The 72,089-nt window shown below is 33.7% G+C and overlaps 1 protein-coding gene, 1 non-coding gene and 1 pseudogene across 3 annotated transcripts; all 3 read left to right on the top strand.

Annotated features, from left to right (window-relative positions):
- Positions 1-28,487: 28,487 nt before the first annotated feature.
- LOC131176391 (small nucleolar RNA R71) lies at positions 28,488-28,595 on the top strand. Its single transcript, XR_009146483.1, has one exon. It is a non-coding gene; the product is annotated as a small nucleolar RNA R71 (small nucleolar RNA).
- A 4,762-nt stretch (positions 28,596-33,357) lies between these two features.
- LOC110636581 (ABC transporter E family member 2) lies at positions 33,358-41,872 on the top strand. 2 transcript variants are annotated; one of them, XM_021786351.2, is made up of 13 exons: positions 33,358-33,664; positions 34,087-34,214; positions 34,877-34,962; positions 35,058-35,155; positions 35,668-35,785; positions 35,876-35,965; positions 38,006-38,310; positions 38,395-38,590; positions 38,662-38,847; positions 38,969-39,238; positions 40,712-40,957; positions 41,249-41,421; positions 41,498-41,872. In XM_021786351.2, the coding sequence occupies exons 2-12, from the start codon at positions 34,112-34,114 to the stop codon at positions 41,366-41,368; spliced, it is 1,818 nt and encodes a 605-aa protein (XP_021642043.1). In that variant the 5' UTR covers positions 33,358-33,664; positions 34,087-34,111; the 3' UTR covers positions 41,369-41,421; positions 41,498-41,872. The 2 variants fall into 2 exon arrangements, with proteins under 2 accessions (XP_021642043.1, XP_021642045.1); XM_021786353.2 differs by having other exon boundaries at positions 33,374-33,664; positions 41,506-41,872.
- An 8,021-nt stretch (positions 41,873-49,893) lies between these two features.
- Positions 49,894-52,139, top strand: LOC110636578 (pentatricopeptide repeat-containing protein At2g21090-like; annotated as a pseudogene).
- Positions 52,140-72,089: the final 19,950 nt, after the last annotated feature.

Genomic DNA, 72,089 nt, shown 5'->3' with positions numbered 1-72,089 from the left:
GGAGTATGCTTCAGGTGTGGCCAACCAGGTCACTTTGCTAGGGAATGCCCCGTGTTCAGCGAGCCACAGATGGGGTCACAGGGTTCTGTTGCAAATGTTCCTCGTCAGTTGTATCCGGGTGCTTCCAGCATGGCAGGCAGTCAGTTCAGTGGCCAACAGGGCCGAGGACAAGGGGGACGTGGATTTGGAGGCAGATCAGGAGGTAAAAGTCAGTATCAGGGTTCTGCCACTCAGGGTAGGGGTCAAGCTCGGGTTTTCACCCTGACCCATCAGGATGCTCAGGCTTCAAATACAGTTGTGGCAAGTATTCTTCTGGTCTGTTCCTATGAGGCTCGTGTTTTAATAGATCTGGGTGCTACGCACTCATTTGCCTTCCCTGTGTTTTGCCATGAGGTTGGGTAGAAACCCTACAACTTTAGAATGCCCTTTGTCGGTAGCTACCCCACTTAGTGACAACATAGATGTAGATATGGTTTTTCCGGGTAGCCCAGTAGTGGTGGATGGAAAGATCCTCCCAGCAGACTTGGTTCCTCTACCAGTGATAGATTTTGATGTAATTTTGGGGATGGATTGGTTGGCAACTCATTATGCCACTTTAGACTGCAGGAACAAAAAGGTGCATTTCCACATACCTGGTGTGGAAGAGTTTAGCTTTGATGGTGACAGGAGCATGGCTCCATATAATTTGGTGTCAGCAATTAGTGCTAGAAAAATGTTGAGGCGTGGATGTCAAGGATATTTGGCATTGGTGAGAGATACATCTGTAGAAGGTGTTAACATAGAAAATGTTCCTGTTGTCAGAGAATTCATGGATGTCTTCCCTGAGGAGATTCCAGGGTTACCACCAGGAAGGGAAATAGAGTTTTGCATTGATGTTGTGCTGGGTACAAACCCCATATCAATGCCGCCTTACAGGATGGCACCAGCAGAATTGAAAGAGTTAAAGGAGCAACTACAGGAGCTTTTGGACAAGGGTTTCATACGTCCGAGCACTTCACCCTGGGGTGCTCCTGTGCTATTTGTAAGAAAGAAAGATGGGTCATTGAGGTTGTGTATTGACTACAGACAGCTGAACAAGGTGACTGTGAAGAACAAGTATCCACTTCCTCGGATCGATGATTTGGTTGATCAGCTCCAAGGGGCTAGATTCTTTTCCAAGATAGACCTGCAATCAGGCTACCATCAGTTGAGAATCATGAATGAGGACGTGTCCAAAATGGCATTCAGGATAAGATATGGTCATTATGAGTTCTTGGTGATGTCTTTTGGACTCACTAATGCACCAGCAGCTTTCATGGACTTGATGAATAGGGTGTTCAAGCCGTTTTTGGACCGTTTTGTCATCGTATTCATAGATGACATTTTAGTATACTCTCAGACCGAAGAGGAACACGTGTGGCACTTGAGGATGGTGTTGCAGACTTTGAGGGAGCACCAGCTGTATGCCAAATTTTCAAAATGTGAATTTTGGCTAGAAAGCATCTCATTCTTGGGACACGTGGTTTCTAGTGAAGGTATTCAAGTGGATCCCAAGAAAATTGAAGTCAGAATCGATTGGCTTAGGCCTACAACAGTCACTGAGGTGCGAAGTTTTCTGGGCCTAGCTGGCTACTATAGGCGTTTTGTGCAGGAATTTTCCAGGATAGCAGCTCCCCTAACTAAGTTGACTTGGAAGAATGTTCCATTCATTTGGACAGATGACTGTGAGAAGAGTTCCAGAAGCTTAAGGAGTGTCTAACCACTGCCCCTGTGTTGACACTACCTATGAGTGGTGAAGGATACACCGTGTACTGTGACGCCTCCAGAGTTGGCCTAGGGTGTGTTTTGATGCAGAATGGAAAAGTAGTGGCTTATGCTTCAAGACAGCTGAAGAGGCATGAGCAGAACTACCCCATCCATGATTTGAAAATGGCGGCTGTAGTCTTTGCACTAAAAATCTAGAGACACTACCTATATGGTGAAGTGTGCGAGATATACACCGACCACAAGAGTTTGAAGTACATCTTCCAACAGAGGGATTTAAACTTGAGACAGAGGAGATGGATAGAGCTTCTAAAAGACTATGATTGCACTATCCAGTACCACCCTGGGAAGGCCAATGTAGTAGCAGATGCTTTGAGCAGAAAATCTTCTAGCAGTTTGGCGCACATTTCAGCAGAGAAAAGACCGTTGATTCGGGAAGTACATGAGTTAATGGATCAAGGTTTAATCCTAGATCTTTCAGATAAGGGGGTATTGTTGGCTCATTTTTCAGTGAGGCCAGACTTGCGGGACAGAGTTAGAGTTTCCCAGCATAGAGACCAACAATTGATGAAGATCATAGAAAGAGTACAGCAAGGTGAAGGTGGTGAGTTCGGGTTTGCCAATGATGGCACCCTTATGCAAGGTTCTAGGATATGTGTGCCCAATGTGGACAATCTCAGAAATGAAATCATGCAAGAGGCACACTATACACTGTACAATGTCCACCCAAGCTCCACCAAGATGTACCATGATGTGAAGGATAGCTATTGGTGGAATGGCATGAAGAGAGACATAGCAGACTTCGTGTCCAAGTGCTTGACTTGTCAGAAGGTGAAGTTTGAACACCAGAGACCGTCAGGGAAGCTGCAAGAGCTCCCTATCCCAGAATGGAAGTGGGAAATGATCACTATGGATTTTGTGACTGGGTTGCCTAGTATCACGCGAGGATATGATTCCATATGGGTAATTGTAGACCGTCTAACCAAATCAGCTCACTTCTTGCTTGTGAAGACTATATATTCTGTGGCATAGTACGCCCGACTCTACATTCAAGAAATAGTCAGATTGCATGGAGTTCCGGCTTCTATAATATCTGACAGAGGGCTCCAGTTCACTTCTCAGTTTTGGAGAAAGTTGCAGGAGGCACTTGGCACACAGTTGAACTTTAGTACGGCTTTCCACCCTCAGACAGACGGACAGTTCGAAAGGACAATCCAAATATTGGAAGATATGCTTTGCATGAGTGTTTTGGATTTTGGAGGTCAATGGGATGATCAGCTAGCTTTGGTGGAGTTTGCCTACAATAACAGTTACCATTCCAGCATAGGGATGGCACCCTATGAGGCACTATATGGAAAAAAGTGTAGGTCTCCTCCGTGTTGGACGGAAATGGGAGAAGCGAAGGTGCATGATGTAGACCTAGTGCAGTACACTTTAGAGATAGTTCCTTTAATCAGGGAACGATTGAAAACATCTTTCAGTAGGCAGAAGAGTTATGCAGACCCCAGACGGAGGGATGTGGAGTTTGCAGTAGGCGACAATGTATTCTTGAAGGTTTCTCCAATGAAGGGAGTCATGAGATTTGGAAAGAAGGGTAAGTTGGCACCTCGGTATATCGGACCTTTTGAGGTTACTGATAGAGTTGGAGCAATTGCCTACCGGTTGGAGCTACCACCCAACTTTTCTCATGTTCATCCTGTGTTTCACATCTCCATGCTCAGGAAATACATTCCAGATCCTTCTCATGTACTACAGCCGGATGTGATAGAGCTAAAAGAGAACTTGACATTTGAGGAGCAACCTGTAGCCATAGTGGACTACCAAGTGAGACAGCTAAGATCAAAACAGATCCCTATAGTTAAGGTTTTGTGGAGGAGTCAGTCAGTGGAAGAGTGCACCTGGGAGTCAGAACGGGACATGCGTAGCAAGTACCCTTATCTGTTCAATGTGTAATCATGTACTTTATTCTGCCTTGTGTAAAATTCAAGGTCGAATTTTCTGTAAGGGGGGAAGAATGTAACACCCTAAAATTTTAAATTTTATTATTTTATGAGTATTATTGATATTTTAATTTTATTTAAATTTTAAGAAATTATTTGAGATTTTTCGGATTTCAAAAATAGGATTCGATTTTCCGAAAATATAAACTTTGATGATTTTTAAAAATTTATTTAAAGACCACGTGGCAAAACTAAAAATATATTTGGAGTCTATAAATTTTTCTGAGTTTTTTTGAATTTTTTCGAAATTTTTAGACCTCGTTTTCGATCCCAAGGCATAGTAAAAATTCAAAATTTTGTATCCTAAATCCAATCGGCCGAATCGAACCGGATCGGACCAGTTTTCTTCTTTTTCTTCCTCCTCCCGGTGTGCGTCCCGACCTCCCTCCACTTCTCTCCCGTTTTCTCTCTCCTCCCTCCTCCCCTTGCCCGTCGCCGCCTCCCCTGCCACCCCAGCTCGCCGGCGCCCATCCCCAGCCATCCCAGCCCACCGGCCACCGCCTGGAAAGCCGGAAAATGGCATCCGAAGCAATGCAACGCGCAAGCGACCCGCTTCGTCTTCCCGGCCGAAATCCGGCCGATCCGGCCACCAATCGGATCGGGTCTTGTGTCTAAATCCATCTACTCGTCGAGAGCTTTCCATAGACACTAAGAACACCGAAATCCATTGAGTGGTTTGTCCAATTTTTGCCCGAGAAGTTTTAACCTATTTTGACTTTTGGGCTAGATTTCTCGCAAACCGTGAACCCTACAAGAAAACCGATAGTACCAGAGCGCTCCACTCGTAGAGAGCTTCGCGGCGACATAAATTTTGAATTTTTCTAACACCGTTTTTCGGTGGGTCTCACCGAACTTCGCAGTGTTTTTTCGAGCATTAAATGAGCTTAGAAAATTTCATAAAATTTATGTACTAACCCCCGTGTTGTGGGCTTCGTGTAGGTATCCTCAATTAGCGGAAACTTAACAGTTGTCCGGGTCTGTGAATTTCCGGCCAGACAGACCCGCTACCGGAAAAGTCTCCAAACTGGATCGAGGTTTTGGCTACCCCACCATTGTCAGACATCCCGAGCGCGTTCCTGAAGTCGAAATCGGCAAAGGTAAACCCGAACTTTACTTTTTTGTAATTTTCTAGTGCTTAAATAGGATTAAAAATCCATAAAATATTCTTGGTAGCTCAGAAAATTATGATTCTTTTTGCAATAGCCTAGTAATATTGCTAAGGACCGTGGGGCAAAGTTTTAGAATTTTTAGAGCTTGTTTGGATAGTTTTTGCAAAAATGATCAATTATAAGGACTAAATTGAAATTTTACATATTGTGATGGATGATTGATTTGATGGGCCCAGGAGGGGCTGTGTGATGTGATTGAGTTGTGGATATATGGATTGTGAATATAGAAGTGTGTTTTGAGCCCTTTTGCAGGTTGGGTAGGTCCTAGGTATAGGGAAGACTCTGCCAGATTTTCGGCACGACTTAGGACGTATTTGGTCTTTTCATGATTTGTATTGAGTCAATTGTGTTAAATAATTGTAATGTAATTGTCAGGTGAGCCGGGACAGCCTTCTTCCTCCGCTCAGCCGCCACAGTCACCGCTGTCAAGTCTGTGAGTAAAATTTTAATTTTAATTATAATTTCGATATTATTATATGTTTAAGCATGCCCATGCATCACTTATATGTATGTATCTATGTAATTAAACTCTAGGCACGGTTTATGTTGCATTTATAACTATTAAAGTGACATGGATGTTATTGTGGTAATTCGGAGCAGTGTGTGTGAGTTGGCGTGCGTGTGATGTGGTGTGTACTATGGATAGGACGAGTAGTCACGGCTTGAGATCTTCGCTGGGACCCGATCCTTCGGGGGTAGTCACGGCTTGAGTTCTTCGCTGGGACCCCGATTTGGTTTATTAAGCGAAAGTCCGGCTTGAGTTCTTCGCTGGCACCAGGTTGGATTTAAGAGAGCTGTATAGGGGATCAGCTCCCATATATTATGATTGATATTACTGGGTGTGTGAGTGCTCCAAATTACCTTTTTGCTGTTATGATGTGAATTTATTGCTGATGTTGCATTTCACTCTACAGGGTACATTAGTTTCAGATAGTTATAGAGATTATGATTAAAATTGATATTTTACTCTCTGAGTCGAACGCTCACTCCTGTTCAATATTTTTCTAGGCCACAGGAAGATATTTTTGAGGTTAACCTGCTTTCTCCCTCGCAGGTTATTTATTCATGTTTGTGTAATTCTATAAATTTCTAGAATTTCCGCATGTGTTAGAAATATTTAATTGATTTGGGTCTGTAATATAAATTATTATTTTGGACCTGTAAAATTATTATCACATGCATGTTTGATGGACTGGATGAGGGAGCTGAGCTCCCATTTATTTTTATGTTGATATAAGTATGTGGAGGGTGAGCTGAGCTCCCAATTGAGTATTTATTTTGTTTACAGGCCGGGTGAGTCAAAAACTCCCCGTTGAAAGGTCCATTTTATGGCTGGGCTCTGTCCGGTTGAATTCTTAAAATTGGGCCCAAATGGGCCTTAGAGTTGGGTTAATGAATAGTTAGGCTTACTACGAGCCTCGGGGGCTTTAGGCTGGCCCAGGTCCTAATGCCGGTCCAGCCCATAGGTTGGGTTGTGACACATGTTATGCCTTACAAAGGGGTAAGGTGTGACAACCAAAATTGGCAAGGCCCCTCTCTACAATGGGCGATAGCCTCACTCCATGAGCTGAAAACCAAATAACCTTATTCACCATTCTCCTATTTGTAGTGTTAATTCCCTCAATTCTAATCTAATTAGGAGTCCCACTCAATTTAGGAATAATACTAAAATAAGAGTTCTACTCTATATAGGAAATATACCTCTATTCAATTGAAGAATACTTCTCCAACTCAAATTAGAAAAAAGTCTCTCTGAATTCGACTAGGATTTTGAGTTATAATTCTAACACTTTGGCTACCTGGTTTTTATGTTTTATCCTTCTCTTTGCTCTATTTGTGACATGTAGATGTCTCGCGAAAGCACTCACATTGTTGAGTTGTGAGTTTGTTATTGAATGGCAAGAGGATGAAGACTTTTTTACTGGTGATATCTTGCTAGGTCTAAATGGTAAACCCATAAGACGCGAGTGAGACATTGATGAGCCCTATCACCTCCATCCTCCATTCACTATGGTGTTGATCTGTTGCTACTTACGTTTTCTTAGCCTAAGGCCTCTAGCCCAGCTGCAACACTATTTCTTAGATTGTGAATTATGTTACTTTTATGGATTGTTTATGCTTTTTTAAAGAGAACTAATTGCAATTTTTGGTTTAGTGCTGCTAATGTGCTGACTTTTGCTATGTTTTTCTTCTTTATTATGTGAGAAGGCCCCTTGTCCATATGAGAGGCACTGATACCTCCTTAGCCTACCTAATTTTGTTACTTTAAGGTTTATTTGTGTTGGGCTTTGGACCTCAATTGTGGATTTTGTTTGTTGGGTCTTAGTAACCCATTTTTTTCCAACCAAAGTCTCTATGTAATGGGGTTAAACCTTCATTTGACTATACTGTGTCTAGCTTTTTAGCCCATTAATGAATTTTCATATCTTCTAACAAAAAAAAAAAAAAAAGAGAAATATGTCTCTCACAATATAAGACAATTTTTTTATTAGTGTTGGCTAGACAAAATTAAGAACCCTTTGAGATGAATTGTACATCTATTACCCCATTCCTTCATATTGTTATGGCTTCTTAAAAACTACTTAAATAAGAAATAATTTATGCAATAGCAATTGCGTGCCCTAAAATTATTATAATATACTAAAAGAGTGCTACCTTTACATTATTCATAAGAACAATAAAAGGACCCTTTTATCCTATCTCTTTCTCATACGTGTAGTTTGATGCATTGTGCTTGAGCCTAATTACAAAGTCTCATACTAAAAGAGGGCTACCTTTTCATTGTTCCTAAGAACAATAAAAGTACCCTTTTATCCCTATCTCTTCTCATAGAGGGCTACCTTTTCATTGTTCCTAAGAACAATAAAAGTACCCTTTTATCCCTATCTCTTTCTCATACTTGTAGTTTGGCAGTTTGATGCATTGTGCTTGGGCCTAATTGCTAAGTCCCATAATTGAGGACTTTGAATCCTATATTCAGAGACCTACGAACCAACTACACCAATCAAGTAAATAATATTATTTCCTCTCCCTATTATCACCTCCACTTGCACCTATCCCACCACCATTCATACTTCACAATAATATTAATACACAAAATTATCATCATCATCATCAATTTCTATTTTGGATTTCATCAAATATAAAAGTGCATATATACATATATATGTTATTATTATTTTATTAATTTAATAAAAATATTTTTTTTCTATTATTTATAGATTATAATTTAATCTAAGCTTATTATTCAATGGTATATTTAATTTATAATGAATTAATATCTTCAATTTAAATCATTTTATAATATCTATCGATTATCAAATATTATTAAAATACGTTGACCTATTTTTATAGGATCACATTTAATTTATAGAATCAATTCAAATAATGAAATTAATATTAAAAAATCATGTATTATGAATTGCATGCTATAAAGATGAATTTGAACCAAATAGACCAACGAAGACGTTTAAATTCTAATTCCATCATCGATATCAAATGTATTATATATAAGAAATATTCAAAAATTTTAAATTTTTATAAAAAAATTTATTATTATTATTATTTTTAACTTCAAAGAAACATATAACTTATTAAAATGTATTAAATTCAAGAAATCAATTTAAACGATTAATAGTTTACTGAAATTTAATGATACATGCAATAAAAATAGAAAATTTAAGTTATTGCAATTTTTGTTACTAAAAATAGTAAAAGTACTATTACGCTCATTTTTTCTATTTATCTTATCTTTTACCATATTACATCATAAAGCGCAAAAGTTAAAATGTGCAAAATTTCCCAATTAAAAAATGTGATGTAATAAAGCATGTGATGCATACATCCTTGATTACGTTTTTTAGTTTCTCTTTCTTTTTTTTTTTTTTTTTTTTTTCTCCTTAGTTGATTGATATTATGCACTTAACATGATATAGCCTAACGCACCAAAAGATAAAAATAATTTTCTTTCGCTAATATTTACTTTTTTTTTTCCAAGGTTGGGATGTCCAAAGATAAAAATCTTAAAAATAAATGGGTTAACTTTTTGTATAATAATATATGCATTAATTCTTTAAAATATTAATATAATATTAAAAATATTGTATTATTGTTTACACTAAAAAAATAATTTTTTGTGTTTAGATTCATGATTAATTGAATTATATTTTTTAAATTAATTTAATTAATATTATTTTATTAATTTAATTATGAGATCTAAAAAATATTTATTAATTGATTTTGATGTGGATAATGTGGAGGAAGTTAAGTAATAATTAGATGGAAGTTAATCAAGCAGTTATCTGCTAAGTGGGAGGTGGGAGGTTGTCGAATCATCTGCTAGTGGGAAGTTAATGGAAAGTGTAGGTTAGGGATGGTAACTGTCGAGACTGCCAAGACGTGGAAAAGGTGCATTCCAGATGCTTCAGTTGCAGCCATAAATAGTCGCTGCTGTGCAATGGGAAGTTCCCAACCAATCAACCAATTAATCTATAATAGGCTTCAACAATTTATTTATTTTTATTTTATCTGTCATTTATTTTTTTAAGTCTTATATTTCATTTTTTATTTTGAAGCTTTGTACTCAATTTCCAAGTAATTTATATAAATTCTCTAAGCTCCTTATCTAATTTGCTGTGAAATTTTGATGAAACTACATTCAATATAGTCAAATTCTCGTAATCGTTTGATAGAAGTCAAAAAGCGCATAACTGATATACTCAGCATTGGGCATGCTCGCATTTTCTTAAATTATTAGCTAGCTAAATTATTTATACAACAAACAATTATAGTAAGTAATTTGAATGGTAAGTGAACATATTTTTTTAATTATATTAACAATTTATATATTCATGGAGACATATAATAAAAACTTAAAGTTATTTACTTTATTTCTTTATAACATATAAAGTTGAAATTAATCGTCTGATGAACTAGTAAATAAGAGGAAGGATTCGTTTATACAGGATAATAAAGGGCAAGTCAAACTTAATAAATTTATGAAATACTTATATTATAATTATACAAATAAAAATGCGGGAGAGAGGAAAAGATCCAGGGTCATTGTCTGCTTAGCTGGTGAAACATGGGTTATACAAACATATATATTAAGCTAACCCGTGGTTTGCTACGATTAATTATGCTTGTATGTAACTAATATAAATATATTGAATAAATGCTTGAATATGACTTATATATAATAATATTAATGTAACATATTTTATTCAATCTTTTTTCATAGCCTTGACATTCGATACAAACTTTTGATGCAAACTTTTAATTGTTGGAAAACCGAATTGGATGGAAAGGAACCTAAATCATTTATAATTTTATAAAATGTTTTATCAAAAACTCGAAAGAAATTTACTAAGTAATTACCAAAACAAATAATTAAGAATACAATGAAATTTCTAAAAATTTTGTGGAAAATTTGCGAAGTCTTTCCGATAACTATGGCATTTTCCCCTTGTAAGAAAGTACTAATTAATAGATTCACATTACAACCCACATGCAAGGCCTCAGACCATCAACACTCAATCACAATGCCCATCCGAAATCTACAACATATATCCATTTATCTTGTGATTTAATAGTTTATTCTACTTTCCTTTCATTTTCAAGTAAAGCCAAAATTAATTACAAATCATCATGCACATCCCTACACAATCCAATTATATATCTTCCATTTAATTAATAGTTGTTAGAGTCCAAGTCCAATTGGAATTAGGAAGTATAATTAATTTTTGAAATATAATTAGTTTAGGAAGCTTAGTAGAATTTAAATTATGAAGTTTAATAATTAGAATCCTAAAAGAACTAGATTTTAGTGGCCTATATATATGAATAGTTGGTTGGGCATTATATGGAATGTATTGCAGAGACCCCACAAAGTGGAGAGATGTATTGAATTTCGTGAGTTTTATTTGAGTAATTTTGCGGGTGAGAAAAATAATTAGTGGTTGTAATTATATTTTCTTGATAGTAAATTTATTGGTGGAGTAGGCTTACGCTGAACCACATGAAATTTTTTATTTTTTTTTTTTTGTATGGATGTGGTTTTTCATAACAAGTGGTATCAGAGCTGTGGTTTGAGATGTCAAAGATGAAGAGCACAAAATATGAGGTAGAGCCGTTCGATGGGAAAAATAATTTCAGTTTATGGCAAAGCACCGTGAAGGATGTCCTTGTGCAATAAGGGTTAATTAAAGAATTAAACGAGAAGAAACCAGCGACCATGAAAGATGATGATTGGGAGGAGATTTAACAAAGGGCTGTGAGTACGATTAGATTGACGTTAGCCCTAGATGTGAAATACAATGTCTTGGAGAAGACCTCGCCTGTTGTTTTGTGGAAGAAATTGGAGAGCATGTACATGTTAAAATCATTCACAAATCGCCTGTACTTGAAGAAGGAGTTATACCAACTCAGAATGGATGAAGGTACTGATGTGAGAGATTACCTTAATATTTTTAATAAATTAATTACTCAATTGACTAGTGTTGTTGTGAAGGTTGATGAAGAAGATAAATTCCTCTTGCTTTTAACCTCTTTTCCACACTCTTATAAAAGCTTGATGACAACTCTAACAGTTGGGAAGGAGACTTTGAAGATAGAGAAAGTTACCACAGTTTTCGTAGATGATGAGAAGTTCAAGAAGACAGGTAGTAGCAATGAAGGTAGAGCTTTGTTGTTGGTTCTAGTCGTGGTAGAAGCAATCCACGTGGAAATAATTGGGGAAGGAATAGTAGATCGAGCTCGAGACCACGAGTAGACCATGAAGATAGAGAATGCTACTATTATCATGAGAATGGTCACATTCAATACCATTACATGAAGATGAAAAAAGATCTTGTAGAGTTTAAATAATTCAAGAAGAGTCGCAGAAAAGAAAAAGAAGGATCTGCTGCAGTTGCAATGGATGATGCTGCAATTGCGATGGATGATGGTGTTGATGGTGAATATTTGAGTGTGGATGATGATAAGGAAAAGGCTAAAGATCCATTACAAGATGAGTGATTAATGGATTCTGCTTGCCCATTTCATATTTGCTCAAAGAATGAATGGTTTGATGTGATTGAAGAAAAGAAAGGAGAAAAAGTGATAGTGAATTATTTTTTTTTGTAATTATTTTTTCTTGATAATGAATTTGTTGGTGGAATAGGTTTATGCTGAACTATGTTAAATTTTGTGTTCTTTATTTTGTGTGGGTGTAGTTTTTCATAACAATGGTACCACCTATGCAATTATCTAATATCCAATTAATTCCATTCACAACAAAATTCGCCTCATAATTATTTCTGGCTATCCATATTCACTCATAGTTGATTATTATTAATTTTTATAAATTTTATACAGCTTAAATACAACATTTATAAAAACCAATTTTAACTAGTTATATTATGCCATTGTTAAAAAACTAGAGTTAGGGTAGACCAATGCAAATTCTAATTTTCAAAACACTACGAGCATATCCCAAAACATAGATAGGAACACATATTTCATGATAATTCTCCAAGTCTCTAGATGCTTGTGGAATCTGCATGTCTGATATTATTTTGTTGTTCAGTCTCTGTAGAGTTTCGTTGATATGAGGGAACCTCTTGAATGTCCAAAAGCTGTTGATCATGATTTTAAATTTCATTTCTGAGATTCTTCTATCTTCACTAGAAATCGATCAATTAATTCTCGGCCATTCATAAGGCATCTTGAATGCATGATGTCCAATGGATCGTAGGGCCAATGCCTAAATGAAGCTTGGAGGATGAGGATCACGATCTAGGCGCATGTTTGATAGTCCTATCTCACTATCGTTTTGTCAAAAAACGTGTTGAAAATCAAGGACGCTAAATTTTCTCTATCCTTCGGCTACCAAACTCGGTGCAATTGGTTGTAAATGAAAGCCTTGGATGAGGGAAGTTGACTGCCACTAAAATTGCCTAGGTTGGCCACTAAAATTGACTGAAAATGCCACCTAGAAGCTACAAAATCTCAGACGCTCCCAATGGGGTTTCCCCTGTCGATATTGCCTGTGGTCACTGGAGTTGACAACACCCTTGTCGATGTTAAGGAGGGATGTCTAGCATGGTGGTAGCAATGGGGAAGGGATAGTTTCTCCCTCTATCCTTACGGGGTTTTCACAACTTGGTTCCTTTTTTTTTTTTTTTAAGTTACCATGTTAATTACACTTTGGCCCCTGATCAAATTTTCTTCTTCATTTCTCCTTTCTCTTTCATTGTCAATTCTCACTCCTCCTTTCATCAGGAGAATTTAAATTTAGTAAAAAGTAGACATTTTTAATAAATTCGAAAAATCTTGAAAAATTATAAAGCACCAGCAAATATTTTTAGAACCAAAAAATAATAAATAAAAATTACATATTGAATTTATTTTGAGATAAAATAAATAAATAAATAAAATTTAAATTACACAATTAAACTCTCAAATTTTCATTTCAATCAAGAAAAACAAAATGTAATAAAAAAAAAATTCAAGTTGTTACACCATCATTACTTAATCCATTCCCTTGTGATTTTTGAAATTTTGTTATCTCTCACTGAAACTTTCTTTTTTCTTTGATCACATTCTTACTCACTATAATTGGTTTGGAAACAAGCTTCAATGGATTCCCTTGAGTATTGACGACAATGCTATTAGAGTTAAAGGGCTTGATAGATATTGAAGATACCAAAGGTTTGAAAGAAACATGTGGTTTCTTGAAAATATGGCTCAGATTCTCCTTGCTGCAACTAAATTTAAGAGATTGAATCCAACAAGATTATTTGATCCCATCTTGTCTTTTGAGGTTAATTTTTATAGTCCGTCCTTGAACTTTATCCCATATTTCACTTTCTTTTTCTTAAATTTCAAATTGTTACAACAAAATCACTCAACTTCAATTTTATTTCAGAAAAAATCCTTTTAACATGTTATGTAATAACAGGTTCAAGTTAAAAGAAAGGAAATTACTATTTTGCCCATACCTCTCAAAAATAAAATTAACCATTTATCCCCTTTCCAAATTAATTAACAATTACTTTATCAATAAAATTATTTTATTTATTTTTCAATATAATTATTAATTATATATATTATTAAATAATAATTATTATTATTAAATATATAACAATTTAAAAGTTTAAACAAATATTACTTTAACATTAATTAAAAAAAAAAAAGAATGAACCTGGATGCATCCTCCCCCTCCCTTGCCATTCTCCTTCCCCAAGAACCTGGCTCCCTCTTCTCCCCTTTCTTCCCTAAGAACCCACGTTAGCGGGTCTCCATCCCCGCCTAGCCAAGGTCGATGAAACCCACTTTTCCGTCTGTCTCTTCTCATGCTATTGTTTTCAACATTTAGAGATCCCCTTGTCAGAAGATCTCTCTGTGTTAGACTCTTATTTAAATGATTCCAAATTCATAGTCAAATAGAATCAAAGTCTACATATGAATCATTTATTCAAATTTCCTGCATAATTTCTTCAATTTTGCATTGCTCTTTGGCATATTTCTCTTCTTTAAATCCCATATTGGCATTCTTGTTCTGCTTGTTTGTTTGGATATGTCGACCAATTGGGTTATTTCATTCAATTCTTACAAAATGTTGTTTGAATGGACAATGGAGAGACAATTGCTTAGTGGTGAAGTGGCTACCTTTTGAAATTTGGGGTAAGATTTTCACGTTGCACTTGCTTCTAGTCTCTTGAGAGGAATTCAATTTTTGCTCACTTGTAATTACATGCATGTGCCTCTGAATCCACATGTACAAGCTTATCTATTTATATGCATGCAAATGCTAAAAATCTACATATATGTGGTAATGCAGAGAAGTTGATATGCAGGTAATTTTATGCTTGTTTTTCTTTTTCAAATTTTTGTACTAATGTATTTGCTTTGGAATTTATCTTGAAATACAGTGGTCAATCAAACAACTTTTCTTTTTGTTTTTCTTGGATGGTGTTGCTTTCTTTTGATTATGTGAATTCTTTCTTTCTTTTATGTTTAATTTGTTTTTCCTGACCATCATCTCTTTTCATGTTTATTATATGGGATTTGTTCTTCCCCAATTTTTATATCATGAATACGTTAGTGGTGTTTCCATGAATACATTAGTTCCTAATAATTAATTAATTTTATTATAAAATTGAGAAAGAAATAATGGAAAAGAGATAAATTAGTCATTTTATTTTTGAGAGAGAGGGACAAAATAGTAATTTCTCTTCTTTTAATATGGAAACCTAATATTGCAAGTTAGAAGAATTTTTTTTCTAAAATGAAATTAAAATTGAGTGATTTTATTATAACAAATTGAAATTTAGGGACAAAAGTAAACACGGGGCAAAATTTATGAATGAACTATAAAAATTACCCTGTCTTTTGATTTCACCATTTTTGAATGCTGCTTTGTTCCACATTTGAGTGCCATGACCCGGTATATTGTATTCCCTTCGAAAGGGAGAATGCTATTTTTTTAAAGTCTTACTAACATGTTAAAAAGTTGAGCAAGAAGCTGATGAGAGTTGCTAGTCATTGAACCCTACTTTCATTGAAAGATTACCTTATGACAAATTTAAAATTCAATAATTTATTTATAAAAATAAAAAATAATGTGGTAGAATTGCAAAAAAAGATATTAGTATGTTTGGATTGAGGGATTTGACCTTATTGATTTAGACTAAATACATTATTTGGATATTCTAAATGAAAATGGCTTTGAATTTGATCCAAATCTCATGTATTCATAACAAGTTTAAAAACTAAAAATTTTAAATAATTACTTTTATCTTGTTGTTTCAAATCCATCCCGCTACAATCAAATGTATCAAATCTATATGATGTCACAACTTCTAGACATTTCCATGGAATTTTTTTTATTAGCTAAACAAAAGATTTTTAAATTTTTGAATTTTAAATTCTAAACTTTAAATCAAATATTTGAAATCCAAATTTCAAATCCAAATCCTAGAATCCAAATTTAACCTATTGGTATTTCTTGTTAACAATTAGGCCTCCTTTTAATCTAGTTAAATACAATATAAATTTTAAGATAGAAAGCTTCTTGGTTCTCTTTTAGGAGTGTGCAATTCCATATTCGGTTTGGGGTCAACTTAGGAATTAGAATCAAACTAAAATATTAATATTATTTTGGTCTGATTCTTTGATGTTTCAATTCAAGTTTGGTTTAGTTATTGATACTTCGATTTCAATTTAGTTTGGTGTGATGCTAGTTCGAGTTTCAAATCTTAAACAATTTTATGCAATTTTCCATGAAAAGTTATGCTTGAATTACTATTTAATGAGCTTTAAAATTGGTTGTTAATACGTAGTATATCATATAATTATATACCTTTAAATATTTATTAATTATATGATATTTAACTATAAGATAAATATATAATTTAAGATTAAATATATTATATAATATAGTAATACAAGCATATCATATAATATATTTTTTTAACTATTTCTTAATTATATATTCTTTAACTACAATGTACATATGTAATTAAGAATTAAATATGTTATATATTATAGTAATACACTTATATAATTCATAACGTGAGATTATACATTTATAATTAAAAGTACAAAGAAAAAATAAAGAAATAAAAGATAATAGTAGGCTGTATAGAGTCAACTATCCATTTTCTCCTGAAAAGACACTGAAATCAGGAATGTGGTACCCTCTCAAATATGGGTTCTTCCTATCAATAATGTCTGTATATGGTTTATGAAGTTCTGGTCAGCCAATTTGTCTAAGGCCAGGCTATACAGCTCCTATACAGCATCTCTAATAGCATCCCTAATAGCATCCATGGTCACTTTGTCACGACCCAACCTATGGGCCGGACCGGCACTAGGACCTAGGCCAGCCTAAAGCCCCCGAGGTCCGTAGTAAGCCTAACTATTCCTCAACCCAACTCTAAGGCCCATTTGGGCCCAATTTCAAGAATTCAACCGGATAGAGTCTGGCCATAAAATGAACATTTTAACGGAGAGTTTTTTACTCGCCCGACCTGTAAACACAATATATAATCAATTGGGGAGCTCAGCTCACCCTCCACATACTCATAATAACATAAAATCCAATGGGAGCTCAGCTCCCTCATCCAGTCCAACATACATGCATATAATAAGTTTACAGATCCAACATAGCAATTATATTACAGACCTAAATCAAATAAATATTTCTAACACATGCGAAAATTCTAGAAGTTAACAGAATTATACAAACATTAATAAACGGCCTGCGAAGAAGAAAAGCAGATTAACTACAACAATAATCCTCCTATAGCCTTGAAAAATAATGAACAGGAGTGAGCGTTCGACTCAGAGAGTAAAATATCAATTTTAACCATAATCTCTATAGCTATCTAAAGCTAATGCATCATGTGGAGTGAAATGCAATATCATCATAAATTTTATACAAATCACATCAAAAAGGCAATTTGGAGCACTCACACACCTAACACAGTCAAACAATACATATATGGGAGCTGATCCCCTATACAGCCCTCTTAATCCAACCTCTGCCAACGAAGATCTCAAGCCGGACTTTCACTTAATAAACCAAATACGGGGTCCCAGCGAAGAACTCAAGCCGTGTCTACCCCGAAGGACCGGGTCCCAGCGAAGATCTCAAGCCATGTCTACCCGTCCTGTCCATATCCAACACTATACCACACGCACGCCAACGCACCCACACTGCTCCAAATTACCACAACAACATCCATGGCACTTCAACATTTATGAATGCAATGTAAAACATGCCTATTGTTTAACTACATAGATATATATATATAAGTGATGCATGGGCATGCTTGAACATATAATAATATCGAAATTACAATTAAAATTAATATTTTACTCACAGACTTAACTATAGTAACTGTGGTGGCTGAGCGGAGGAGGAAGGTTGTCCCGGCTCACCTGATAATTTTTATTATAATTATTTAGTACATTTGACTCAATACAAGCTAAGAAAAAGACCAAAGATGTCCTAAATCGTGCCGAAAATCTGGTAAAGTCTCCCTTATACCTAGGACCTACCCAACCTGCAAAAGGGCTTAAAATGCACTTCTATATCCACAAACTATACACCCACAACTCAATCACATCACACAGCCCTTCCTGGGCCCATTCAAACAGTCATCAATCACAATATGTAAAATTACAGTTTAGTCCTCATAATTTAATCCTTTTGCAAAAACTACCCAAATGAGTTCTAAAAATTCTAAAACTTTGCCCCGCAGTCCTTAGCATCATTAATAAGTTAATGCAAAAGGAATTATAATTTTCTGAGCTACCACGAATATTTTATGAAATTTTTTTATCCAATTCAAGCACTAGAAAATTAAGAAAAAACAAAGTTCGGGTTTATCTATGCCGATTCTGACTCCAGGGACGTGCTCGGGACATCTGACAATGGTGGGTTAGCCAAAATCTCGACCAAATTCCAAGACTTTTTCAGTAGCCTGTCTGTCTGGCAAAAAATTTGCAGACCCAGGCAACTGTCGAATTTCCGCAAATTGAAGGTACCTACAGGAAGCCCACAACACGGGGGTTAGTACATAATTTTTACGGAATTTTCTAAGCTCATTTACTCGAAAAAATACTACGAAGTTTCATGGGACCCATCGAAAAATGATGTCGAAAAATTTTAAAATTTATATTGCTGCGAAGCTCTGGACGAGTGGAGCCCTCTGGTACTCTCAGTTTTGTCGTGGGGTTCACGGTTTGTGAGAAATCTAGCCCAAAAGTCAAAATGGGCTAAAACTTCCCAGACAAAAATTGGGCAAACCGCTCGATGGATTTTGGTGTTCTTGGTGTCTATGGAAAGCTCTCGAGGTGTAGATGGTGTTTGACACAAGACTCGGCCCAATCGATGGCTGGATCTACCGAATTTTGGCCGGGAAAAAGAAGCGGCGCACTACGCGTCGCGTGTCTTCGCGCGCACTTTTCCGGCGTTCCAGGCGGTGGCCAGCGAGGGGGATGATTGCTGCAGGTGCGCCGGTGAGCTGGGAAGGCTGGGGCTGTGGCTGGCCGGCGTGGGGAGGAGGGAGGAGACAGAAAACAGGAGAGAGAGGAAGAGAGACGGGACGCGCTTGGAGAAGAAAGAAAAGAAAAGAAAGAGGCCGGTCCGATTCGATCAGTTTGATCCGGCCCGATTCGATTCGATCGGTCCGATTCAAGATACAAAATTTTAAATTTTGATATGCCTTGAGACCGAAAATGAGGCCCAAAAATTCTGAAAAAAAATTCTAGAAAACTCAGAAAAATTCGTAGAGTCTAAATATATTTTTAGTTTTGCCACGTGGTCTTTAAATTAAATTTTAAAATCATCAAAGCTTTATATTTTCGAAAAATCGAACCCGATTTCTAAAATTCGAAAAATTTCAAATAATTTTCTAAAATTTAAATAAAATAAAATATTAATATTTACTCACAAAATAATAAATTTAAAAATTTGGGGTGTTACACACTTAGGGTGCAGCTAGAATGACATGTACTGGACTGCAGGTGCTGGTACCTGCAGTAAAGGTATTGGTACTGGTTGAGGTATTTGCATAGCAAACATTATAGTTCCTCTAAAGTTATTTTCCCATTAGAAGGTAAAAGAATAAGAAAATTAAATTTTTCATCCATCGACTGAACTAGTAAAACAATCTTCTCCATATTCGCATCAATTTTGTTAAAAGCTATATCTATCCGCCTTCCTATGCCTTTCTCCAATAGATCAGTAATGATTCCTGTGAGGTTTCTTTCATTCACAATAATAGAAACCGAATCGCCTTGCTTCTAATTTGGAGCATTAGTCACGGTATATATTGTAACAACCTAATTTTTCTAATAAATATATATTTTTTTTCCTTTATTGAGCTAATAATCTATTGATTTTTTATTCATGGATTTAAATTAATATTTTCACAAAGGTAATTTTTATTAAATGGGTATCATTTTTTTTCATGTATTATTATTATTATTATTATTGTTGTTGTTGTTGTTGTTGTTGTTGTTGTTGTTGTTGTTGTTGTTGTTGTTGTTGTTATTATTATCATCATTGTTGTTTTAATTGAAAACTAAAATTTCAAAGAAATAAAAATTTGGACCTAAGTGAATAACTTATGAAACTTTAGGGACTAGCTATGTAATTAAAAGATTAAAAAAAAAACCCAAAAATAAAAAAGCAGTAGCCACCCCCCCCCCCCTCCTCTCCCGCATCACTCCCTCCCCCTCTCTTTCTTCCTCTCATTTTTCAGCAAGCACCAACGCCAGCGAGGCACCGATGGGACTCCCCCACTTCAGGATGACGTCAGGCGGCGGCAACCCACGGCAGTAGGCGGCAGGGAGGAAGAGAGAGAGAAAGAAGAGAAAGAAGGAAAAGAAGAGAGAGAGAGAGAGAGAGAGAGAGAGAGAGAGAGATTCAGGCCGTTTTCTGGCCGATTCCAACCACCAACGCTGGCGATCTAAGCTGCCCTCAATTCCCCACGAACCCAGCTCCATTTTTCGACCAGCCATGCTTGGAATGAAAAAGTTTCTAGCGAGAAACGAAGAGAGAGAAAGAGGAGAGAGAAAGTGATGGCAGTGGTTTTCGGCCCATTTTCGCGGTGATCCGATCGTCGGATAAAAAATTCAAGACCACCGATGGACTCAGGACGGCAAAATCTTCAAGATAGGACTGGTCCCGGTCCGATCAGAAATCATTTGAAAAAGGCGATCATCGGATGGTCCAGATCGCTTGATGAGAATTTTGAGCTTTTTCAACTCTGAAAAATTTAGAAATAATTTTATGATAATTATTGAAAATTTTTGGGCCTCATGTAGGTGCAATCGGATCGATAATAGCTCACCGACGCCCGGGAATGAGTTTTCGGGTATAGCTGGCTGCCTGACGGCTCGTCCAGAACCTAGTCAATATTATAGTTGATTCTAGCATTTTCAGACGTTTGATGTGTCCCAACCGCAAGTGCACGGGTCGTTCAAGTAGTATAGAAAAAGATATCATTCCCACGAGGAGTTGTGTTAATGATTGAATTTTTTATGTAAAATAAAATATGTTAAAATTGTATTTTAATCAAATTAATAAAAGAAATTTAGGAAATTGAAGCATAAGGTATGAAAATGCAAAACTAAATTCAAATAATGACTAATTTAATAATTCGCAAAATAAAGAAATTGATAATAATGAAAATTAATAAAATGAGATTAAACTAAACACTCAAAAGTAAAATTCCAAGCAATAATTGATGAAAGACGATTCTGGAGTTAAGGGTTCATATTTAAGTCATTTTGGGATTTTCCCTAGCTAGCCCAATCCATGAAATTTATGGGTTTAAAGGAGATTAATTCTAAAATCCTTTGAAAACTCTTTCGAGTGAGACAAAGAGTGCCTTAATTAACTTAATCCTACTTTCGTGGAGTTAAAATTAACCAAGACCCATTAGGTTCTTTAATCAATCTATTAAAACCCTCTTAACCCTTAGTCTATTTCTAGATCTAAGTTAATTAAGTCCAATTTCTTGATTAACTATCACTTGGTTTTCTCCTTTCGGTGCTTCAACCAAGGATTAAGAACATAACTTAATGGGGCCCTTCATTAAGCATGTGAATAAGCACACAAGAAATGGATTAAACCTCATAAAATCATAAAATTGGGACTAACCCAGTTCAAATCCACAAAAATAACTAAATATTACATCCCTTACTCCAGAATCAAAGTAAAACTACTCACTATCCATAATGTTTACAAGAAATTCTGAGTTTATAAAGAAATAAAGCTTTAATCTAAGCTAAGAAACAAGAAACTAAACACTAGAAATGTAGGAAAAATGTAAGAAAAGAAAGAAATCTCCAAATCTGGTTGGAAATGGAGTGGGAGATGATTGTGACTCTTCAGCTGCTGCCTCCCCTATTCCTTTTCTTCCTCTACTTGCTTCCTCCCTTTCTAAAATGGGAAATGGGGCTATTTATAGCATTTTTTGGCATGGAGCCCTAAAATGGTGTGTTTTAGGAGGGATTTTCTAAGGGAATCTTACACGACTCATTAATGAAATCTTTGTGGATCAGCATAAGTGGGTGCATAAGTTATCTGATCCCTTATGCGATTTCATTGTTGGTTCACTTATGCAAAACTGCATGACTTGGCGCATAGGTTATGCACATTTCCATGAGATTGCATAAGGGAGGCGTGAATCTGCATAAGCTATGCACTCTCCTTATGCACAATTCGGTAGGTGTTGGAACAGTGTTTCTTCTCCTCATGCGGATCTGCATAGCTTATGCGGCAAGTTATGCGCAATTTTGTCAATGCATATTTCCACTTGAAAACTTGTTTTTGACATCTTTGACTGTAGAAGTCACTCCTCAATGGCAAAATTTCTTTTCAGTCCTTCAAAAACACCATTTTTCCTACAAAACAAAGTAAAAATTATAAATTAATCCAAAATTGACAATTATGAAAAACTAACTAAATAACTAATGAAATTAGCTAAATATGACTAATAATCAAATAAAATGGCTATGAAATTAAACCTAAATGATTATGCAAAATGTATGCATCAAATACCCCCAAACTCAAGCTTTTGCTTGTCCTCAAGCAAACTTTAAAGTGTGATGCAATTTTTAGGGGTGCCTTATCCAAAGAGCTATGAAAATCACCTATTAAAGTAACTTAACACACCTTTAGCCATACCAGCAATCCATATACCCATCCTTCAAAATGCAAAGAATCTAATGCTTATCCAAGCTTTCACCGCTTAGCCATCAAGTTAATTATCATTCAAAATCCCCAAACCAACCAATCAAAAGAGAGAGTCATGCTCAAAAGGAATTCTAAGACAATCAATAGTCAAAGTGTCTCTATATGGAATGATGGAATTGAATGAATGAATGAATAGTTTTCCAATCCCATAGGCAAATTCCCTACTCCCATCTCCACTAATGTAGCAAGTACTATCAAGAGATCAAAGGTCATTTTAGGGATGTAATGGGGCCATGGGGTTCAAAATGAGGCTAAGAAGAAAGATGGGTAAAAAGGATTCAAAGCATGAGAATATTTTCAATCTTGACAACATAAGGTACACTTCTTATTTTATTATTTTTTTTCTTTTTCTCTTTTTTTCATATATGGAGGAGAGAAATACACAATGAGAATTGTCAAGTGCTAGCATAGTTTACAAAACACATAAAAATGGAGGGACATTTTGATACTTTAAACTTGTATCTTGCATTTTCTTTTGATGATTGTCCCTAAAAATGCCACCCCCAAACTCATTTCTTTTAATACTTTGGGTGGATTTCTTTCATTTTGAATGACAATAGTGAAAAGCACATATACTAGCACTTTTACAAGATGACAATCACTTCTTCTCCCTTTTATTGAATTTTTTTTTCTTTTCTTTTCTTTTTTTTTTATGTACCTAATGTTATAAATAATTATTCTCATGAAAAAGGTTGGAGTGTTTGGTTCATTGACTAGGTAACAATAAGGATTTCAAGAAAAATTAGGGGTAAAAAGGCTCAAAGGGGTTTGCAAGGGTTAATTTTAATTAAGAAAAGGGCCAAAGGTTTAAAATGAGAAGGTTTAAATCAAAGAATGCCTAATCATCTCTCTTTTCAAGTACAAGCTGGTATTTCACCTTGAAAGGTTTAGAAATTTTGTTCTAGGATTAGTGAGACATCATTTGACTACCTTATATCCAATAACTCCCTCTAAACACTCTAATCTCTAAAGGACTAGTTGGGTGGCTTTTTGGCTAAGAAGATATAGGCAAGGGATAGACACTTCAAAACCTTGCACCTCTTAGGAGACTTTCAATCCACAAGCCCAACTAAAGGTAAGTCAAATCACTCTCATAGGTAGCTTTTCAATACTCAAGAGATTTGGCAAAAGATTTTAATGCATGATGCATGATTCCTAAAAATGAGTAATGCATTAACTAAATGGAGGAAGTCTATTTGTGTGCAATGTGTACAATTTCTAAGTGATGTATAATGTGTGTGTAAATGTGTTATGTATATGTATGTAAGGATGTATATGTAAAATATTTACAATATATGTAAATGGAATGGGATGAGATTCTCCTATACTCAAAATGTGAAAATGAAGCAAAAATCAAAATGTGCACCCCCAAATTCAAAATTAGACATTGTCCTCAATGTCTCAAGTAGTGCATTATCAAAACTCAAAGTAAACAGGAATTACCAAGAATTGTGAGATTTAAGAGCAAAAAGAAAGAGTTACCTGGTATGGAGCAGATGAGAATTCAAGATATAATGGGGATGCATAAGAAGCTGCACAGGTTATGCAGAGTAAAGTGCTGTCCAGAACAGGTGCATAAGCTGTGCGGTTCTGCATGAGTGGCATAGAGGATTGCACAGGCTATGCAAAATATTTGCATAAGGGTATTCATAGCCTATGCAGTATATTCAAAAGCTGCTGCATGATAATGAGCAAGGGAAAATGTGCAACCACCAGTAGAGGCATGCAAATATATACAGAGTATGGACAAATATGCACAAAGTGAAAGATGCAGAGAAAAGTTAGGGCAAATGCGGCGAAAATAGGAGTGGAGAAGAAGAGGAGAGGTAATGCCGGAATAAATGGACGTGGGGGAAAAAAGGAGTGAACAGGAATATCGGGAGGTGGAGGTGGGAAAAATGGTGCCGAAAACAAATTTGATTTGAACAGGGTTTGTGTAAAAACTGCATAAGTGAAAAGTGAGTTGTGCATAACTTATGCACTCTCTTATGCATGTTTCGATGGGTAATAAAAAGGTGTGAAAAACTGATTATGCAGGAGTGCATAGCTTATGCACTAACTTATGCAAGTTCCGGCTTGCTTTGGACTTCAGAGAAATAGCTCATGCAAAAGTGCATAAGTCATGCACTGTCCTTATGCACTGTTCGGCAAGTTTTGACTTTCAGGGAGAGTGGTCATGCGGAAGTGCATAAGCTATGCACTCTGCTTATGCACCTGTCGGCATGTTTTGGTTTTTGGAAAATGTGGTCATGCAGTTGTGCATAAGCTATGCACTCTGCTTATGCACTTTTCTGGGTTTTGAAATTTGGGGTTGGTGGTTATGCGTAGTGCATAAGCTATGCACCCTCCTTATGCAGTCTCGCAGATTTTGGTGTTTGGAAAATGTGGTCATGCGGTTGTGCATAGGCTATGCACTCGCTTATGCACCTCGGCAAGTTTTGAGATTTTGGGTTGGTGGTCATGCAATTGTGCATAAGCTATGCACTCGCTTATGCACTCCTGGTTTTGGAATTTTGGGTTTGTGGTTATGCGTATGCATAAGTCATGCACTCTCCTTATGCAGTCTCGCAGAGAGAGAAAATCGAGTTTTTGGTCATGCGGAAGTGCATAAGTTATGCACTCGCTTATGCACCCTCGCAGTTTTGATTTTTGGAGTTTCGGTTATGCGTAGTGCATAAGTCATGCACCCTCCTTATGCACTTCAGAGAGAGAAAATGAAGAATTTGAAGTTATGCAAATGTGCATAAGTCATGCACTCGCTTATGTGTTTCAAAAATATGAAATTTGACAAAATTAGGCTATGCAGAGTTGCATAAGCTATGCACTCTTCTCATGCACTTTGCAATATGAATGAAAATGGCAAGAATTGTGGTTATGCAGGATTGCATAAGCTATGCAGTTGCTTATGCACAATTCAACAAGATTAAGATTGCAATGGAACATGATTTGCAAGTGTGAAAAATACCCTAGAATGAAGAAATATAATTTCATGAAGCATAAACCATGAGAAAATTTCACCAAAAACACATCAATATATACAAAGTTCATCAAAAATGCATCACACAAGCTTGTAGAAGATGGATCCTGCATAAAAGGCATTTGTGACCCATGCCATTTTAACTCAAATTCTGCAAATCAACATTTAGCACATTAAAACTCAATAAAATCTGCATAAAGTTGTATCTATTCACAAATGATGAACTCCCCAAGTCATGCCAAGAAAAATGCAGCATTTCCACCTTAAATCCCACAACCCAAATAAGCTCATAACTGCAAAAATGGCTCACTTACCACCATATTAACATTAAAAGCACATTTACTTAAAAGTTACACACCCAACCTCACCAAGAACGTAAGTCATCTACTGCAGACACCCTCTTTGCTGCAGAATGTCATTTTTTTGCTCTGCATAAACCAGGTAGCAACCCAATGACATAATTCATCTGCTGCAGACCTTTCCTTGCTACAGATTTCATTTTTCCTCTCTGCATAAACCAGGTAGCAGACCCTGCACTGGTTATGCAGCAAAAATTAATCAATTTGTAGGAGATTTAAAGAACATAATTTCAGGTTAAGGGTCACTCCCCAGCAGTTCACCAACCTTCCTCCATTGAAATACATCTACAAGGGACAAAATTCTCCATTGAAATACATCTACAAGGGACAAAATTCAACAAATGTCAAAAATTGAATTTGGGGAGATTCAAGATAAAAACAAAAGTAATGAAAGTAAAAGTAAATCAGCAAAATAAAAATAAAAGGACTTGGGATGCCTCCCAAGAGGGCTAATTTATAGTCCTTAGCTGGACTTTTGTCATTTTTCATTGTGGCTGGAATTGGAATTTATTGCCTCTGTTTCCAATAGGTGCTTCAATGAATCTATACTTCATTTTCTTTCCATCACATGAGAAGATCCTTGTTGCTTTGTCTAAAAATCCGACCATTTCTTTCTTGATAACTTTTGGTGCATCTTTTTCTTTGAGAGATGGTTGCTTTACTTCACTTTTCTCCACTTTCTCAACTTGAAAGATTGGTGCCATAGGACAAGGTGGATTACTATTCAAATGTTGTGCAAATGCAGCCTCTTTTGGATTTTCATCATTGATACTCCCTTTATGGATAAGACTACTTTTAAGAGAAGCCTTCGGATAGCTCTTTCTAAAGTGCTCTTTTACTAACTCATCAACTATATCAATTCTCAAACAAGAGTCTACATCTTCATGTTGCTTCTTCTTATCATTGCCAATGTTGAAGACTAAATGATCCTCTCCGACTCTGAGAGTAAGCTTTTCACCTTTCACGTCAATCAAAGCACCAGCTGTAGCTAGGAAAGGCCTCCCCAAAATGATTGGGATATTAGAATCCTCTTCCATGTCCAAGATGACAAAGTCAACAGGTATGTAGAATTTCCCAACCTTCAGAGGCACATTCTCCAAAATCCCTTCAGGATACTTAATTGATCTGTCAGCTAACTGAAGAGAAATGTGGGTCGGCTTAAGATCTCCCATGTTGAGCTTCTCATAGATGGAGAGGGGCATAAGGTTTACACTAGCCCCTAAATAACATAAAGCTTTTATAGAACATGATTCCCCAATGTGGCATGGAATTGAAAAACTACCTGGATCCTTGAGCTTTGGAGGAAGTTTCCTTTGGAGGATAGCACTGCATTCCTCAGTTAAGGCTACAGTCTCATAATCTTCAAGTCTTCTTTTGTTTGAAAGAATTTCTTTCAAAAACTTAGCATAAGAAGGCATTTGGGAAAGAGCATCAATAAAAGGCACATCTATATATAGCTTCTTTAAAACCTCTAAGAACTTCCCAAATTGCTTATCAAGCTTGGCTTTTTGAAATCTCTGTGGAAAGGGAAGCTGTGGCTTGTAAGGCTCTGGAGGTATATATTTCTCTTCTTTCTCTCCAACCTCCTCTTTACCTTTTCTTGCACTCCCTTTTTCACTCTTTTGTTTTTCATCTCTCTCAACATCTTTCTCATTTTCTCTCTTCTCAACTTTTTCACTCTTCTCAATATGCACTATTTTACCACTCCTCAGTGTGATGGCATGACATTGCTTCTTTGGATTTTCTGTTTGACTAGGAAGTTTCCCCATAGATTTGGTACTTGATGAGCGTGCTTGTTGTGCAATCTGATTTTCCAGCATCCTATTGTGTGTTTGCATCTGTTCCAGCCTTGCTTTCATCTCTCTCATCTCTTCATCATGCTTAGTTTGATTAGCAAGAATTTGTTGTAATAAAGCCTCTGTGGTGGAACTTTGTTCTTGCTGTTTTGGTAGAGGTGCAGAATTTGCATTCTTTTGCTGAAAACTAGGTGGTGGTTGCCAAGGTTGTTGGTATTGATGCCCTTATTGTTGTGGTGGAAAGTTCTGAGTTAAAGCTTGAGTTTGCTGATTTCCCCATGAAAAATTTGGATGATTCCTCCAAGCATATGAAGGATAATCTACTCCATAGCTCATTGTTCCTTCTGCATAAGTAACTTGTTGAGAATTCCCAGAGCATGATGATGAACTAACTAGCATACTTAAATCCTCCATTTTCTTAGCAAGGACATTAGTGAGTGCATCAAATTTGGCATTGATCATGTTGAATGGATGAAGCTCATACATTCCAGCAGCTTGCCTCTTTTGAGTTGGAGCTGGTCCTCTTAGACTACTCCAAAGATGAATATTCTTTGCTATTTTCTCTAACAACTCATAAGCTTCATCTTCATGCTTAATGATGAATTCCCCTCCAGTTTGAGCATCAATGATTCCTCTGATAGCAGGAGTGACATTTGTGTAAAAATTCTGGTTTATCATCCATTTAGGAATGGCATGATGTGGACATTGTCTCTCCAACTCCTTCCATCTCATCCATGACTCATAAAGAGTCTCATCTTCTCTTGGTCTAAAAGCAATCATTTGATTCCTCAACTCTTGAGTTTTTCCAGGTGGAAAGTATTGGGCAAGAAATGCATCAGTGAGCTGCTCCCAATTTGTAATTGAGTTGTGAGGTAAAGAATCAAGCCAATCCAATGCTCTATCTTTCAAAGAGAATGGAAACAATTTTAGCCTTGTTGCATCATCATACACTCCTGGTTGCTTTTGCATGTCACAGATCATAACAAACTTCTTAAGATGAGTATGAGGATTTTCTGAAGGATGACCTCCAAATTGAGAATTCTGAATCATTTGTAGTACTCCAAAATCCATCTTATAACTATTTACATCAATTCTTGGTCTTGCTATACTCTCTCTTAAGTCATCAAAATGAGGAAATGCATGATCCATCATACTTCCCTTAGGAACATTAGCATTTACAACTTCTTCACCATGAGCTGCATTTTCATTGTTTCGATTATTTCCAGCATTACCACCACCAATTCCAACTCTTTCTTGACCATTTCTTGTTGATTTGCTGCTCTCAATGCTTCTTTTCTTCTTCTAGTTTCTTTCTTGTTGGCTCTACAAAACTTCTCAATTTCAGTATTAAATAATATGGATGTATCACTTGTGCTTCTAGCTCTTCTCATAAAAGATTAAGAGTACCTAAAAAAAAAAAACAAACACAAAATGAAAAGATAACAAAGATAAAACTATAAACAACTAAAATAATCAAGAATTCAATCTTAAACAAACAACTCCCCGGCAACGGCGCCAAAAACTTGATGTGTCCCAACCGCAAGTGCAATTCGTTCAAGTAGTATAGAAAAAGATATTGTTCCCACGAGTTGTGTTAATGATTGAATTTTTGATGTAAAATAAAATATGTTAAAATTGTATTTTAATCAAATTAATAAAAGAAATTTAGGAAATTGAAGCATAAGGTATGAAAATGCAAAACTAAATTCAAACAATGACTAATTTAATAATTCGCAAAATAAAGAAATTGATAATAATGAAAATTAATAAAATGAGATTAAACTAAACACTCAAAAGTAAAATTCCAAGCAATAATTGATGAAAGAGGATTCTGGAGTTAATGGTTCATATTTAAGTCATTTTGGGATTTTCCCTAGCTAGCCCAATCCATGAAATTTATAGGTTTAAAGGAGATTAATTCTAAAATCCTTTGAAAACTCTTTCGAGTGAGACAAAGAGTGCCTTAATTAACTTAATCCTACTTTCGTGGAGTTAAAATTAACCAAGACCCATTAGGTTCTTTAATCAATCTATTAAAACCCTCTTAACCCTTAGTCTATTTCTAGATCTAAGTTAATTAAGTCAAATTTCTTGATTAACTATCACTTGGTTTTCTCCTTTCGGTGCTTCAACCAAGGATTAAGAACATAACTTAATGGGGCCCTTCATTAAGCATGTGAATAAGCACACAAGAAATGGATTAAACCTCATAAATTCATTAAATTGGGACTAACCCAGTTCAAATCCACAAAAATAACTAAATATTACATCCCTTACTCCAGAATCAAAGTAAAACTACTCACTATCCATAATGTTTACAAGAAATTCTGAGTTTATAAGGAAATAAAGCTTTAATCTAAGCTAAGAAACAAGAAACTAAACACTAGAAATGTAGGAAAAATGTAAGAAAAGAAAGAAATCTCCAAATCTGGTTGGAAATGGAGTGGGAGATGATTGTGACTCTTCAGCTGCTGCCTCCCCTATTCCTTTTCTTCCTCTACTTGCTTCCTCCCTTTCTAAAATGGGAAATAGGGCTATTTATAGCATTTTCTGGCATGGAGCCCTAAAATGGTGTGTTTTAGGAGGGATTTTCTGAGGGAATCTTCTGCCAGCTCATTAATGAAATCTTTGTGGGACTGTATAAGTGGACTGCATAAGTTATGCAGTCCCTTATGCGATTTAATTATTCTGGTTCACTTATGCAAAACTGCATGACTTGGCGCATAGGTTATGCACATTTCCGTGAGATTGCATAAGGGAGGCGTGAATCTGCATAAGCTATGCACTCTCCTTATGCACAATTCGGTAGGTGTTGGAACAGTGTTTCTTCTTCTCATGCGGATCTGCATAGCTTATGCGGCAAGTTATGCGCAATTTTGTCAATGCATATTTCCACTTGAAAACTTGTTTTTGACATCTTTGGCTGTAGAAGTCACTCCTCAATGGCAAAATTTCTTTTCAGTCCTTCAAAAACACCATTTTTCCTACAAAACAAAGTAAAAATTATAAATTAATCCAAAATTGACAATTATGAAAAACTAACTAAATAACTAATGAAATTAGCTAAAAGTGACTAATAATCAAATAAAATGGCTATGAAATTAAACCTAAATGATTATGCAAAATGTATGCATCAACGTTCTGGACTCCAGGTGTCAGATTTGACATAGGTAAACTCGAACTCCAAGTTATTCATTTTTTTGCTTAATACAGGGTTGAGGACAGATTTATAAAATATTCGTAGGAAATTAGAAAATTATAATTTATTTTACAATAGCTTTATAATATTGTTAAGGACTGCGTGACAAGTTTATAGAATTTTTAAAATTAGTTAAAATTTTTTTTTTTTGGAAAATATATGTTTTAAACCTTATAAATGATTGTCCGATTGCGTTAGTTTGGATTGGATTGGCGGGCCCAGGAGGGGCCATATGATATTGTTGAGATGTGATTTTGAGATTTAGAATATTATAAGTGTCTTTTGAACCTTTTTATAGGTTGGGCAAGTCCTAGATATAGGGAAAATTCTGCCGGATTTTCGACATGACTTATGGTGTCTTTGGTTCTTTTTAAGCTTGTATTGAGTCAATTTTATTAAATAGTTGTAATGTAATTGTTAGGTGAGCTGCGACAACCTTTTTCCTCCGCCCAGCCACCACAGTGACCTCGATTTAAGTCTGTGAGTAAAATATTGATTTTACTTATAATTTCAATATTATTATATGTTCAGGCATGCCCATACATCTCTTATAAATATATATTTATATAGTTAAATACTAGGCATATTTTATATTGCATCTTTATTTGATGAAATGTTATAGATATTGTTTTATGGTAATTTGGAGCAGTGTGCATGTGTTGGCGTGCGTATAGTGTGTGATATTGATTATGGACTGGACAGGTAGACGCAGTTGGAGCTTGACTCACTGGGACCCAATCCTTTATGGATAAGTCGGGGTAGGCACGGCTCGAGATGATCTCGCTGACTCCTACATTGGGTCTATTAAGAGAAAGTCTGGCTTGAGATGTATTCACTGGCAGACGTTGAATTTAAGAGAGCTATATAGGGAATTAGCTCCTATATATATATATATATATATATATTGTTTGAACACTATATGAGTGTATGAGTACTCCAAATTACTTTTTTTTTTATTATTTATGATGTGATTTGTATGAAAACTATAAAGATGTTGCATTCTACTCTTTATGATGTATTAACTTTAGATAGCTATAGAAATTGTACTTAAAATCAGTATTTTACTCTCTGAGTCGAACACTCACTCCTGTTTACCTTATTTTTTCAGGCTACAGGAGGAGACTTTTTTCAAAATAACCTACTTTTTTTCTCGCAGGTTATCAGTAATTACTTAATTGTATTATTATTCTCTAAATTTGTAATTTAGAACTCCGCATGTACTAGCAATAGCATTAATCTTGTAAGGGATTGTATGAATTTAAGTTTTTGTATTAATAAATGAAAATTTTTTGTAATTTTTAAATAGTTTATAAATGATGTAATAAGGTTGAACTGTGCTCCCCTAATTTTAGTTTCTGATAATTATTGGGTTAAGTTAGCCCAAAATAAAATTATATTAGTTTAATTTAAATTATTTTATATACATGTTGGGCCTAAATTGTGGGCTTGGTCATGGGTCTGGGAACGGCAAGGCTTACTACAGGCCTCGGGGGCTTTATGCTTGTCCAGGTCCTAGTGCCGATCCAGCCTATAGGTTAGGTCGTGACATGTATAGCTTCTAAAACATTTGAATTTTGCACTTCTTCTCCATGAGTAATTGGTCTTTCAAATCATTCCACCATGAGGGAAACATGAAGATTTGGGTCAACTGCTATAAAACTCCCTCTGCGTCCTGAGACTTGGAGGTTTCCTTGTCAAGCGCACTTCTGGTTTTCTAAAGCATGGTATTGGCTACAAAAATAGTGTTGTGGATTGTTGAAATGAGACTTTGGTCCCACTGGGCATGCCAAAAATTGTTTCCTTTGAAAAACAATCTCAGCTGTCTCACAGCTTATGGTTTGTAGGCGTGCCAGATACAAAGTATATCACTTAATTTGCGCTCTGACTTTTGAAATTAAACGATCATGAGAGCTAACTCTACTGTACACAGCTTCATCAATCTCATAGGTAATTGAATAAAAAAACTAATTGGAAATTAAATACGTTAGTTAGAAAATTAAAAACACATAAAGTAAGGATAAAATATTACTAGAATCTGACTCGTATAATTGAATTGAGTTATTGGAGCTATAAACATTTATGTTTGCTCTAATATTTATAGTTCTCCTGTAGATACCTTTGTAAGAATTTGGTTACCACTTTCATATTTTGCTAGTATTGGCAGTTACCCTACTACCTTATTACTCATTGAATTGCTTTCTTAACCACCTCCCGTGGACCTTCAAAAAACTAAATTAATAAAATAAAATTAATTAAATTAATTAAATTAATTAAATTAATTTTAAATCTAAAAATAATAAATAAATAAAATTAATTGTTTGGTGTAAATACTTGTGAGCATCTTTGATCTTGTACTACGTCGTTTTATCTGAATTGAAGTTGAGCCCCTTCCTTCAATCAATGCAGTCTAATCTATTTCGCGATTCCTGCCTCAAACCCTAAGTCCTTCAGTTACTTCAGCCGCACCGCACTGAAGCCATCACCACCATTGTGGTTCAACTTTTCCGTTTTCCATTAGCTTATTCGTCGCTTTAGTTCATCACTTCGAATCAATCAGGGTGGTCGTTGCAATTGAACCGAAGGAGGAGGCAACGATCCCTAACTAGCTGTCTAACCGCTGCCTAACTGCTTTGTCCATATCGCCGTCGCAGTTCAGTGTGGTAGAGGTGAGCTCTCCAATTAAAACTTGATATTTATTCATTGGCTATTTTTTTTTCAGTTTTTTTTTAATATTATTTTTATGGATGCTGGCATCAAAAGTGAAGAAAATTGAAACTCTAGATTATGATGCTATTTGTTTTTTATTTTTGAATCTCTGTTAAAATTACGTTTCTTCATTAGATTTTCCGATTAGCTTTTTGTTACTCGGCGATGTGTCATCCTTGGTCCAATTTTTCTTTCCTTAGTACTTGAAGTTAGCTCATCTACTTATAAAGGAGCTAGATTTTATTGAGCTGAATTCCGATTAGTTGCGCTTATTTGCAGCCTATTATTAACAATAGTGAAAGAAAGGTTAGATCATTCTTTTCAACATGTTAATTTTGATTTTAATTTTAAATTGTTTTGTGTGCCTGAATTTATTGGACAGGTAAAGAAAGAAAGGAGAGGGAGAGATGGCAGACAGGTTGACGCGTATTGCAATTGTGAGCTCTGATAGATGCAAACCCAAGAAGTGCCGTCAAGAGTGCAAAAAGAGTTGCCCTGTTGTCAAAACTGGTAACTATTTTTTGGTTGTTTTTGTTTATGATTTTATTCTTGCATTTTGAATTTAAATATCAATGCCAATGGTCTACTTATTTTTGTTCCTTGATTTCTTTTTATTTAATATTTCAACAGAAAAAGTATCCAAGATATTTTCACAATAATGCTGCTCAACATAATACTATAATTAATGCTTTTGGCCCTTCTTTGATTGATGATTGGCAATGCCAATTGTTGGTTAGGTTTTCAGAACAGAATTGAACATAAATTTTCACTACATCCTTTTGGAGTGCTCTGTGTTTGATTTTATCCTTATATAGGTATCTTGTTTGTTTGTTTCATTAGTTTCTCCTCACTAGTATAGAGATCCTAATCTTTATTTTGACAATGAGCCTTGGGCTCAACTAAACTTTAGCTAACAAGGTTTGGGCTGCTGTATTCATTATAAGTTTACATCAGATAAAGTTCTTTTGGTATGTGAAGACTGTAGGAATTGGATGATGTGGGTTAGGGGTGGTCTTACGTTATCCATTCCTCCCCTTTGGTATATGTTGGAGCTCAAAGAGTAGAGCTCACTGTAAACCTTCTCTTGGTTTTATTGTCTTTGGTAATGGTCTTTGCTACAGATTATTATTCCTACTATGTGTCTTCTTACCATTTCTTACAATTATCCTCAGGGAAATTGTGTATTGAGGTTACTCCCGCTTCTAAGATAGCTTTCATCTCTGAGGAGTTGTGCATTGGATGTGGTATATGTGTTAAGGTTGGTAAATTTAAGTAGGAAATCCTTTCTTTTTTGTTTTTCAGTTTGGTTATGGATTTGTGCAAAATTGACTCTTAATGGCACTGTTGATGCAGAAATGCCCATTTGAAGCAATTCAGATCATCAACCTGCCAAAGGATTTGGATAAAGACACAACCCACCGTTATGGGCCCAACACATTTAAATTGCACAGGTCAGTTAATGATCTCATGGGTTCATAGTAGAGGGGTCTACAGGGGGCTTTCTTTCTTTTCTTTTTTTTTTTTTTTTTTTTTTAACTGGGTCACCATAACCAATTAGAGTTAGAGAGGCAAACATAGGTTTATGTGGAAAGCAGTCAGGAAATATTACTTATGTTTCCTGGATGATAGTAGCTTCTGTTGATGAAAAATCGGTTAAATTATATTCTCACATTTAAAAATGAGAATTTTTCTGTTGATTCCTTATTATTTGCCTGTTATTTTGGAGGGATGAAATAGTAGGGAAGAAAAACCCCCTCTTACACAATTACCTTGGATTAAGTAGGAGCTAGGACTTGGTGTGGTGGATAGTGTCTTTAATAGCCATTTTTGCGATTCTCGTGCAAATAACTGTGTTGTTCTACTGACACTGCCTTGGCCATTAAATGATACTTCTACCTGCCCAAAAGAAAAAGGTATACTTGTGTTTTATGCCCTCTTACATAGCAGAAAATTACAATTGCAGGTTACCAGTCCCTAGGCCTGGGCAAGTTCTCGGCTTGGTTGGAACAAATGGCATTGGGAAGTCCACTGCCCTAAAAGTTTTGGCTGGCAAACTGAAACCAAATTTGGGTCGTTTCAATGTACTAACTTTATGTATAATTGCTGTTATTGCTACATGATGCGTACATGTGTTTTTGTAACATTTTTGGAGTTTTCTTCTTTATTTGCAGAATCCTCCAGATTGGCAGGAAATCTTGACCTACTTTCGAGGATCTGAATTGCAGAATTATTTTACCCGTATCCTGGAAGATCATTTGAAGGTACTTTTCCAGTTAGACATGGTCTTAAACTTATATTACTATTTGATATTGTGCTATCATATGAAAGCATTCTCTGTACTGTCAGTTCTTGCATCTTTACTTATTCATTCAACTTTCCTGGTTATGTGGCTCCAATTTTTTCAATAGTTATGACTTCGACTATAATTAGGTAACTGTATTGTACTATGCAGTGTTGTCAAAAGTGCTAGGCGCTTTTAAGGTGAGCAGGTCCTCCATTGCCTGAGGCGCTCGCCCAAGCAAAATGAGGTGCTAATTTATTCTAAAATAATAAATAATTAAATATACAATGTAAAAAAGTCTAACATATTACACAATTAATAAATTGTGAAATTTCATATTCATATTTCATAATATATTTATATGTTTCAAGCTTCAAGAGCAAAAGCATTTTTCTAATAGTACAAAATTTTAAAGCAAAAATCATAAAGCACGTAATATAATTTAAAATTCTAGATGCATTGTTCAATTTCATTCAATATGTCAACTTCTTCTTCTTCTTCTTCTTCTTCTTTTTAATAATTTCCCGCTTGGGGTGCTTGGTGCTGTCTCGTCTGGGCACCTAGGCAGCGCCTTGCTTGGAGGCTTCCTAGGTGAGGTGCCTGGATTTCGCCTTGCCCGTGCGCCTCTTGACAAAACTGGTACCATGCAGACTTGAGTGTGGAGATGTTGGCTATTTAGTGATATGACAAATGCTGATTTTACAATTTGATTTACTTGCACTATTTGTGATACATATATGACAAAATTATTCCATCAATGATGAATTGTCACTTTTTTATTCCCTTTCTACTTACAATTGCTTATTTGCTGTGCAATGCAGTCATTTCTTGCTGGGCATAAATCATTTTATATTGTTTCAATTGCATGCCTTCCAATTGTTATAATGTGTTTGGGGCTGTGCCGCTGTGGTCCATGTATTACCCTGCTTTGTGGTCTTTTTCTTGCTGTAGTCCGTTTTTAGTTCCAGTTCTTGCTGGAGAATCTTGAATGAGACAATCCTTAACACTATGTTTGTTTGGCAAGGGTTGGAATTGGGGAGAGGAAGAGGGGGAGGAGAAAATAAGAACTTGTTTGAAAGAGAGGAAAAAGGGGAAGAGAAAGTTGTAGCAAGAAAATTCTCCCATAGGGAACCTTTCACCCCAAAATTGGTGAAATTGAAGAGAAAATACACAAAATTACTAAATTATCTTCGCTTTTAATCTTATCTTTTATTCAAGGGATATTTTTGTGATTTGGCACTAACAAAAATGTTTTTATTTTCTCCTCCCTCATTTTTTCTCCTCCATAGAGGCGAGCCTTCTCTTGGTTGAATTTGAAATCTCAAGAAACCAAATAAATTGAAATTTTATAGAAGGCAAACCAAGTTGAACCAAACTGAAGAGTTGAACATAATCAAAGAACCATGTAGGTGTTGGTTCAGTTCATCTTTTATTTTTTATTTGTTTTTAATTTAAGCGGAATAATGCCCAGCCCTATTCCCCGATCCAACCGAGAAGAGAGAAAGTTATTCTATTCTTCTCCAATTTTTATCCCCTCATTTACTCTTCTCCCATTTTCTTTCCTCTCCTACTTCCCCATACAAAGCATATATGTTTGGTTTGAACTCATTTGATAGCATTAAGTGAAAGTACTCTTACAAGTCATGTTGGATTTTTACCTCCTTTTGTTTGTGGATTTTCAGATCCTGAATTTCTGTGATGCATCTGTTTTGGATATGATTGAAATATTATTTCCTTTTGTATGTAATTTTTGTTTTCATGTTCAGCTTTTTCCGTGAGATCCTAATCACTCTCTCTCTCTCTCTCTCTCTCTCTTAGAAAGTTTCTGAGTTCTAATAAGAAGACCTTTTAGTTTTGGCTTGCTATAGTAAAGTCCGCACTCCTTATAATCCCTTTTATAATGTTATTTTCTGGTTACCAAAGTACGATGAAAAGGAAAAATGTTGGCAAATGTAATCCTGTGAACAATGTTTTTTTATTCTATATTTTCCCTTGCTAAAGACAAGTTCATATTCAACAGGCCATTATAAAGCCTCAGTATGTTGATCACATTCCCAAAGCAGTACAAGGCAATGTAGGGCAGGTGCTTGACCAAAAGGATGAAAGAGATATGAAAGCAGAACTTTGTCAAGATCTTGAGCTGAACCAGGTTATAGATCGCAATGTGGGGGATTTATCAGGTGGAGAGCTGCAGCGATTTGCTATTGCTGTTGTTGCGATACAGAATGCAGAGATATACATGTTTGATGAACCTTCAAGTTATCTTGATGTCAAACAGAGGCTTAAAGCTGCCCAAGTTGTCAGATCTTTGCTCAGGCCTAATAGGTTTAACCTTCTTTCTTTTGTTCTTCAAATTTTTTTGTTCTTATACTTTCAAACTTAATTGCATTAGTTTCAAATTTGTTTCAGCTATGTAATTGTGGTGGAGCATGACCTTAGCGTCCTCGATTATTTATCAGACTTCATTTGCTGCTTATATGGGAAACCGGGTGCATATGGAGTTGTAACGCTTCCCTTCTCTGTTAGGGAAGGAATTAATATTTTCTTGGCTGGATTTGTTCCTACAGAAAATCTTCGATTTAGGGATGAGTCTTTAACCTTCAAGGTAATTTTTGCATCTATACTCACACACTCACCTTCCCTCCCTCCTTGACACTATTTTAGTTGCCTTTCTAGGTTGCTGAGACTCCGCAAGAGAGTGCTGAGGAGATTGAAACGTATGCACGGTACAAATATCCAACCATGACTAAAACTCAGGGTAACTTTAAGCTTCGAGTGATTGAGGGTGAATTTACAGATTCTCAGATAATTGTTATGTTGGGTGAGAATGGAACAGGGAAGACAACATTTATTCGTATGCTGGTACTCCTCTCTCTCTCTCTCTCTCTTTCTCTCTCTCTCTATATATATATATATATTAATTTTTTTTTTAACCATGAAAATTGGCATCTCTTGAACAATTTATTTTATTGGCTATATGCAGGCTGGCTTATTGAAACCTGATACTGTAGAAGGTTCTGATGTCGAGATACCTGAGTTTAATGTTTCTTACAAGCCCCAGAAGATCAGTCCTAAGTTCCAATCTACTGTTAGACACTTGCTACATCAAAAAATTCGCGATTCTTATACACATCCTCAGTTTGTATCAGATGTCATGAAACCGCTTCTTATCGAACAACTAATGGATCAAGAAGTCGTAAATCTATCTGGTGGGGAGTTGCAAAGAGTTGCTTTGTGTCTCTGCCTTGGAAAGGTGATTGCTTCAACTTATTTTGGTAATTCAATATTCATTTTGGTGAAATGAAATTCAATTCTCTGGATTGGTGTTTCTGGAAAATGCGTCTGTTTGTTGTTGATTCTATTCGTCTTGTGTATTAGTGGACTAATAGATGGAACAGGCTTTGCAAGAAGTATTGAGAATTACTTGAAGGTTGGTTGGAGGTTTCATGTGAGGCTGATGAGTTCAGTTATATAGGTTGCTCAGAATGCTTTACTATAGACTTTTAGGTAGGGTGATACAAGATATTTTCACTTATATTTTCTGCTTGATAAAATTTTTTTCACATCCTCTCTGCAAATAGTCAAAGGAATTCGTGGGAGCATTTTTATCAGTTTTCCCCCGTTCCCATTTGGATTGCTTTCCTATGCCACCTTTTTGTGGTATGAAGCATAGACACTTTGCTCAAAAGGCTTGTGTAGTTTGTGACATTGTGCTAGACATGGAATATTTTACGTGTGTGAATGTTATGACATGGAGAAATTTTCTGCAGAGACTTATATGTTTTATTTTTATTTTTATTTTTATTTTTTTTATTTGGTGTCTTTTGTCCTTAGTTTTGATTATATTTAGTTACAATTGCATAAATTATAAATATGACTGTTTGCTGAGTTTTTTTCAGATCCAGATCAGCCCCTGGTATTACCAAATGGTAATAAATTTTAGATATCATATATTTAGTTTCTAATGTAAAATAATTAAAAGGGACCAAAATATAAACCCAATATAAATTAAAAAAAAAAAAGGAAAAGAAAACAAATTTTGAATCGGGCTGTTTTTGGTTTGGAACTACTGGTTCAAATTGATGGTTTGGGTTCAATGAAGAGGGGGTCAGTTAACTCGGTTCTGGGCGGTTCATGAACTGGAATCATTGAACCGAGCAGGTCCTGGTCCTGTTCATGGTTTGAACGGGCCTGTGGCCAGTTCTAACACTCAAGTCCTAAGACAGAAAACATTGTCCTCATTTGAGTGTACAGGGAGAAGACTGCAGGTCTATAGGAGTGCTTCTTTGAACATGCGTAAAGACCCTAAGCTGCAAACAGTCCCTGAAAGTCTTTTAGGGGTTCTTCTTTTACTCCTTTCCTTGATGTCAGTAGTTCATAATTGATTGTACTTGTGATTCTTGGTTTATGTGGTGAATATCTAAGATTTGATTATAAAATGGTAACTAAAGCAGATTGGCATGTGAATTGAAACTAGTCATGGGTAACATTTGTTTTCATTCACTGGATCTGTGTGAGCGGTGCCAGTTCCTAGCACAAGCAGTTCTTTTTGTGGGTTCATAGAAATCAATGACGTGCAGGTTACCAGCATTTTCTGTCATTATTACTAGAGCCAAGCCAATGAATTTCTCACTCACTTATCACTTATTTTAATATTAATATCTAAATATTTGAGGCTTGTTCTATTTAATGGAGTCTGATGCTTAGTTTGCTTTTCTTGATGCAGCCTGCAGACATTTATCTAATAGATGAACCAAGTGCTTATCTAGATTCTGAGCAGCGTATTGTTGCTTCAAAAGTCATAAAGAGGTTTATTCTTCATGCAAAGAAAACTGCATTTGTGGTAGAGCATGATTTTATAATGGCAACTTACCTTGCTGATAGAGTTATTGTATATGAGGGGAAGCCGTCTTTGGATTGCACAGCAAATTCTCCTCAGTCATTGTTGACTGGAATGAATCTCTTCTTATCTGTAAGTACTTTTTGTTTGTGTTTTAAAGAGAGAGAGTTTAAGAATGATGCCAACTGAATCATTATATTTTCATTAGAATCATTTCTGAGATATGCTTTTGAAAATTTCACTTTGCTTGGTGACTCTCTGCTGCTTCTTAATTGTGTACTACTTTTGCTTATGGTGAACCATAAGCTCATCTCAACAGCTTTTGCACATGTAACCTTTTGTCATACATTATTCAATTTAAATTTTACACGTTTAATTTATGCCCACTTTCTACTGAATTTCACTTTGGTGCACTGGATGCAGCATCTGGATATCACATTTAGGCGTGACCCAACTAATTATCGACCGAGAATCAACAAACTGGACTCAACCAAGGACAGAGAGCAGAAGTCTGCAGGGTCATATTATTACCTGGATGATTGATGTAATTATTGACAGGTTCACATAGTTTTCATGCTGGCCAAACTCTATTTCAGGTACTCTTCTGATGAACTTGTGTTTTTGCTTACCTTAGACATTGTCAAAGGTTTTCATTTTATCTGCTGTTTTTAGATATGCAGAATTTGAGCACATCATTCCGAGTAATGTTGAAACTTGGCCAAGTTATTCTAATTGTTGGCAAATGACTGGATGTCTCCTGGCTGGCAAAGAAATAAAGTTTATTTTTCTCTAATTGAGCTGCAGGCTGTATATGATGTTACTCGGTTGTGTTGTCTCTTATAGTGTTTTTTTGGTTCACCTGTTATCGGAGACCTTTAAGCGAGTGAATCATAATATTTTCCTTGAGCGGTTTGCGTTTGACTGGATTTTCGGGGGGCAAAAAAATAGAGGAAGAACGAAAGAGATGCTAAACTTGAGTTATTTTTTAAGTTAATGTTACGTTGATTACAGTATAATAGATATTCCTCTGAAAATTTTTCTTTCAAATCTGCGGTGCCCGTCGTGAAAACTATTCTAATTGGATGCGAGAAGACTAGCGAGGTATGCAATAAAATCCTCCCTTTTAAGCCCATAAGTTGCCAGCCCCTGTCCACACTGATTTTCACAACAATAACTGTGAAAATCAGTTGGATTCTATCAAAGCACGGCATCGAATGGAAGATATGCTCGTAATAAATTCCAATATAGTAGGACTTCGACGCATAGGGGAATCGTCGTTTTGCACCATTCAACTTGTTCGATTTGATGTATATCGTACTCAAATTTTTAGAGAAATCTATTGCATCTTTTCTTTTTTGAAATTAGAAACTTGTTACATCTTTAAACCTTTAAATTTATAACATTTATATTTTTACCATTTCTCAGATGCAGTAAATTGCTTTAAAACATTAAAGTTTAACTGGGACTAAATTGATATTCTATTGAATAAATATTATAAAATTAATAATAATAATAATAATAATAATAATAATAATAATAATAATATTTTTATATATTTTATAAATAATTATTAAAATAAATCTAGTTAAATTTTAATAAGTAAATGCTTTTTAAAAATAATTTATATTTTTAATTAAACATTGAAATAGTAATATTTAATTATTTATAATAAAGAAATATTTAAAAACAAAATTTTATAGTAAATAATTGTCATACTAATGAAAAATAAATGTTAATATATTAAATTATTTTATATACTTTTTATTAGTACAAAAGATAATAATAATAATAATAATAATAATAATAATAATAATAATAATAATAATAATAATAAATAATTTTATATAGTTTTTAACTTGATTTTGAATATATATACACTTTTTTTTTTTATTATTGAATGATTTCATTGAATACAAAGTTAACTTGCATTTGATAAATAAATCGGTGAATGCATAATGTTAAAGTTTAAGATTGAACTGTTATAATATTAAATATATTTTAAAATTAATAATTTTATTAAAATATTAATAAAAATAATATATTATTATAATTAGTAGTTTGATATATTTTATAAATAATAATTAAAATAAATTTACTTAAATTTTAATCTGTAAACAATTTTTAAAAGAATTGAAAATCCTTAACTAAAATTAAAAATGACAATATTTTATAATAAGAAATATTTAAAATAAACTTATTCATATCGATAAAAATTTTAAAGAACAATAAATAAAGAAAATTTAAAATAAAAAATTATTTTAACACACTAATGATATAAATTATTAGAATCAATAATTATTTAAGTTAAAAGTAAACGGAATAGATAATTTTTTTTTATTTTTACCATCGTTCCAAGTGTTAATATATATATATATATATATATATATATATATAATCTCCCCTTCCAACCAAAGTTCAAATCCCAGCGCTTGCGGCTTGCTTTAATTCTTTTTCAGTGAGGAACCCGACCAATCGATTTAAATCTGGTCAGTTCATTTCGGTTCAAGCAGGTATTCTTAAAATAAGGCTCTGTAGCTGAACCAAACATGCTTAAATTTGTGGATTATAAGTGAAAGATGTATCATGCATTGCTTTGTCAGCCACGCCATGAGCCATCTCTATTACAACATCTCTTGATGAAACATAATTGAATTTTTGTGAAAAACCCAGCAAACCACAGTGTGTCAGCAATCAAATTAGAGATTTCCAGTGGGAAGGAATCCCATTCAAAGATTGGATAACTGAGAGAATCTCCCTCAATCCAAACGCCACCAAAACCCCTATTGTAAACCCAATTAATAGCTTCCCTGCATGCCACAGTTTCTACCACCAGAGGGTTCAGAACAATGTTGAAACGTTTACTAGTCCAACTTATATGATATTGCTTAGGTGGTCTTCACAAATTGTTGTTGTCGCTCCCTTGTTGTTTTGAGAGGAGAAAGTAGCATTCCGATGATAATCTTAAGGAATTGCTTTGTTAGCCACACTATGAGCAGCTTTATTACAAACATCTCTTGATGAAACATAATTGAATTTTTGTGAAAAACCCAGCAAACCATAGCATGTCAACAAACAAACTAGAGATTTCCAGTGGGGAGGAATCCCATTCAAAGATTGGATAACTGAGGTAGAATCTCTCTCAATCTAGATGCGATGAAAATCTTTATTGTGAAACCAATTAACAGCTTCCCTATATGCCATAGTTTTTGGGGGAATTTACCGTACAAGGGTGAGTTAGAAATAAAAATTACTAACAATGGGTGCGGTATGAAAAATTTACGAGATCAGGGTAAGAAAAGTCAAGAGCCCTAAAAACGTTAGTATCAGTAGCGTTTTAATGTCCAAAACGCTATTAATAATAGCGTTTTGTGCAGATGGCATCCAAATTAAAAAAAAAATAAAAAGAAAAAGCTGGACGCTACTATAAGTAGCGTCCAGATTTTGTTTTAATTTTTTTAATATTTTAAATAAAATATAAATATAATTTTAATAAATAATATTATAATAATTAATATTATAATATATATTATTAAATATTATAATTTTATTTATTAAAATAATATTTATATTTTATTTAAAATATAAAATAAAATAATTAAAAATTAAAAGAAAAATTGAACGCGTCTAATTTTTCTTAAACTTTTTTTTTATTTTTTTATATTTTTTATGTTATTAAATTTTAATTTAATTTTAAATTAAAAAATAATATTTATAATAAAAATATTATAATATATATTATTAAATATTATAATTTTATTTATTAAAATAATATTTATATTTTATTTAAAATATAAAATAAAATAATTAAAAATTAAAAAAAAATTAGACGTTACTTTTTCTTAAACTTTTTATTTATTTATTTTTATTTTTTATGTTATTAAATTTTAATTTAATTTTAAATTAAAAAATAATATTTATAATAAAAATATTATAATATGTATTATTAAATATTATAATTTTATTTATTAAAATAATATTTATATTTTATTTAAAATATAAAATAAAATAATTAAAAATTAAAAAAAATTGAACGCTACTTAGTAGCGTTCAATTTTTCTTAAACTTTTTTTATTATTTTTTTTATTTTTTATTTTATTAAATTTTAATTTAATTTTAAATTAAAAAATAATATTTTATAATAATAAAAATATTATAATGTATAATATTAAATATTATGATTTTATTTATTAAAATAATATTTTTAATTAAATAAAAATTTAAAATTATTTTTCAATTAAAAATTAAAATTAAATTACATTACAAATTTTTTATATTTTTTTAATTTAATTTTAAATTGAAAAATAATTTTTTATAATAAAAAATTATAATATATAATTTTAATTATTATATTATTATTTATTAAAATAATATTTTTATTTTTATTTAAAATATAAAAATAAAATAATTAAAAATTAAATAAGAAGCTGGAAGCGTCCAGGTTTTCATTTAAATTTTTTAATTTTGTTTATTATAATAATATTTTATATTTTTAATTTTTTATTTAATTAAAATTTAATTTAATTTTAAATTAAAAAATAATTTTTTATAATAAAAATATTATAATATATATTATTAATTATTATAATATTATTTATTAAAATAATATTTATATTTTATTTAAAATATTAAAAAAATTAAAATAAAAGCTGGACGCTACTTATAGTAGCGTCCAGCTTTTTCTTTTTATTTTTTTTTTAATTTGAATGTCATCCGCACAAAACGCTATTATTAATAGCGTTTTAGACATTAAAACGCTACTGATACTAGCGTTTTTAGGGCTCTTGACTTTTCTCACCCTGATCTCATAAATTTTTCATACCGCATGTTAGTAATTTTTATTTTTAACTCACCCTTATACGGTAAATTCCCCTAGTTTTTGCTACCAGAGGGTTCAGAACAACATTGAAGTTTTTGCTACCAGAGGGTTCAGAACAACATTGAAAAGTTTACAAGCCCAACATATATGATATTGCTTAGGTGGTCTTTACAAATCGCTGTTATCGCTCCCTTGTTGTTTTGAGAGAAGAAAGTAGCATCAAAGTTAATCTTAAGGATACCCTCTGATGGCAGCCTTTAGAATTGAGGTTCTTTGAGAATTGGCTCAGGTTCCATAGAAGTAACTTTAGATGCAGCAGAAAAATTATCTAGATGATTTAAAGCTAACACTATAACCTGCTGGTGAGAGAGTGATTGATTCCTAAACACAAAGGCATTTCGAGATTTCCAGATATGCCATAAAAGGAAGACCACCATTGGAATGAAATCCTGCTAATTATTCTCAGATTATAACATGCCATAAATTTGTTCCCTGCAATCTCAACAATTATTACCAGCTAAGAAGGAAGATTGCAAGCTTAGAAGAGAAAGGAAGCAAATTTCTACTGCCCTTGGCATTCAAAGAACGTATGTTTGACAGATTCATATGTATATGGCAATCATCCATCGTTAAGGGTTCTAGTCTAACCTGAACTCTTATTGTCAATTCAAGGAATCAACCTGATTTGAGGTTGAAACTGTTAACCATATCAGCAATCTGAATCTCACTTGACTCTTCATTGATTCGAGGAATTGGCCTAGTTTGAGGTGAGAGCTAGTAACCATAAGCTCTTTTTCATTGTGGTGCTTGGATTGCTGGTGTTGGGGGCCCATTTAAGGCCGAATCTTCTTTGACTTGAGAATCTCTTGGAGAATGATTAGAGATAACATCTTGGTTCGTGAAAGTCCCTTTGGGGGAATTTATTAAGTCCCTTTGGACATGAAGGCATCATCATGTCTTCACAGTTGAAAATTTTTATTCTTAGAGATGTAGAGATCTTTGGCATTCCCCTCTTAAAGGGCTTTATTGGCTGGTGACTCTTAATTGATTGCCCTTTTCTTGGGGTTTTTGTTGGTTGGTGGATCTAGGTTGGCTATTGAATCTCAATTGGGTCAAGATTTCCCCATTAGGTCTGTCCGAGACTGGTAAGTATGCTTCTTCTACATCGTGTATTGTTTATTAGCGAAGAGGTTTTTTATTCATCTACCGGAGTGATTTGAAAGGTGCCTAAATATCATCTTCACAATAGACACATGTATAGACGAGTGCTTGGATTAACATCTCTGTATGTTAGGTATTTTGTGCTTTCATCGAGAGACTATCAAGTCTTCTATGCCTTTGTTGGAAGGTGCTTTGTAGTCATGGTTGACCGTCAGCAACTAGCTTTCTCATGGACATCATAAGTGCATTCTTTGAGAAAGCTAAGTGTCTAGGACAAGGCTTCTAACTGCCCTCATGGATATATCTTTTTCAGTGCATGGCCTTTTGTATTTAACTATGCTTTCGAGTGAGAAGTCAATGGAGATAGATATGCTTTCTTCCCACTCTATGCATTTTTTGATGGAGTTCATGGAGCTTAAGTAGGGATGGCAAAAGTGGGTGTCATAAACTGTTTGTAGGTATTTCTTAGTTTAACTGAGAGCCTTTACGATGATAAACTAGGTGAGTATTTGACTAGTGTACATGTTATATCCTATTTGTGCATGTTACCTTTATAGAGTGACTCTTATTGAGGTCTCCCACAAGCTTCATGTCTTCTTAAAGTTTAATACTCAACCAAGAATCATATTCATTCTTTAACCAAATGCTTTAGTTGAACAAGATCATCCAGATAAGAAATAGGGTTGTGCATGGTTCTTAGGGGAACCGAACGGAACCAAAGAATCGTACCGAATCGACATGAATCGTATTGAACTGAATTTATTTTGATATTTTGGTTTAATTCTAGTTCTTCACTAAGAACCGAATCAGAACCGTATCGAAATAGTACCGAACCGAAAACTGAATTTATATATATGTTTTTCTATATTTTTTTTAAAATGTATTATATACTTTCAGTATAATTATATATGTTTATGTATGTATATATAATTATAAACTAAATATAACTTAATATTATATTTCATTTTTCTATATTTTCTTAATAATTTTAGTTATAAATACATTAAATTACCTTATCATTCTTAATTATAAATATATTATTATCTTATATTAATAAATATAAATATATATATATAAATTCTTAATTATATTTGTATCTTATAGTCAAATATTATATGATTAATAAATAGTTAAAATGTATATTATATGATATACTATTATATTATTTAATATATTTAATCCTAAGTTATATATGTATTTTATAATTAAAGATTATATAATTTAGGTATAGCTAAAAGATATATTATGTGATTTATTATGTGTTAATAACTAAATTCAAAACTGAAATGCTATTTCAAGTATAACTTTTTAAGAAAATAATTACATAAAATTATTTTAAGAACCGAGAACCGAACTAGAATCGTACCGAATCGAACCGGAATAGAAGAATCGAGAACTGTACCAAACTGAAATCAAAACAATGACCGAACTGGAACCGTACTGAAATTTCAAAATTCTGGTTCGGTTCGGGTTCCTAGACAAATCCCAAACTTAACTGGAATAAAATACTCCTAAGAAGAAATCTTGGTCTTTGAGTTGGATTGTCCCTACTCAAATTGTATCTTTTGGATAAGAACTCATTATTTTTGTTGATTGCGATTAATAAATCCGAGCGGTCTAGTGAGCTCTTGAATAAGGTTATCAAATGCTCCCTTTAAACTGTGGGTGATGACATGTATCGACATCCTAGACATGGGTTATTTTACACCGTATTAGTGGCTTACCTGGACTATGGTAGTGGTCTATTATCTCTCTTTAAGCAGTATCAACAGCGGTAATGATCTGTTCTTCTCTTCTCCCCTTTTTTTATTCTCAACATTCAATAGTGGTCCATTCTTCGATTTCGAATTTCACCATTGAGTTGAGTAAAGTAGAGAAAATCTTTTTACCAAAGAAGAAAAATCTTTCCTTTAAAAAAAAATCCCTTCAACCTTCATACACTAATATTTTTCAACGTATTGAGTGATTTCCTCTATCTATATATGACCTACAAGATCACTCAGATGAAAAAAGGGTTGAGAGAAATCCTTAAAGGATAGACCAATGTGCATGGAGGAGAGCAAATAAAAGGAATAAGTGAAGAAATTGTTAATGCTTATACTTTAGGCCATGTGTCAGTAGAAACATGAAGGAGAAGGAACGCATTTTCTTAAGCTTATGCTAGCGTGTACACATCATGTCAACAAACTAACTTACAACCGATTATAACAAGTAAAAAGGCTTTTATTGTTCATTAAATTAATAGGGCGAAATGTGTAAGTTCACTCCTGAATTTTATCAAAAAAAAAATTTTATGATATTTGAAACTTTCAAAATATCTAACACCTCAATTCCTGTAAACGTCTTATGACATATCTCAACTCTTGTAAATATTTCATAATACACCAACTCTCTTATAAGGTAAAATTAATATATTCTTTAAATCTTAATTCTACTTTTATTATGGGATGTTTACAAGAGTTAAGGTGTGTCATAAAAAGTTTTAAAAATTTAAGGTGCGATAAAATATTTTTGGATAAAATTCAGGTGTAAAATAGTAAATTCGACCAAATAAATATTCAAGACATCCTCTAATTCTCATTCTCAATCAGAGCTTAAAATACAATGACCATATCTGAAATTTACCGCACATAGGCCTAGCCAAGGGCTGATTTCAATATGGTTTTAGGCTTAAACCGGCTGTTCCACTTTAAAGTTTATGGAAATCGAAAATGGCTTTATATGTGTTTAGCATTGTTATTGAATTTACTGTTGAGAAAATCACTTTTTTAAATATACTAATCAGAGAATATTAAAAAATAATTAAAAATTAAATTTGATAAGTTTTAGTTATAAGAATACTAAAATATTAAAACAGTTATTTTTCAAATTGATATTCTCAATAGCACATAAAATGATCATTTTATTCAAAAAATCAATTTCAAACTCTGAAACTCAATGTCTAATAATATTATAGAGTTCTGATTTTACTTCAATACTTATTCCAATTCAATTTTAATTTTGATGAGTCTAATAGTTAAAATTTATTTCAATTTTTTTATTTTTAAAAAGGAAAAACATTCATTTAACCTAGAATCAAACTCACCGATTATGATCTGATTTCAGTCCAATTTAATATTGAAAATTTAATTTTAACAAAAATTTCGATCTTATTTCAATTTCAATTTAAATCGATCCGTTCTGATTTGATTTTGACTTTAAACCAGCGCTTCGCCAAGTCAACCACACGCACCGTTACCATGGCAAACCTCCTATTTGTCAAACCAACGGTCAATCCCCACCTTCTCATGTACCGCAGCCGGCGACGCCATCTCACCGGAGACCCCAGTAATGTAGAAGAAGAAAAACAAACTGTTGGCTTCACTTCAGATGGTTCCTCTTTCCAATGCCCGCTTCCTCCAGGCCGAAGCCCTCAAGTTTGGTGAAAATTTACTTATTCCCCAGAAAGCAGCTTTCCACAAGGCCTCCCTGCATGGTTAAATTCTGTCAACTCGCACAAGCAGTCTCCTCTCTTCAGCTATTATGGCGCAAAGGGATACGCTTGCCTTGCCAGACACTACCTTGCCTTATCCAACAATGTGCAAACACCAAATCGCTCAAGTTCGGCAAAAGGATCCATCTCCATTTAAACTTAACCGGATTTAAAGACCCAATGTGCTTTTGGTTTATCATCTGATCGTTATGTATGTGAAATGTGGTGATTATGTACGTGCATACAAGGTGTTTGATGAAATGCCTATTGGGAATTTGTACTCATAGAATAATATGCTTTCTAGGTATCCTAAGTTGCGCAAAATAAAGCCGGCTTGGAAGTTGTTTGATCAAATGCCCCGGAAAGTTGTTGTGTCCTGGAATACAATGGTGATTACCTATGCACAGAGTGCGTTTTGCTATGAAGCTTTGAGGTTTTATAGGGAGTTGAGGAATTTGGAAATAGGGTACAATGAGTGTAGTTTTGCGGGTCTATTGTATGTTTGTGTGAAGTTCAAGCAATTGGAGCTTACAAGGCAGGCTGATAGGCAGGTTTTGGTTGCTGGGATTTTATCAAATTTGGTGATTTCCAGTTCAGTTGTCGATGCCTATGCAAAATGCAGTGAGATGAGTGATGCAAGGTTGCTTTTTGATGAGATGAATGTGAGGGATATTCTTGCTTGGACAACAACGGTCTCAGGGTATGCCCAGTTGGGTGATATGGAGGCAGCTAATGAATTATTTGATTTGATGCCCGAGAAGAATCCTGTTTCGTGGACAGCTTTGATTGCTGGGTATGCTAGACATGGTTTAGGGAAGAAGGCACTTGAGTTGTTTACAAAGATGTTGATTCTTCATATTAGACCTGATCAATTTCCTTTTAGCAGTTGTCTTTGTGCTTGTGCTGGTATAGCTTCACTTAATCACGGTAAACAAATACAAGGTTATTTTTTGACCTTAATGGGTAATAAATGGGACTGTCTTTCGGAATACTAAGATTTCTGCCCTGGCACAGCATGGTCATGGTGAACAGGCTATTCAGGTGTTTGATGACTTGGTTAGATTAGGCATGAAGCCAGATGGGATAACATTGGTTGTCATTCTCAGTGCATGTAGTCATTCGGGTCTTGTGGAGTAAGGGCTTAGGTTATTTCAGTCCATGACTTCTTGTCATGGTGTTGTTCCCAATCAGGAACATTGTGCATGTTAGATTGATCTCCTAGGTCATGCGGGGCATTTTGATAAGTTGATGAATCAACTTGAGAAAATGCCATGTAAGCCAAATGATCAAATTGGGAATGCCCTAGTTGGTGTTTGCAGAATCCATGGCAATGCAGAAGTGGGAAGAAAAGCAGCTGAGCAACTTATACAATTGAAGCGTCACTCCTCCACAGCCAATGTGTTATTATCAACAATATATGCTGCACTTGGGAGGTGGGAATCGGTTGAAAAGGTGAGAGTTGAGACAGCTTATGAATGAGAGACGTGGACGGAAGGAGCGAGCCGTTAGTTGGATAGATATTGAAAATAAGTTGCACTCCTTTACTGCATCAGATCAGTTGCACCCTTTGAAAGAAGTAATATATTTGGTCGTGGAACAATTAGCCGACCACATGAAAGAAGAAGTTGCATCAATTAATAATGAGAGGTAGAAATTTTTCATCCATACTTTTCCAGGTGGTGTTGACTATATGTACAAAATTTTATATTTTCCTTACAGTTTGCTTAACTTGTAACATTTAACGTTACTTGAATGGGCATGCCTTCCAGTGCAGATTAATGTAGTTCATCTTTGCATTTCTAGAATTGAATCTCCTCAATGTTGTACTGGAGAGACTATTTCAATGTTATAATTGTTTTGGATTACTGTTTGTCTAATAAACTGGTAAAAGGTTTCCATTTTCAATTTTCTTAATATTGTAGGTGTTTGATTATCATCTTTATGAAATAAATTGTTGGTAGCCACAGGGGCTTCACTGTGTTTTCTATGCATACAAGAAGCATGTTTTTGTTGAATCTTTTCCTTGTAAAAAATAATTTCACGCATAGATAGATTTAACTTTCCAATAGGCATAGGCTTGGGCATTGTCAAGACTACTAAACCCCAAATTTGGAATATGTTGTGATGTTGATGAGGACTAGATAAACCTGCTCTTTGAATGCTTTGCAAAAACAAATCTATGTTTTCGGCACAAAACTGAAAAGATATTAATGTGATATATTGGATGCTTTTTGGCTGCATTTATTTGATCTTCTTGTCGTTCTGCGTATCTATTATTTGGGCTAAATGCTAAATTCAGCTCCTATTTAATTTAGCTCTAATTTAATTTATTTTTTAATTTTTTATTATATTTAATTTAAAAATTTTAATTTAGCTCTAATTTAATTCAAAATTGAAAAATGTACAACTCACATCAAACATGCGTATATTTAACTATTGTCAATTACTTAATTATTTTTTAAGTGTTGATAAATAATTTTTTATATTTTACTTTTTAAATATTAATTAATAATATAAAAATATATATAAAATAATATTTTTAATTATATATTTTTAATTTTATTTAATTATAAGTAAATGTAAAAATAATATTATTTTTAATTTAAATAAATAAAATTAATTATAATCATAATTCTTAATTTTAAGTAATTAGATAAAAAAATATACTTTATTATTTTTCAATTTAATTAAGTATAATTAATTATAATTATAATTTTAATTATTCATATGAAATATAAATTAATTTTTTTATATTTTTAAATATCATAATTAATTTTAATTTGTATTTTATTTTTAATTAATTACATAAAAATATAAAAATAATATATTTTTTTTGTATTTTCATTTTAATTAATAACATTAAATAATAAAATAATATTTTATTTTTTCAATTTAATTTATTATAAAATATAAAAATAACATTTTAATATAAAAAAATAGTAAATAACGTATGTAAATCAAATAAAAGAGGTTGGGTTAAATTAAAAATGACTAAATTAACATGCCAATAAATATAGGAGTGAAAATTAGCGTTTAGCCATCCAGCTTGCTTACAAGGAGGGAGAGAGGCTGTGAGTTATCATCACCTTTAATCAATGAGCACACTAAATGCACATGGTAGGACCCATTTATCTTCAAGTTTTAAGGTCCATGAATATATTTTCTATTTTACCAAGTCCGATTGAGGGATGATATTATGTGGTTCTCTGTTGTGTGGGGTAATGCACTTCTCAAAATGAACTTGCAGCTGCTTTTATATGTATTGTTATGGGGCTTTCTGTCTTTTACTAACTTTTCGTCGTTAGCAAATATTGCTTTTTTAAAATACCGTTACCATTTTGAAGCTTGTTTTATGGCACTAGTTGTAGCGATCTGATTGCTTGATCTAGTGCAAGGACTGAAGAGAAAAAGACTAATGATATTATGCTTGGAATGGGCAATTATTAATTGTGGGAAATTTTGGCCCAGTGGGTGTCTTTGTGGCGTAGGAGAATAGGAGCATAAACGAACCGAGTCAAGTTGGAGTTCAAGAGCTCAGTTTGCGTCGAGCTCAGACCAAATATTAACGAGTCAAATTTGATTCCTGTAGAAAATAAATTTTAAATGAGTTAAGATGAATGAGGAGTATTGAGCGGCTCAGTTCATTTATAGAGTAAATTTTAAATTTAAATTTATAAAATTTAAATTATTACGTAATTTTAATTAATTCTCATATAAAAAATAATTTAATTTTTATAAAAAATTAAATTTAAATTATAAATAATTATATTTAATAAAATATATTTTATATTTTTTTAACTAAAAATATATTTTGTATATTAATTATATCATAGTTTTAAACAATACATTAATTTTAGAAAGTTTATAAATAAAATAATAAATATTTATAATATAACGAAATATAATAAATAATTTTACAAATAAGCCTATCTACGTGTTTTGAGCAGCTCACAAATAATTTGGTTCATTTACAGTCTCATGGAAGAAGAAGAACAAGAGAAATAAATTCTCTCAAGAAACATATTTTTAAAAATTTTATCAAATCTCAACAATAATCAAATTTATTAATTAAAATTTCTAGATAACACATGTATTTATAATAAAATACCTAGTATTATTTCTACTAGGATTGAAAAAACTAATTAGATACTAATTAAGGATACTAAATAAAATAAATTAGAAAAAAATTATATCTAATAGAATAATAATTTTTATGCCTGATAAAATTTATAAACTTCATAATTTTACAATGACTATAACTCCTAAGTTTAATCTTCTTATATCGCATCATTCTCCTTTAGTTAGAAAAAATTTAATCTCAAATCTTGTAGTGCGAAAGGATCAAAAATTGAATTTAGAAAATAACCATCTCAATCTTCTTGGATGACGGCAAAAAGGTTGAAATGATGAACTTCATTCTTTTCTTCACACTTCTAGCAATAACAAACAAGATAATTGAAAATCTTCAATTTCTTTTGCGACTCCATAAGTCCATGGGTTCAATTTCAATTGAAGTCTCTATGGCTTGATCTTCTTTGTTCCCCAACATATCTTTCTTAGCTTCATCAACTACATCTTCGACAACATGCATTTCTACAACTATTTCTTCAACATGTGAAGACTCAACAACCAAGGCTTCAAATTCATCAAGCTTTCCTTTTTGCTCTTTAGCTTCAAGTTGCTCTCTATGTTCTTCATCTTCAAATTGTTTTTGGGATTAAAGTTGCTCTTGTTGCCTTACATTTTTATTAACTTTTGATAAATCATCAAATTCTACTTTTAGTTTAAGCATGCCATCAAGCTTTGCCTTCATTTTTACAATGCTTAAAATCATGAATTCTTTCTTTCATAATTCAAGTTCTGTTTCCCTAACTTGTAAGAGTCGTTGGACATCTCGATATTTATAATATAAGTCGTAATATACGTTGGGTTTACCAACATATTCGTTTAACTAATAATCAAGATATGTTAATTTGACCTGACCTGGTAGAAGTCAATTTCATATTGTAATTTTTAAATATCAACTTTATAATAATCAATTTCATTTATAATCTCTCAATGTGAATCCATAATATAAAATTATGATTAAAGATGCATACCTCACTAAAAACATTTAGGAGTCATTTCTATCTAAAATGGATGTCAAACAATTAGTTTCAGAACATCAAAAATTAGCAAATAAGGACCAAAATAATTATTGCTGACATGGCAGTGATGATGTGGCATAGAAGCTGATGGTCTGATGATGTGTCATGCTAGCATAGCACAGATATTTGATGTTGCGCTAATGCTGATGTGGCTATAGCAAGATCCGATGGAACAGTCTCATGAAAAGCTGGGTGAGCATGTCTTCAAATTTGGCCAGGTTATAAACCGATCCAATCAAATGTCGCAACAGAGGCTTTGGATGGAAGTTGGTGTGCTTCATGGTAAAGAAAGGATTGCCATTGTTTGAAGTTCATGCATTTGAGGGCCAATTTAGCCGCTTTGCTCAATTTCTGGGAGGATTAAAAGCTTGGATGTTGAAATTGGTCCTCCACGTAGCTTAATTAAAGTGATCTCGCTGTTTTAAATTTCATTCCAGACCATGTTCAATAAGGGCTACTTTTGGTGTCTAGTAAAATTACGGTTTTGTAGTTTAAAAATGCAATCACCATCCCCATTTGAAGGCCAAATTTCGTCCACCAAGGTCCCTTTGTTGACTTTTCTCTTCCTAAATAGGTTACGATTCAACTTGACATCTTTAACTTTATACTTAATGTCCAAAGTTTCTTCCTAATTACTAATCTTAGTATTTTTTTTTTTATTTAGTTTAGTTGGTTCCTTTTTCTTTAATAATAATTGTAATACTATATAAAGGGGGTTAAGCTTCATTGTAAGAGGTTGTTGATTGCATTATAATGAAGTGCTGGCATCATTATTTATCAATTCTTATCTAAATAAGTTCATTTTAGTGGCAAATTGTCTATTGAATCTTGCCACTCTTCCTTCTTTCTAAGAGTGAGGCGATTCAAGCCACTTTGTGATTGTTTGTGGTGAATTTGTTCTTATCAATTAGGTGCAAATTGTCTTCTTTTTATTTCCTTTCGGTTACTTAAAGTGTAAATTCAAATAGCCTTGTTTTCTCTTTGGTTACTTAAAGTGTAAATTCAAATAGCCTTGTTTTCTCTTCTACTCGTCAATATATTTTCATCAAAGCCGAAATCTTTACTTCTTTCAAGTTAACACGCCTTAAACCTAACTCAACCTCATGATTCAACCTTATTCCAGGCAAAACATCACTTTTATTTTTCTCGAACTTGTCCAGCCTTAACTAAGAAGATGTGAAACCTTCAAATAACCCTCGCTGCCAAGTTGCAAATCAATCTTTTGAAATTCCATCCAAACTAAGTTAACTCATCTTGTTCGCCAATAATTCATAACAAAACAATCTTAACACAACTAGGGCACATCAAAAGCTTTGATGACTGATTTAAAGTCTCCGGCAAGATTTGAAGTTCTTGAAAGTGCTGCGACAAAGGAATAAAGTCGTAAGGTCGTCTAAATCCAACTCAATAGGGGTGAGCATTCAGTTAACCGAACCGAACTAAAATTGAAAGAAAATCGAAATTAACCGAAACAAAAAATACTCTGTCAATTATCGGTTATAACCGAACTAACTGGAAAAAATAAAATATATATTTTTATATTATTAATTATTTAATAACATATTAATAAAAATATATTTATATTCTTTTTTATTTATAAAAAAATAATATATATAATTTCATAATAATAAGATAATAATTATAAGTTAAATATTATTATAAAATCATAAAAATAATAATTATAAATAATATAATATTAATAAAATTATAATTAATATATTAATTAATTAAAATTCGATTATTTCGGTTCGTTCGATTACCAAATCAAAGGTAATTGAACCGATAATTGAAAATCGAAAATTTTTATTATTACTAACCGAAAACTGAACCGAACCGAATTTACTCTTACCGAAATAATCGAATTTCATCATCACGACCCGACTCCATAAGCCGAACTAGCACTAGGACCTAGGCTAGCCTAAAACCCCCAAGATTCGTAATAAGTCTCACTATACCAAAATCAATAACCAGGACCAAACTCAACCCGATAGTTATCAGAAATCCTTTACCAGGGAAATCTAACTCAATCCTGAAACACAGCATGTACAAACCATTTAATGTTATTAATTAATACAATATATTCATAAACTAATGTTACAGCAAAGTTCTAGCAGTTTAACAAACAATAAAAACTATTAAACTAAGAAGCATCACAACCTGCGGAGGAAATTACAGGTTAGACTTGAAAAATAAACTCGCTCCTCCTGTAACTTGACAAAAATATTTGAACAGGAGTGAGCGTTCGACCCAAAAAGTTTAAATATTGATTATAGATGTAATTTCTATAACTGCTTAAAACTAGTGCAATCCTATCATGAAATGCACATCTATCACATATAACAATAATTCATTTAATATTCACATGAGAAGATAATTTGGAACTACTTATATGGGAGTTGATCTCCTATACAGCTTTCTTAATCCAATACCGGCCAACGAGGTTAACTCAAGCCGAACTTTCGCTTAATAATCCAAGTGCGGAGGCCAGCGAGATCAACTTAAAGCCGTGCTCACCCTGATTTATCCATATATAAGGATCGGGTCCCAGCGAGTCAAGCTCCAAATGTGACTACCCATCCTACTCATATCTATATCTACACCATACTCATGCTAACACACATACACATAGCTCCAATTTATCTTAAGGCGATATCCACAAACAAATTCAATAATATAAGCAGCAAAGGAGCGTGCCTAGCAATTAACTAATTATATACATACATATAAGTGAATGCATGAGCATGCCTTGAATATAATTTAATAATATTGAAATTACAAATAAAATCAATATCACACTCACTGACTAGTCGACCCGATTGCAGATGGTCCAGTTGGAGAGAAGAAAGGCTAATCAGCATTAATTATCTATACAGACACACTGACCTCTATCAATTTACTGACAAAATTGACCAATTAATTTAATTAAAGAAGCAAGAATAATTCCTAAGGTCTTGCTAAAATTTTGATAGAGTCTCCCCTATAACTGGACCTAACCCCCTGCAAGAAAAAACAACAATAACAACACATAGGGCCTCAGACCCACAATAGTAATTATAATACCCAACCAGAGCTTACAAGAAACCTAATCTAGATCCAATCCTTCAAACTTCAGCTTGGATTCCTAACTCCTTTACAGCCTAAATAATTATTTTCAGCACTTTAAAAATTATAAAAATATTCCTGCAGGTCTTTTACATCGCCCTTATATTAATTAAAATCATTTTACTTCATTTTAGTAAGCCAGGAATATTTTACAGATTTAACCAGCTAATTAAATCAAGGCACAAACTACACAACTTGAGTTAGGGATTACCTTTGTGAATTCTACTATCTGAAATGCGTCATGATGTCCCAAAATATGTCCAAGAGGGGGGTGAATTAGACTCTAAAAACAATTTTTCGGTTCTTGCTCAAAACCTTTGAAAAATTGCAGCTAAGTTCAACTCAATTGACTAATGTGAAATATGAACAATACAGCTCTATTGACAAATTGATTCAAAGTTAGGCTATATGCAATCATTATACTGATCCAACAGATTATATTAGCATTCAGTAGAAATTTCAGTAATCTGGATAAGTTAACAACACAGCAACCAGAGCAGTACACCAGATATATTAAATGACAGCAAATCAAACAATAAGCCAATTATTTCAGATGACAGCAAATTTAGCAGTATACCAATTTTCTCAGTTTGCAGCAAGGTTAACAATAAACAGAATCAACTTTTATATCAGCAAAAGCACATCAATCAGAAAGTTAAAATGCATAAATGTAAAGAGTAAGGGTTGAGAAAATTAAACACTGAAATTTTATAGTGGTTCGGCTCAACTAGCCTACATCCACTCTCTCAAAGATTCCACTTTGAGTCTTCACTTCACTATTCTTCTCTTTTAAAGGCAAGAGACAAAAAGCCTTTTACAAATCTTATCACCAAAGCTTTAACAAGTAGCTTCACACTTCAACCAAGTGTTATCCTAAACACTTTATCACAATCAAGCTTCAATAGGTGCTTGAATGACCTCTCATAAATGATAGTAAGGTGTTTAAAACTCAGTCTCACTCAATACAACAGAATCTATAAAGAAGAGATGAGTAGATAAGCCAATGATGAGCAATAAAAACACTTTGAGCACTTTGAATGAAAGCTTTTATGATTTTGAACAGTGGAGAGACTTTCATTAAGTGCAAAATGGCCAAGGATAGGTGTATTTATAGCTTTGGAATGTTTTTGACCGTTTGAGAACTCATTTGAACGTTACAATTACGAATTTCAAGAAAATAGCCATTATTTTATCTTTTTCTGTGATGATGTGCAGAGTTGAGATAGTTAGCATACTGGAAAAAATAGCAAACCAGTTAGCATACCAGGAAAACTTTTTTGCATAACTTTCAAAACTATAAAACTTTACACCAAATCATAATCAAATGCTTTTAGGCCAATAATGATATTTAAAAGAAAATCTTTTGAGGGATTGAAAATAAGTATCATTGACTTTTACTCCTCAATTCTTTTCACAAGCAATCCTAAAAGTTAAAACTAACTTCTATACTATATGTAACTTCAAATCTGATTATCAATGCAGCCTTGGAAGGTAACCTTTTCTTCTTTTATCTCCTTTGATTCGTCCTGTGTTATCTTAGAATGTCATCATTTCTTCAAAAGTACGAATCCATCATGAAATCCTTGTGTCTTTTTCTTTATTCTTTGAGAAGCACAACACTTACAACAATGTTAGTTTGATTCTAGTTGAGTTTTGGTATCATCAAAATCTATGCTTCTTTGAGCTTGTGGGGTCAACAATCTCCCCCTTTTTGATGATGATAAAACTCAATCGAATCACCATGCAAATATTGACAAGTGTGAGTATGTGTATGAATGTATATGTGAGAATAACTCCCCCTATGTATATGCTTATATCAACATTTAATCACAAATAACTCCTCCTTAATAATTTCAATGAAACATTCATAGGCATTTTCTTAAGGAGTCAAGTGTGACTAAAATACTAACTAAATATGCACAATATGCACACTAATTACAAACTATATCAATCACAAGTTATACCTATGCACAATATGCACATTATAACAATATACTAATCACAAGCTATATTAATCACAAGTTATACCATCAAGATTACTAATCACAAGCTATATTAATCACAAGTTACACCATCAAGATTACGCATCCATTACTTTTCTCCCCCTTTTTGTCAGCATCAAAAGAACATGGGAGAAATCATGCACATGTGTATAAAGCAAGATTCAGTTTAAGTGTAGTAAATAAAACAGTCAAAACAGTAGATAATATGATAAACTAATTAAAGTTCAGAAATCTAAAAACAACAAACGAAGTAGCAAATTAAAAGACAGACTGTCAGACAAAATTCAATCAGCCAACATGCAGTATGATTATTTATCCTTTCAGCCTAGAGCTTCTTCTGATTTGTCTTGGAGCAGCCATTTTCACCTTTTTTGACTTGACAGGTTTATCACTCAAGGTTTGAAGAATTTCAGTGACCATTAGTTCAGTGTTAAAGGAACAATAGGGCGTGACTAACTTCAGTTCAGCGGTAGTACCAGATTCTCTGTAGATTTTTGCAGTTAGCCTTTTTGCGGATGGTTTACGGTTTGCTCTTTACGCTTCGCTTTGTTCCTTTTGAGCTGTTTTTGCCTTTTCTTTTGCAGGAGCAGCAGGAGCAGGAGTCTGTGGTTCCGGCTCAGATTCTGAGTCACTCATATCCTTCCCATTTCCTTCTTTGCTGCCTCCATTACCATTTCCATTATCAGAATCATCTTCATCTTTTTTAGTTTCCTCTTCTTCCTCTTCTTCCTTTTCTTCCTTTTCTTCCTCTTTCTCTTCTTCTTCTTCTGTTTCTTTTTCTTCCTCTTCTTCCTCTTCTTTTTCTGATTCCTTTTCTTCGTCTTCTTCTTCTTCTTCTTCTTCTTCTTCTTCTTCTTCTTCTTCTTCTTCTTCTTCTACAGATTCTTCTTCTTCCTCTTCTTTTTCTGTTTGAGGAACAGAACCAGTAGTAGCCTTACTGGTTTCTCCAACTTCAGCGCTTGAAATACCTAGATGAACTTTGATTTTAAATAGTTCTTCCACAATTTTGTACATCAACATCAAAGTGCCATTAATCTTAGAATCAACAGCATTCATAAGAACAGTTTGAAAACCTCTAAATTTTTGTATTTCTCCAAGTTCAATTTCAACAAATTCCCTTAAGTTGTTCACTTCTTCCAGAATTCCTTCAACATTAAAAGTACCACTTGCACTATCCTTGGAACTAGCACCTTGTTCAAACCTTAGTTTTCTGCCATCATCATCTTTTTGCAGACTTGTAATTGGGATCATATTTGTCCTAAGTTTCTCAGTTTCTAGAGGTATCCCAAAGTCTCTAAACAGACCATTAAGAAGATGGGCATAGGGTAGTTTGTAAGGTGGTTTCCATTTCATGATTTGCTTCAGCATAAAGTAGGCAAGATTAAATTCAATTTGATTCACAATATGCCAGATAATGCAGAGATCAAGTGTACTTAAATAGTTTGGACTGCCAGTTCTAGGATTCAGCACATAGATGATAAAACTATGAAGAATTTTGATATGTTGGTGAGTATGGGTAATGCTAGTCTTATCTTTTACTTCCCCTTTAAACACTTCAGTCTCAAAATCTCTTTTATTGAATCCGCCAATAGCAAATACTTCTTTGTGAGAACAGATTTTATTCCCACTGTTTGGGATTACTAGAGCTTTGGCTAATCTTTCTACTGTCACTTCATAGACTTTTCCTTTCATTTTCACCTTAAAAGATTCATCTCTTTCAGAATCATCAACTCTTAAATTCTTATAAAATTCTTGAACTAAGTCCACATATACTCCTTCAGTGTTAGAGCACAATCTGTCCCATTTTTTATATTCAAATAAAGATTGTAAAGGAACAGAGACTTCAGTAAAAGCAGGCCAATGGATGTACCTTAGTTCATGAATGGCCCTTTCCATAAGCATAACTGGAGCTTTTGAAGTCTTTTTTTTTTTTTTGTTCCTTTTTCTTGGACAGGCTCACTGGTTCTTTTCTTGGGCGTTTCTTTTGATTTTTCAATTACCAGAGGAGCTTCTCTTTGTGGAGGAGAAGATGCAGGAACACTTGCATCAGTGGAATCTGAAGATGATGAATATGTAGTGACTTTTGCCTTGCCTTTTCCTTTTGCCCGTGCCATGATCAAACCAGAAGAAAATTTGGCAGTAGGGATAGAGAAAGGTAGGTTCACAAATTTAACAATGTGAGTAATCAATGTATAATTATTAGAAGCATATCAACACATTCTTAACACGATTTAGCACAATGTCAAAAAAAAAATAAGACTGGCAGTAAGAGATATTCGAGTTTTTGAGAATCAATGGCAACCGATTCATGATTTTGTTTTATACCACATTTTTACGCAATGTTAATACTCAAAATAAGAAAATTTAGCAGCTAATTTCGAAATCGAAACAAACAGAACAATCACAAAAAAAATGTAGAACACGTTTCCATTAATGTTTCAGATTCAATACCTGAGACTTATAGAGACAGAGAATGCGAATCGATGATGACAGAAAAGAATGTGCCAGAAAATTTTAATCCAACGAGAATCACTTTGAATGACTTCTTTCGGCAGATTTAGAAAAGTAACGGGGAATGAATAAGAAGATTTTGGGGATTTTCTAACTTGAAACAATCGATTTGATTCAAAGCCAATGGGTTGCGGAAATTTTTAAGGAAAATGAAGAGAGACGATGGTTGTGAAAGTTGCGAGCGAAATGGGTTAGCAAATGGAGAGAAGATGCATTCGTTCGGGTTTTGGGAAGCGATGCGACAAAAAGAAAAGAAATTTTGATCTTTAAATCTGAAAAGACATAATTGGAGACTTTTGCAGAGTGATGGGTACCGTGTACCAGTGGAGAAGCAGAGAGAAGATTGATGGTTCTGAAAAAATTTTGAGTCCCGCGTTGGTTAATATGTCAAAAGTCTGTTTTGCCCTTAAAACACATAGAGATGCAATGCTCTAAATAGAGGGGTATTTAAGTAATATGCTTTTTAAACATGCAGAATAGGCGCTCGGAAGAAAAATTTAGAGTTTTAGTACAATCAAACCTGACTGCCAGTTTGCCAACGAAAAGTTAGGAGCAGTGGTAAAGCATTTAGCAAACAAGAAAATTAGCAAACAAATTAGTATGCCACTGCGATCAAATTCTGCAGAATACTGTTCATATCAGATCAGACCCAGAATTTTTCAAATTGCACCAAAAATATTAGAACACATCTTTAACACTACAAACCAACATTTATCACTTCATTTTCATTTAGAAACATAAGAATGCATCAAAACTTAATCAAGAGCATCAATCATACCAAGTTCTCTTCTTATTTTGCAGAAAATTTCCTCATTAAGTGGCTTTGTAAAAATATCAGCAAGCTATTTTTTAGAAGGGAAATTCAATTTGAATATCACCATTTTGAACATGATCCCTAATAAAATGATGTCTAATTTCAATATGCTTGCTTCTAGAGTGTTGGACAGGATTTTTTGATAGGTTTATGGCACTAGTATTGTCACATCTTATGGGAATGTGATCAAATTTAATTTCAAAATCTTCAAGCTGTTGTTTCATCCACAAAATTTGTGCAGCACAACTTCCAACTGTAATATATTCAGCTTCTGCAGTAGAAAGTGCAACAGAAGTTTGCTTTTTACTGTGCCATGAAACTAATGCATGACCTAGAAATTGACAAGTTCCAGAAGTGCTTTTTCTGTCCAGTCTACTACCAGCAAAATCTGAATCACTATAACCAATAAGATCAAATGATTCACATTTTGGATACCACAAGCCAATGTTGTGAGTGCCAATGAGGTACTTAAAAATTCTTTTAACTGCTACAAGATGAGATTCTTCTGGACATGATTGAAATCTCGCACACAAACATACACTGAAATGAATATCTGATCTAGATGTTATCAAGTAGAGTAAAGAACCAATCATACCTCTATAGAGTTTGTTGTCTATCTCTTTACCTTTTTCATCTTTCTCCAATTTAACTATTGAGCTCATGGGAGTTTCGATACTTTTCATATCCTCCATTTTGAACTTCTTTAGCATATCCTTTATGTATTTGGACTGATTTATGAAAATTCCATCTTTCATTTGTTTAATTTGCAATCCAAGGAAGAAAGTAAGTTCACCCATCATACTCATTTCAAATTTACTTCTCATCATGTTGGAAAATTTCTTATAAAGAGAATGGTTAGTAGCACCAAAAATAATATCATCTACATAGATTTGCACAATAAGCATGTCTTTTCCTAGTTTCTTAATGAAAAGAGTAGTATCCACTTTTCCTCTTTTAAAATCATTTTGAAGCAAAAATTTACTAAGTCTCTCATACCATGCTCTAGGAGCTTGCTTTAAACCATAGAGAGCTTTAGTAAGCTTGTAAACATGATTTGGAAAATGAGGGTCTTCAAAACTAGGAAGTTGAGCCACATAAACTTCTTCATCAATATATCCATTTAAAAATGCACTTTTAACATCCATTTGATAAAGCATGAAATTCTTAAACATGCAAATGCACATAACATTCTAATAGCTTCAATTCTAGCAACCGGAGCAAAGATTTCATCAAAATCAATACCTTCCTCTTGGTTGTATCCTTGAGCTACTAGTCTAGCTTTATTTCTAATTACATGTCCTTTTTCATCCATTTTATTCCTAAATACGCATTTAGTTCCAATAACAGAATGCTTTTTAGGTTTAGGAACAAGTGTCCACACTTTATTTCTTTCAAATTGATTTAATTCCTCTTGCATAGCAAAAAGCCAATTTTCATCATTTTGAGCATCATCATAATTTTTGGGTTCAAATTCAGAAACAAAAGCAACATTACCAAAATATCTTCTAAGTTGAGCTCTTGTCATCATTCTTTGTGATGGACTATCAAGAATGTCATCTTTGGAATGATTTCTATGGTACCTCCATTCTTGTGGAATGTCTTGATGTTGAGGTTCCTTAATTTGTAATTCTTCCACGTTTGGTTAGGAGTCTTCTTGAATTTCAATATTTGTGGAGCAAGGAAGTTCTTCTTCTTTGTCATTTTGATCATCCTCCACTAGTTGTTTTGAATCAAGCTCATCTTTATTTGAATTCTTTGAATTTAGAATCTGCTCAATTTCATCATCACAAGAATCTTTCCTTTGCAAGGAAGTGTTAGCATCATCAAAAAAAATATGCATTGATTCTTCCATGGTCAAGGTTTTTCTATTGAAAATCCTATATGCTTTGCTATTTGTTGAATATCCTAGAAATATTCCTTCACAAGATTTAGCATCAAATTTTTTGAGATTGTTGTCTTTGTTATTCAAAATGTAACATTTGCAACTAAAGACATGAAAATATGCAATATTGGGTTTGCTTCCTTTCCAAAGTTCATAAGGAGTTTTCTTTAAAATAGCTCTAATGGAAACTCTGTTCAAAATGTAGCATGTTGTATTTACAGCTTCTGCCCAGAAATATTTTGGCAAACTGTTTTCATTCAGCATTGTTCTAGGCATTTCTTGCAAAGATTTGTTTTTCCTTTCAACAACTCCATTTTGTTGTGGAGTTCTAGGAGCTGAAAATGTATGATAAATACCATTTTGAGAGCAGAAATTTTCAAACAAACTATTTCCAAATTCTTTTCCATGATCACTCCTCAAAAATGTAATACAATAACCTTTTTCATTTTGAGTTCTTTTGCAAAAAGCTTCAAATATATCAAAGGTTTCATCTTTATGAGCAAGAAAGAAAGTCCATGTGAATCTTGAAAAATCATCAACAATTACAAATGTATATGCCTTACCTCCTAGACTTCTAGGTGTGATTAGACCAAAAAGATTAAGATGTAATAACTCCAATGGTCTAGACATAGTTACAACATTTTTTGATTTAAAAGATGATTTTGTATGCTTACCAAGTGCACATGCTTTGTATTGAAATTCTTTTTCAAATCTTAACTTTGGAAGTCCTCTAACAAGGTTCCTTCTAGAGAGTTTAGCAAGTGTACTCATGCTAGCATGTCCTAATTTTCTATGCCATAACCATGCACTATCATCTGAAGTCATAAAGCATGTTTCACAATTCTCTTCAAGACTTGTTAAATCAAGTAGGTAAATATTATCTATTCTAGCACCAGCAAACATAATATTATTTCTATGAATTTCACAATGTATAGAAGTAAAAATAACTTTAAAATCATTATCACATAGTTGATTAACACTTAAAAGATTATATTTTAATCCTTGTACTTATGCAACATTCTCAATGCAAGGATTTTTACCAATTGTTCCACATCCAATAATTTTAGCTTTACTTTTATCACCAAATTTGACATAACCTTCTTCTTTTAAAGTAAGAGAGGAAAACTTGCCTTTATTTCCTATCATGTGCCTAGAGCAGCCACTATCTATGTACCAGTGTTCTGTTTCCAACATACTCCTTAGGCAGACCTGAAACCAGTTAACTGTCCTTAGGTACCCAAGTAACTTTGGGTCCTTGAGTGTTAGTAATATTAGGTAGGGTTCCTTTAGGCACCCATACTTTCTTTGCCTTAAAGGTTCCTTTCCTAATAGGATAAGCATTAATCATATGACCTTTATGATTACAATAAAAGCATGTAATATTTGGTTGAGAAAAAGATGTAGCTTTAACAAAATAATATTTGTATTTTCCAAATTTCATAAATTCATCATAACCAATTCCAAATTTTTCATTTGTGGATTTTTGATTCCCAAGAAGTATATCAAGTGTTTTTTTTTCCTTTTGTAAATTTAGGTAAAATTTTCATTTAGGCACCCATACTTTCTTTGCCTTAAAGGTTCCTTTCCTAATAGGATAAGCATTAATCATATGACCTTTATGATTACAATAAAAGCATGTAATATTTGGTTGAGAAAAAGATGTAGCTTTAACAAAATAATATTTGTATTTTCCAAATTTCATAAATTCATCATAACCAATTCCAAATTTTTCATTTGTGGATTTTTGATTCCCAAGAAGTATATCAAGTGTTTTTTTTCCTTTTGTAAATTTAGTTAAATCTCTTATCAAAGATTCAACTTTTGCTTCAAGAATTTTGTTTTTCTCAAGAAGAAGTTCACACACTTCTTTTGATCTTTGAAGCTCATCATTAACTTCCTCAAATAATTTCATTTGAGATTTGTAAAATTCATTTTCCTTTGAAGCCATACTCAAGGAAATATTTTCTGATCTTAAAGCACAATTTTCATGAATCAAAATTTTGCATTTCTTTTTAAAAGTTCTATATTTATCATATATCTTTATAAATGCAAGTTCTAATTCATCAACATTTGAAAGTTCAAGATTTACCTCATTTTCACTATCTTCAATATGCGAGCTTTCACCTTTTTCTTCAATTGCCATCATACAAGTGTTTGTAGCTTCTTTGTCACTTGTTTCATCATTTGATGAAGAGTCACTATCACTCCATGTTGCCGCCATTGCCTTTTTACTTTTATCCTTTCTAAACTTGTTTTTCTTCTTCAATGTAGGACACTTTGGCTTAATGTGGCCTGGTTTGTTACACTCATAACAAACTATTTCACTTGAATGATTTGGAGTCTTTGGAGCATATTTCTTTGTGAACTTCTTGTATTTGCTTCCACCTTTTCTAAATGCTCTTTTGAATTTTTTGACTATCATAGCCATATCTTCATCATCATCACTTGAAGCACTTGAATCATTACTTGAACCAGCTTTAAAAGTAACACTTTTCTTTTTCTCATCTACCTTTTTGGATATGAAAGCTATACTTTTCTTTTTCTTTTGATCACCTTCTTTCTCATCTTTCTTATAGATCATTTCATGTGCAATGAGAGAACCAATTAGCTCATCATAGGTGTATTTTCTGAAATCCTTGGTGTCTTGAATAACAGTAGTCTTTGCTTCCCATGACTTTGGAAGAGACCTCAGAATTTTCTTTACAAGTTCTTGTTCCTCAAATCTCTTTCCAAGAGCTTTAAGAAGATTGACAAGATCTGTAAATCTGGTACTCATTTCAGCAATAGTTTCACCTGGTTTCATCTCAAATAACTCATAATCATGGATGAGGAGGTTTGCCTTTGACTCTTTCACAATATCAGTTCCTTCATATGTGACTTCTAGTTTGTTCCATATTTCTTTTGCAGTTTGACATCCTGAAATACGATTATACTCATTAATATCAAGAGCACAATGAAGAATGTTAATAGCCTTGGCATTTGTAGAAATTTTCTTCCAATCATTATTATCAAATTCAACTTCAGCTTTAGGAATTTGCACAGTTCCTTCACTGGTTTTATAAGGAATATAAGGACCATCTTTAATTATTCTCCAAGCATCAATGTCAACAGATTGTATAAAGTTTCTCATTCTATTTTTCCAAAAGGAGTAATTTGTGCCATTAAAAAGTGGTGGTCTAGTGATAGAATAACCTTCAGCTAAGGGGGCAGGTATACCAGCTGAGTTTCTAGATGAACTAGCCATGTGTATGGATCACTCTAAGGGGTTTAATCCTCAAGCAAGAGAGACACGCTCTGATACCAAATTGATGTCCCAAAATATGTCCAAGAGGGGGGTGAATTGGACTCTAAAAATAATTTTTCGATTCTTGCTCAAAACCTTTGAAAAATTGCAGCTAAGTTCAACTCAATTGACTAATGTGAAATATGAACAATACAGCTCTATTGACAAGTTGATTCAAAGTTAGACTATATGCAATCAGTATACTGATCCAACAGATTATATTAGCATTCAGTAGAAATTTCAGTAATCTAGATAAGTTAACAACACAGCAACCAGAGCAGTACACCAGATATATTAAATGACAGCAAATCAAATAATAAGCAGATTATTTCATATGACAGTAAATTCAGTAGTACACCAATTTTCTCAATTTGCAGCAAGGTTAACAATAAATAGAATCAACTTTTATATCAGCAAAAGCACATCAATCAGAAAGTTAAAATGCATAAATGTAAAGAGTAAGAGTTGAGAAAATTGAACACTGAAATTTTATAGTGGTTCGGCTCAACTAGCCTACATCCACTCTCTCAAAGATTCCACTTTGAGTCTTCACTTCACTATTCTTCTTTTTTAAAGGCAAGAGACAAAAAGCCTTTTACAAATCTTATCACCAAAGCTTTTACAAGTAGCTTCACACTTCAACTAAGTGTTATCCCAAACACTTTATCACAATCAAGCTTCAATAGGTGCTTGAATGACCTCTCATAAATGATAGTAAGGTGTTTAAAACTCAGTCTCACTCAATACAACAGAATCTATAAAGAAGAGATGAGTAGATAAGCCAATGATGAGCAATAAAAACACTTTGAGCACTTTGAATGAAAGCTTTTATGATTTTGAACAGTGGAGAGACTTTCATTAAGTGCAAAATGGCCAAGGGTAGGTGTATTTATAGCTTTGGAACGTTTTTGACCGTTTGAGAACTCATTTGAACGTTACAATTATGAATTTCAAGAAAATAGCCGTTATTTTGTCTTTTTCTGCGATGTTGTACAGAGTTGAGACAGTTAGCATACTGGAAAAAATACCAAACCAGTTAGCATACTAAAACAAGTAGCAAACCAGTTAGCATACCAGGAAAACTTTTCTGCATAACTTTCAAAACTATAAAACTTTACACCAAATCATAATCAAATGCTTTTAGGCCAATAATGATATTTAAAAAAAAATCTTTTGAGGGATTGAAAATAAGTATCATTGACTTTTACTCCTCAATTCTTTTCACAAGCAATCCTAAAACTTAAAACTAACTTCTATACTATATGTACCTTCAAATCTGATTATCAATGCAACCTTGGAAGGTAACATTTTCTTCTTTTATCTCCTTTGATTCGTCCTGTGTTATCTTAGAATGTCATCATTTCTTCAAAAGCACGAATCCATCATGAAATCCTTGTGTCTTTTTCTTTATTCTTTGAGAAACACAACACTTACAACAATGTTAGTTTGATTCTAGTTGAGTTTTGGTATCATCAAAATCTATGCTCCTTTGAGCTTGTGGGGTCAACACGTCCAGAGCATTTAAAAATACTAGAATTGACTGTAATATTGATTGTGTTCTGGGAGGGCTATCGAGCATCCGGATCAGGCCGAAAACTCGATTCCGGGCGCCGATGAGCTATCATCGATCCTAGTATATATCCGAGATGCCCATGAGCTACTGGTGATAGATTCGCTAACGGTTCATCAAAACTCTGCTCCAATTGCCCGATATCAGCCGATTTAGTTTAGGCCGTCCAATAAGCATCTTCTCCATCCGATCTTCGATCAAGGAATCATTGGTGTCAAAACAAAGCTTGAGGAGTGTAAATCACGATCCCCGGGTCCAATCATCCAAACTAATTGCCGATTGGTCTGGATCTGGCTGGAAAGTCACAAAAACTCTAAACTTCTCTCCTTTTGATCTCACTCAATCAGCCACCAAACGATGCAAAATTGGTCCCAAAAGAAAGTTGGGTTCATGAGGATTCCAACGATACCTAGATGGCCAGAAAAAGACTGTCGAATGTCATAAAAAAAAATCTACCTTCATGCACGCCATTTCTCTCTTCTCCCTTATCTACCACCACTACAGCTATTTTTGCTATCGTCCATGTCCTTTGGAGTGTCACTGGTCAGTGTGGAGCCGCAAGGAAGGTCACTAGCCGATGGTTCTTAGGCCTTGCCGAAAGAAGAAAGGGAAGAGAGGGGGCCGGGGGGGGGGGGGGGGGGGGGGGGGGGGGTTGGTGAGAGAGAAGAAAGGTAAACGGGAAGAGGGAAAAGGAAGGGGAGGAAGAGCTGCCGAGAAAATTTTGATTTTTTTTGTAACTTTTAATTACCCTTTTAGTTCTTAAACTTTTTAGGCATATTCAAATAGGTCCAAAATTCTTTTATTATATTTAAATTAAATAAAACTTTGGTAATAATAATAATAATACTCTAAAGAAATTTAATTATTTTTACATATAATATAATTTAATCATAAATAACTCTAATTGATTTTGATAATGATAATATTACAAATAATAATTTAAAATAATAATAGTAATAATAATAATACATGTAAAATAATATTCATAAAATAAAAAAATATTATTATTGTTATGAAAATAGTAATTTAACACCATGAATAAAATAGTAATAAATTAATAGTATAATTAAAAATATTTTATTTATATGAAAAAATTTAGTTGTTGCAGTTCGGTTATATTATTCGGTTATAATCAAATAATGCACACCCCTACAACTTGACCTATCGAGTTTTAACTCCAGATATGTCAAATGGTTGTTGTGACAGTAGTAACTAGAAGATTGACGGACAACGATTCATGGCGGAAAGACAAATGTTGGAGACATTCAGGATTCTAATGAGTCAAAATTCAATCACCCTCTAACCCATTCATATCTTCATCTGTGGGTCACGTCCGACAACCGGACTTACTCCACGGGGAATTTCAATTTGGATGGTTGTATGGTAGTGACAATGCTGCTAGTTGATGAAGCTCCGACGATGAGTTTTTTACGATGAATTGAGTATTCCATCAAGGGCTAACACATGGAATGTCAAACAAATATAAATCAACACTTCATAAAA

The sequence above is a fragment of the Hevea brasiliensis genome, unplaced genomic scaffold (assembly GCF_030052815.1).
Source record: "Hevea brasiliensis isolate MT/VB/25A 57/8 unplaced genomic scaffold, ASM3005281v1 Scaf1, whole genome shotgun sequence".
Classification (NCBI taxonomy): domain Eukaryota; kingdom Viridiplantae; phylum Streptophyta; class Magnoliopsida; order Malpighiales; family Euphorbiaceae; genus Hevea; species Hevea brasiliensis.
This window is presented reverse-complemented; position numbering and strand designations above follow the sequence as displayed.

Bases quoted from the DNA above. Each gene is read 5' to 3' on its own strand.
- LOC110636581 (XM_021786351.2), top strand. From the start codon at position 34,112: ATGGCAGACAGGTTGACGCGTATTGCAATTGTGAGCTCTGATAGATGC. The intron at 38,848-38,968 runs GTACTCCTCTCT...GGCTATATGCAG, and splicing joins CAACATTTATTCGTATGCTG to GCTGGCTTATTGAAACCTGA. The intron at 39,239-40,711 runs GTGATTGCTTCA...TTCTTGATGCAG, and splicing joins TGTGTCTCTGCCTTGGAAAG to CCTGCAGACATTTATCTAAT.